This window comes from Podarcis muralis, chromosome 10 (assembly GCF_964188315.1).
Source record: "Podarcis muralis chromosome 10, rPodMur119.hap1.1, whole genome shotgun sequence".
NCBI lineage: Eukaryota > Metazoa > Chordata > Lepidosauria > Squamata > Lacertidae > Podarcis > Podarcis muralis.
In genome coordinates, this window is record NC_135664.1 from 19,411,382 (window position 1) to 19,483,470 (window position 72,089).

The 72,089-nt window shown below is 44.0% G+C and overlaps 1 protein-coding gene across 1 annotated transcript; it reads left to right on the forward strand.

The window, feature by feature from the left end:
* Window positions 1-15,587: 15,587 nt before the first annotated feature.
* GPR37 (G protein-coupled receptor 37) lies at window positions 15,588-35,822 on the forward strand. Its single transcript, XM_028746827.2, has 2 exons — window positions 15,588-17,765; window positions 33,414-35,822. The coding sequence occupies exons 1-2, from the start codon at window positions 16,737-16,739 to the stop codon at window positions 34,230-34,232; spliced, it is 1,848 nt and encodes a 615-aa protein (XP_028602660.2). The 5' UTR covers window positions 15,588-16,736; the 3' UTR covers window positions 34,233-35,822.
* Window positions 35,823-72,089: the final 36,267 nt, after the last annotated feature.

The following is a 72,089-nucleotide window of genomic DNA, read 5'->3' on the forward strand; positions in this document are numbered from 1 at the left end:
AATGCTAATGCCAGACTAAAATAGAGCACAAAAGATTAAACAAATATATTCATACATGTATGAGTCTTCTTCTTCTTCTTCTTCTTCTTCTTCTTCTTCTTCTTCTTCTTCTTCTTCTTCTTCTTCTTCTTCTTCCCCTCAATGACAGGTGGGGCTTTTTAGCCCCAACCACAGATCGTCCTGAGCTGAACAATTCTAATGTTCCCCATAATCTGAGAATGTGTTCCCAGGACCCGTGTATTTTGTAACCCAGTTGGACATTCCTTAGGATCTATCTTTCCCACACAACCAGATCCCTCTGCAGCTGCTAAGCTCTGCTACGCCACACAAAATGTACTAACAGAACTTCAAAATGCATTTAAAATGCAGAACCCAAAGTATGCCTTGTTAATATTCCTGATTAATAGATAAAACCTTATCTATGGGTGACTTTGCAACCACAGCACATAAAATTGTGGCCGCTCATAGCCTAGTTATGAACTCTTGCTGTGGCTATTACATGCTTTGCTGCAGCTCTGAAACGGAGCTAGACTGAAGAGGCACAGGTGTTTAGAGGAATCCACTTAGACAGAAGTGGTCAAGTCCATGCGAGTGGGATTTGCAGCCTCTTTTTTGCTGAGCACAGTTTCTAACTGTAAGTCCACAAGACCGTTTCACATGGACACATTTCAGCTCCAAATGCTCTTAGCAGGAGCACAGAGAATATCTTGCTAAAGATGCAGAAATCCCTGTATAAAAATAAGAATCCAACAGGAGATTTTTGTCAAGCACTCCAGATGTACGACAACAATGAATTCCGTCAACGGCTTGGATCTTATTTTAAAATCTGCTTTGTTGCTGTTCTTCTTCCCCCTTTTCTTTTAGGACACTGTTCTAAAACTGAAATCATCATTGAAACGTATTGCTTAGATTGAAATGTAAACATTATTTTGGTTGAATATTCTTATCTATTTACAGTGGTACCTCGGGTTACAGATGCTTCAAGTTACAGACTCTGCTAACCCAGAAATAGTACCTTGGGTTAAGAACTTTGTTTCAGGATGAAAACAGAAATCGCACGGCGGGAGCAGCAGCGGGAGGCCCCATTAGCTAAAGTGGTACCTCAGGTTAAGAACAGTTTCAGGTTAAGAACGGACCTCCAGAACAAATTAAAGTTCTTAACCCAAGGTACCACTGTATATTTATTTTTCAAGCACAAGAACCCATAATCTCCCTGTGATTCTGTCATAGGCAACTATGCAAGAATTCTGGCTTGCTCTGGGCAGAATTTCTGGCCATTTCTGGGGGGAAGGGAGGCTGATAGTATGAGATCCTAGCAAGTTAGTGGGTCTCAAGAAAAAAGGACCCTGATTGGCTGGAGTGGAGATGACATTTCTCTGATCTTCTGCAAGTTACCCTGCAAAAAAGATTGTCTGCACTGTGTCCCTTCCCCTTGCTGCTGCAGGAAGGCTGCTTTCTTGGTTTGGTTAGGAATATTATGGGCTGCTGCCCTGTGGAAAGTAGAGTAGGAAAGGATGAGTGTGTGTTTTTTGTTTTGACATAAGCACTACATCACTTTAAAACTAGGTCAGGGATAAAGGATATGCTTAAGTCTGCGTACACACACCATACATTTTACACACATAAAATGATTCTGAGAACTGCACTCTGTCGAGGATTCTGGGAAGTGTAGCACTGTTGGGGCAAACTACAGTTCTCAGGATTCTTGGTGAGAATGTGTGGGACGCGGGTGGCACTGTGGGTTAAACCACAGAGCCTAGGACTTGCCGATCAGAAGGTTGGTGGTTCGAATCCCCGCAATGGAGTGAGCTCCCATTGCTCAGTCCCTGCTCCTGCCAACCTAGCAGTTCGAAAGCACGTCAAAGTTCAAGTAGATAAATAAGTACTGCTCTGGTGGGAAGGTAAACGGCGTTTCTGTGCACTGCTCTGGTTTGCCAGAAGCGGCTTAGTCATGCTGGCCACGTGACCCAGAAGCTCCCTAAGCCAATAAAGCGAGATGAGCACCGCAACCCCAGAGTCGTCCGCGACTTAACCTAATGGTCAGGGGTCCCTTTACCTTAAGAGTCACTGCTGCATGCAGTGAGAGGACATTGCTGAAGGAATTGGGCAGTTGTGTTTGTCCAAGGCACTTCCTTGAAGCAAAATGTCTTATGGTGTGGCTGTAATAGAGAGGAGAAGACAGGGAAAGGAAGTTGCACCCCACATCTTCTCAGAATGAGAATTCAGAGTACAAAAAAATTGACGAATGATGAAGCACTGGGCTGAGGACTGCAAATTAAAAGCCAAGCAATACGAAACATTTCTGAAGAAGGTAAGTTCTGCCCAGGGATGGAGAAGAAATTCAATTCAGTTTGCATTTAAATGCAAGCTTTCTGGAACAACAATGTGAACCAAAACACAGTCTTTGAAATTTGCACTTTACTGAATTTTGCAACGCAGTTATCCAGCCATGTAAGGTGTACAAGAATGCATGTAAGGTATGCATATGAATGCTTATATTGGTGAAAATAACATACAAAATGCATTATATATGGGTAAATTGATTTACAAAAAGGTGCATACAATGGTACCTTTGGTTATGAACTTAATTTGTTCCGGAGGTCCATTCTTAACCTGAAACTGTTCTTAACCTGAGGTACCACTTTAGCTAATGGGGCTGCCGCTGCACCACCGCTGCGTAATTTCTGTTCTCATCCTGAGGTAAAGTTCTTGACCCGAGGTACTACTTCTGGATTAGCGGAGTCTGTAACCCGAAGTGTTTGTAACCCGAGGTGTTTGTAACCCAGAGTACAACTGTAATAGGTAAAATTCTGTACAAAAGTGTTTATACCAGGAGAAATTCACACTAAAATTATGAAGAATTTTCATGGAGAATGTTTTCAAGACACTGCAAATTTCTGACTGGAGGCTGAACAAACGGGAAAGCGAGAGAAACAGCAATTCACTCAATCTTAGTTCTGACAAGTGCTGACATAGAGCAACCAGCTTTGCAATGCAGCACAGTTGTTACTAACCCCACAACCAGCCCTATGGATAGATGGGAGAGAGCTGGAGGTCCCTGACCATGTATGCTGCAAGAACTCAGTGCATTGAGAAAGCAGATTTGTCCTCTGAAATAAATAAAAAAAATGATCTAAAATAAGAAAATGATCTAAAGACTGCTGGCATGGTTAGAGACTTGGAGGGGAGATAAGCCTGGGAAAGGAAGAATGGAAGAAAATTGTTACTACGGCAGCAAAGAGCCCTCATGGTTTTTTAATATAATAACACTATAAATATAAGACAGTGTGCCAGACACCGGGAGTTGGATGTCAGGATTTCAACAGCATTGTCGTGTTCGTGTAATTTCCCCTCTGCTCATTGAAATTCTGTACACCAGAGAATACTGATGGAGTTTGCGATTCATCTGTCCTTGAGAATGCATCATATACTAATAACAGTATTATCTCAGAACTCCTTGTAACAGTCCTAGGGTAGGCAAGTATTATTATCCTGAAATGGTAGATGGAGGGGATAAGAACGAGAGATAGAAACTTCGCCTGAACCAATGGCAGAGACACAGTTCCACTTGTGTAGTATAGAGGGTTACATTCAAACTTAGGATACCTGTTCTCAATACAGTCCTCATCCTTAAGCTACCTTGATTAGCTTGTTTGTTTTCATTTACAGAACAAAAAGGTGAAAACCTTTCTTCCGTGGTATAACTCCAATAGTATGTACAGTGGGACCTCGGGTTAAGAACTTAATTAGTTCTGAAGGTCTGTTCTTAACCTGAAACTGTTCTTAACCTGAGGTACCACTTTAGGTAATGGGGCCTCCCGCTGCCGCCGTGCGATTTCTCTTCTCATCCTGAAGCAAAGTTCTTAACCCGAAGTACTAAACGGCCTCGGCCCAGTATACCTGAAGAAGCGTCTCCACCCCCATCGTTCTGCCCAGATGCTGAGGTCCAGCGCCGAGGGCCTTCTGGCAGTTCCCTCATTGTGAGAAGCAAAGCTACAGGGAACCAGGCAGAGGGCCTTCTCGGTAGTGGCGCCCGCCCTGTGGAACGCCCTCCCATCAAATGTCAAAGTGATAAACAACTACCTGACATACAGAAGACATCTTAAGGCAGCCCTGTTCAGGGAAGTTTTTAATGTGTGACATTTTAGTGTATTTTTGGTCTCTGTGGAAGCCGCCCAGAGTGGCTGGGAAAACCCAGCCAGATGGGTGGGGTACAAATAATATATTATTATTATTATTATTATTATTATTATTATTATTATTATTATTTCTGGGTTAGCGGAGTCTGTAACCTGAAGTGTCTGTAACCTGAAGCATCTGTAACCTGTATAGGGATCCCAGGAATCCCATTCAAAAACTGACCAGATGTGGAGCAGGATGTCTTTGGCAAAGTTACTGCATCATGTGCTTTCAGCCATCAATTGTTCCTTTTCAATCAAGTGTTTACCTGCCCTGCTCCTGATGTCACAAATGGATGATGGGGGGCAGGTGGGTGCGGTTTGAGGGAAAGAGCCACATGGTCCATGTTAGGATGCCACTGGGCTTAATTTGGTCTGCAGGGAGGACGTTCCCCAGTGCTGCTTTAGCCCATGCTTCTCCCATCCAGAGATGCCGAGTTGCGCCCAGCATTAAGGTGGCCTGTCATGTGGATGTGATGTCTCACACATGAGATGAGAGGAGGCGGACCACTGGGAAGTCCAACCTTTGCCCTGCGCATTCCTTTGACAATTGGGAAGGAGTGCTGGTGATCACAAGGGGATGCACAGGGCCATGGCGCTTCACCCTGGCACACCCCCTTTTCACCCCAACATTCAGAAGGCTCGGCCCCCTGCCCACAAATATTGAGGGGGCCAAAGACACCTCAGCCCCATGGAGTTGGCACACCTGCTCCCAATTTAATAATCCTAATCCCTGATCTACTCCACTGGGAGGGGTTAAGATACAGTTGAACAGCACCAGTGGAGCCCACTGCAAGTACTGGTGGGGAGAAGCTACCACCAGCTCTATACACTGCCAGCTGTAGCCAGCAGACACCTCCGAAATGGAGGAAGGAAGGTGGCAGAGTTAGACCAGCCAAGGGTCCTCTGGTCTCAGGAATCCAGGTTACCAGCTTGATAACACAGTAAGCGTAGCTAATTAAAAAGGAGGATTTGTTGCAAAAACAAACTGATAGCTCCGGACGGCTCTAACAAAGCAATCGGCATCATTATGCAAGATGACCCTTCTGAAGACTCCTTCCGCCGTCTCCAGCAGATATTGAACTTATGACCCTGACGTCTATTGTTTTGCTTCCTATCTAGCAACCCTCCCATTCGCAAACTACTCGGACTTGTTGGATCAGCTCCAACTTCTTCCGGGTCTGAGAGGCTGTCTCTGAGTTTGTTGGCACCTGACTGTGCTTCTGGCAAGCTTTGGCTGTGTTCTAGCCTGCTCTCAGCTACTGCCTTATCAACCTCTCCGTCAAGGTCAGGAAGAGCCGGTCTGTAGCTGCTGGCTGTCCCCTGCCTGACTAAAATCAAAGCCTCTCTGTTCCTGGCTGCTTTCTGCAGTTGGCTGCCAACCTTCACTTGGAGCTGGCTTATTCCTGACATCTGGATCCTAAGCAGGCCAAACTACTGAAGACAGGCCCAATTTTGGCTTCTTTGCTGTGCCAGCCGGGGAGTTTTCCCCACACACAGACTCTGCTGGTGTTGTTGGCCAGTGTGGGTGGCATGGCTTCATATGTTGCAGTTGTTCTGTCACACATGCATACTCCGAAATAAGTTATACTGTGTTCAATGGGGCTTACTCCCAGGTACCTGTGCATGGTATTGTAGCCTATGTACCTCACATGAATGCCTCAGGGGCCCAAAGGAAAATCTGTGGGTGCTTTCACTGTATGCAATATATTTTATTTACCTAGACACTTTTCTTGAACGTTCTGTGTACCATGTAATCTGCATGGCGCACATTTGCCGAGTGGGAAAGAGGAGAATGCATTGGATATCCATATATGTAATTTACGTCAATATATATGGGTAGAATATCTAGTGCTCAGGGGATAAACTTGATGGATTTGCTCTGACAGATTAGGCAGTGCGTACAATGCCTTATCCCCAAGAAATCAGCTCTCCTGCAGTGGTGGCTCATGGGATACTGAGATCATCACCATTAGCAACCACGCACTGACAACATTTGTGAACACAGACATTTAATTTAGAAATGACTTTTATTTCTATTTTAAACGTTATCATAGGATATGCTACAAAGATGCAAACTGGGAATATTAATATGAATTTTGGTATCTTACTATATTCACTATTCCCCACCCCCACCCCAGCTACGGCCTTTCCGTTTTCCAAAAAAAGCTGTTCATTGCAACAGCCTTTCCGATAAGGGAGACCTTCCCCAACACACGCCCTGGGTATTTAGCCTCCGCCTGTCGGAAGTCATTAATCAATAGACCTTTAGCAAAGTCAGGACATTCATCTTTACCAATAAATTAAATGTATACATCTAACGTTTGTTTTCCTTCTGCTTGTTAAATCCGGCTGATGCCCCACAGGAGATAATGGTCTGCTTAATGTCATTTTCTGCCACAGAAGAGCATGTTGCTCATGCAATGTATTTCAGTCCTCTTTGCAAAAAACATGATTATTAAAGACAGCTGGAAGGGTTTCACAGACTCCTATGTAGCTGCTTCATTACCAGTAATGAGAGAGTTATCTTCCCTGCTTCGGCCTTTCCCCACCCTCGGGGTCGGGGCAGAGGGCTTCTTACTGTAACAGATCTCTGTGCAAGTTACTCATGGGGTAGATCTGCAGAAAGCAAGGCTAAGAAGCATTGCAGGAACCTGGAGCACCCTGTTTAAATCAGAGCAATCTGGCAATCTATGTTGTTATTGTTGTTGTTGTTTAGTCGTTTAGTCCTGTCCGACTCTTCGTGACCCCATGGACCAGAGCACGCCAGGCACTCCTGTCTTCCACTGCCTCCCGCGGTTTAGTCAAACTCATGCTGGTAGCTTTGAGAACACTATCCAACCATCTCGTCCTCTGTCGTCCCCTTCTCCTTGTGCCCTCCATCTTTCCCAACATCAGGGTTTTTTCCAGGGAGTCTTCTCTTCTCATGAGGTGGCCAAAGTATTGGAGCCTCAGCTTCACGATCTGTCCTTCCAGTGAGCACTCGGGGCTGATTTGCTTCAGAATGGATAGGTTTGACCAGTGTGGTGTAGTGGTTAAAGAGCGGTAGATTCATAGATTCATAATCTGGCGAACTGGGTTCGCGTCTCCGCTCCTCCACATGCAGCTGCTGGGTGACCTTGGGCTAGCCACACTTCTCTGAAGTCTCTCAGCCCCACTCACCTCACAGAGTGTTTGTTGTGGGGGAGGAAGGGAAAGGAGAATGTTAGCCACTTTGAGACTCCTTCGGGTAGTGAAAAAGCGGGATATCAAATCCAAACTACTACTATTCTTCTTCTTTTTCTTCTTGCAGTCCATGGGACTCTCAAGAGTCTCCTCCAGCACCGTAATTCAAAAGCATCAATTCTTCGGCGATCAGCCTTCTTTATGGTCCAGCTCTCACTTCCTTACATCACTACTGGGAAAACCATAGCTTTAACTATACGGACCTTTGTTGGTAAGGTGATGTCTCTGCTTTTTAAGATGCTGTCTAGGTTTGTCAAAACTCTCCACTATGACCTGTCCATCTTGGGTGCCCTGCTTGGCATAGTTCATAGCTTCTCTGAGTTATTCAAGCCCCTCCGCCACGGCAAGGCAGTGATCCATGAAGGGGAGTGAGTAGATAGGAGGACACCTGTATGTACCACAACCATAACCTGGCCAAGGGCCTGAAAGACAAACCAATCAGGGATATTAGGAAGAGGAGAAACAAGGAGACATAGTAACAGTTGAAAATAGACATCCAGCAGAAGGAAGGTCCAGACACTTAAATATCAATTAGAAAATGCTACGAAAATAGGGATGCGTTAAAAGAACCAATCCCTACTTTCCGCCTCCTTGGAATGAATGGTGAAGTCAGGAAGAGAATGAAGCTGCTTTCATGATCCATCTAGAGGACAATGGATCAATGAGTAAAGGCAGCAGGGATTGATAGAGTATATGTGGCAGATAAGGGTAAATGCCTTTTAAAAAATAAAAAAGTCCCAGAAACAACAAATGAGAAAAAGCACAGTGTGATTTTAATATAGGATTTGATGCAGCACTTCACAAAATGAATACAAATTGCACATGAGAGCCATCATGTAGGCAGATAAGGATATCATAAACAAGAGGTGTTGATAAATAAGAACGCTGTATGGGCATTTTTTGAAAGATTTTTATGGTGCATTGCTGTGTGGTTCCACAGCGGGTTTGGAAGAAAAGAAAAGGAGCAGGTGGGAGGGAAGTAATGTGAGTAATGTGGTGTTAAAAAGGTAACAGTATAACTGAGTCTTGAAATAAGTAAACGATGCTAAAATATCAATTGGTAACACGGGAGAATCAAAACAAAATATCCCATGTAGATTTAAAAAACAGAAGACCGCAGGCAGTGAATAATCTACACCTGAGAACTCTGTTACCAGAGGAGACTCATCATTCAATGATATGAGATAAATTGACATGTGTGCAAGCATTGCACAACGCCTGATCAAAAAGCTTTGTGGTTCCAAACCCTTGTGGAAAGGCATGGAAATGAATGTTCCTATGTTTGCCATGCTGCCTAGACAGAGGGGTTTTGCTGGATTCCAGGCATGCCACCCATGTCCATCTGCTGGACTATTGGGAAAAGGCTTCCTAGATTTGGGCTGTGTAGTTCCAGAGACATCGGGGAGCGGGGGGAATATGCATGCAGTATTCCTCTGAGCAACTATTCAGTAAATAAGTGAACCTGTTCCTGCCATCAAGCATTATACCCACTCTGCAGAAGCTACTAGGAAGGCTCACACAAGCGTCCACACACATACACAAATGACCAAAGAAGGCAGAATTGTGTCTGCTGGAATGACCCCTGGTGATGTGCATCTATCTAAAACACTATAGAGAACATTAATTGCTCATCCAGATTCCATTAGTTCTTCCACTCGGAACAAGTACAGTAGATCTCACAAGCAACACCACACCATAGCAATTCCTAGAGAAGTACATTGATGAAATAAATATTACGGTAATTATTTGTATTACTTTAATTAGCTGGTTAGTTTTGAAAATGAGGAAATACAGTAGTTCTAAAGAACGCTCTTCTCTTGTCCTCCTGTAAAATATAAAGCAATTGGGAGAAATGACCAAATTCATGCCCTTAATTTGCATGGATTAAATGGATTTGGGAGTTGGAAAATGGCAACCCAATCTGTACCTGAATCACAGAAGTGCATACTATGAATGTGGAACCCTGATAATTTGGCAATAGTTTTCAAAACAGTTTTTGAGAAAACCCTATCATTGACAGAATTGTTGGGTGGAGGGTCAGTAAGAACTGGAAATATAAACAATCTGGATTTGACTTTCACTCCAGTTGGAACCAGTAAAATCTTGATTGTCTCAAAGACCAATTGCCAGTTTTATATGAACAAAACTACTAGTGGATTTTTCTAAGGTAATCTGAATTTGAAGCATCAATAAGCAGAACCATCCGTTCAATAAATCTATGAAATCTATGCTCTTTTTCCGAATCAGTCTATGTAGTCTGAATTACAGCATACTTCATGCAGAAAGAGAAATGAATTTTAGGTTCAGGTATGATTTATTATTAACCTATTTGGGTATGTATTTGGGAGATTTTTTCCCCGCTCACACAGATCTCAAGCACTCAAGTTTGAAATATATTAAGAGTTTTCCTATGAAAAAATACATCTTGAGATCTACAGTTAGATCCTAAGAAGACATTGTTTGTGGAGATTTTACCCGCAGATCTGTGTTAAGGCTAAACTAGTCAGTTTAATCAAGATAAATGATATGATCAACCCACTGACACCAAAAAGAGCAAGCGCCAATCAACTTAGTTTGATTCTGCCCTATGGAAATCAGTGAAATTACATTGCAGGATGGCAGGTTTTAAATATCAGTTCTGGAAAGAGAACAGGGTGATTTCTGATATAATGTGGTTTATACAACACAGGAAAGGGTGACACAAATGTTAACAAGAAGGGATCCAGTAAACAATGCTAGCAAGGTCAGAAGGGATGATTTTGATAGATAAATTTTACTTCTCTTCCTTTATCTTCTTAAATGGAAACAAAACAGGACCGCCTCTCCCCATTTGAACTGACTCAGACCCTGAGATCATCATCTGAGGTCCTTCTTTGTGTGCTTCCTCCACAAGAGGTCCAGAGGGTGGCAACATGAGAAGGGGCCTTTTCTGTGGTGGCTCCCTGCTTGTGGAATGCTCTCCCCAGGGAGGATCGCCTCACGCCTTTGTTACAAATCTTTAGGAAAACATTCCTCTCCTTTGGCTAATTTAACAATCTATGGCTTTTTAAACCATTGCTTTTGTTTGTTATCATGGTGTGTATTTTTGTGTTTTTGTATTATAAATTGCCTTGTGAGCCTCAGATGAAAGGCAGTATAGAAATTTAATAAATAATAATAATTTCTTTCTTTCTTTCTTTCTTTCTTTCTTTCTTTCTTTCTTTCTTTCTTTCTTTCTTTCTTTCTTTCTTTCTTTCTATAACTGCCTGTAAAAACAATTTTAACACAGTACCCTGTCTGACTACCGGAAGTGTGGCTGAGAATCTGTCACAATGAGTGGAACTCCCAGAGAATAATGGAAGCATATTCTGAATTTGATCATCATATAAGGCGACTCCTGTGATCGGCAATAAGTAACATGTTATTCCTTCTAAAACACGCAGAGAAAGAAACCTAAGCAAGCAGCTAGAATAAACCTGCAAGTTGGCCTTCAAGACAAACAGCAGCCTGAGCTGGGGAAAGGGATACTTAACGCTGATTTCTGTTCTGACTCGTGCTGATTGCATGCAGTGCTGTTTCTTTTTCACTGCAGTTTGACTTCTGGGAAAAGCTGCATTAATCATCTCACTGTCCCCTGTGGCAGAATTTTTCATAATGAATTGCATAATGCATTATGTAATGATTACATTATTCTACACCATTCATTTCAATGCAAAGAAAGCAATGCAAAAGGGAGGGAGAAATGTTATCAATTGCATATCATTAGCAGAGTGAAAACAACAACAACAACAACAACAAATACAAGTTGTAGTCAAGGGATTGATTTCCATTCTGGACTTGGGATGAAAAAGTAAACATTGACAATCGGCACACCTGTTTCTGTTGGAATTATCTCCTAGCTGCGAATGGTGGGGATGAAGGAAGGGTACTATTCTGATCAACCACGAGATTTTCTACCTGTCTAAACAACCCTCTTGAAGATTTTGCTTCCTAAATTTGAAATTTGTTAACCAGCTCTTCTGTAAGGGATGGGATAGCAGCTCCTTTGAAACGAAGTTTAAAATTTATGCTTCTGTTTCTTCTCTCTCCCAGATAGAATGAAAACTGCCTCTGACCCCAGCAGATGGGCTTTCTCTGATTCAAAACTGTAGGGATTTTAGATTACTTAAAACAAGCATAAGAGCCAGAGACTAGTACCTGCTGCTTCTTTCAATGGTGCTTTGAGAAAGCAGCTTCCATTGCTTTCTTGGTTTTGTGTTTGTGCAATAATTCACTAGTGCAGGAAAACCCAGTTGTCATGTGATTCCCTCCTACGCTGATCGCATAGCTCACATTAGTTCTGCGTCAGGTGTTGCAAAAACAGGTGGGGTACTTGTGCATAGGAAAGTGTGAAATTATATTTACCAAAAGGGAATGGATGAATCCATACCTCCCTTCAAAACTGCACCCTATAAAACTGGGACGCGGGTGGCGCTGTGGGTAAAAGCCTCAGCGCCTAGGGCTTGCCAATCGAAAGGTCGGCGGTTCGAATCCCCGCGGCGGGGTGCGCTCTCGCTGCTCGGTCCCAGCGCCTGCCAACCTAGCAGTTCGAAAGCACCCCCGGGTGCAAGTAGATAAATAGGGACCGCTTACTAGCGGGAAGGTAAACAGCGTTTCCGTGTGCGGCTCTGGCTCGCCAGAGCAGCGATGTCACGCTGGCCACGTGACCCGGAAGTGTCTCCGGACAGCGCTGGCCCCCGGCCTCTAGAGTGAGATGGGCGCACAACCCTAGAGTCTGTCAAGACTGGCCCGTACGGGCAGGGGTACCTTTACCTTTTATAAAACTGTACCCTGCAACCGTTAACCGGAAGCCCACTGACTTAATATCAATGATTCCGCTATAGTCACAGAAAACTATTTGTGCAATACAATGGCTGGTGCTAGAGTTGCATATCCATTCGTATCAAAAGGATCACCCAGCCTCCGCGGGGCTTGGGTGAACAATACATTGAAAGCAGGGGTGCACATCTAGATGTACATTCACATTAGCAGTACAGGGGGGAGGCTGTATATGTCTGAAATCTGTCTTGCTGATCAGGGCAGCACCCTCTCGGAAAGAGTCACACATTTATCATATGTATTTGCAAAGCCCCTTTGGGAGCCTGGAGGAAAGGCAGCATCATAAGCTCATTATGATCATTACCTCTTTTCATGCCAGCTGAGCACAGAGAAATCAGAGGCAACACACATCACACTCTGGATATTTCTGTCTGCTTCCTTCTTGCTGGGTTGTGCCTTTTTTTTAATGCAAACAGAGGTGGGGGTTAAAGTGTGCATTGTACGCACAGAAAGGAGTCACACGGCACCCACAGACTAACCCATTTATAGTGCAAGCCTAAATACATTACTCAGATGGAATAACACTTGTAATTTAACGGTGAATTTTGGATGCAATGGAGATGTAAAAGGTTTGGATAATTATAAAAGATGCAGGAGGAAATGACTAACAAATGGGAGGAGGGGAGTCCAGGAGATTCTTTAGAATCTTGTTTTGTTGTACATCGGATATGCGATCAAAAAACTTTAATCTGAAAAACACATTGCTCAGAAGTAAGCCCCATCGAACACAATACCAGGTAAAAGTGCATAAGACTGGCGCCTTATTGAGGAATGAGTTCTCAAGGGCAAAATCCTTTCTCAGATACATAATAATAATAATAATAATAATAATAATAATAATAATAATAATTTATTATTTATACCCCGCCCATCTGGCTGGGTTTCCCCAGCCACTCTGGGCAGCTTCCAACAGAATATTAAAATACAGTAATCCATCAAACATTAAAAGCTTCCCTAAACAGGGCTGCCTTCAGATGTCTTCTAAAAGTCTGGTAGTTGACATCTGGTGGGAGGGCATTCCACAGGGCGGGTGCCACTACCAAGAAGGCCCTCTGCCTTGTTCCCTGTATCCCCTGTTCCATAGTCAATCCCATAGATTTTGCTGTCTCCAAGAAAGCACGGTACTGCAGAATATTAGAGCATTGGTGTAACTCTAGAAGTCTTGACAAAATGTTATGTTTTCGTCACTGATCCCCTTCTGACAGAGAAGTGATCAAAGCTGTTCTATATTTATCTTACGTATAGCTGCGTTCTCTGCTGTATCTCAGCCCTGAGCCCATTGTATAGACAAAACATGGTCGTGATGAGAGGAACTGGAAATGGCACTTCTGGGTCATGTGGCACCAGAGGTGATGCTCTGGTCTATGAGTCATCCTGTGTACAGCATTGGCACTGCCTTGTTAAGGAAACTGGAGTAACTGATACATTTTGGGGGTATTTAATGTCTAGTCGTGGGACTGGAGAGGGGCAATATAATACAGCCATGGTAAATAGGAAGGCTAGGCGATGATTTATGGAGGAAATGTGTTCTCAAAAAGGAAATATTTGTAATAGCTGGGTTTGAAATGTCCTTGAAGTGGAAATCTTACTGTATCTGCCCAATCTTTAGAGTTTTTACAACAGGGGTCCTCAAACTTTTTTAGCAGGGGGCTGATCCACTGTCCCTCAGACCTTGTGGGGGGCCGGACTATATTTTGAAGGGCAAAAAATGAATGAGGGACAATGAGCGAAAGGGCTCTGGAGAGGGGCTGCTTTAAATGGCGGCCGCTTGAGATGGGCACTCAGCCAACAATGGCTCATGTGTCTTGCGAACGGCAGGGGTGTTGGCAGCAGAAGGACAACGAGCGGCACACAAAAGCCCAGCCCCCTTCCTCCTCTAGGCAGGGTGCGGAGAAGCCAGGAGGAGGGAGGGAGGAGGCGCCACCTGCGCTGCCACCGTGTGAGAGGGAAAGAACATGCACACTGGCGATCCACGCGCTGGTGATCCACACAGCGATTCCCGGACCATCCGTGGGCTGGATTTAGAAGGCAATTGGGCCTGATCTGGCCTTAGTTTGCGACCCGTGGTTTACACAGCAGCAAGTCCCTATTTCCATTGAAGTGACTACAGGATCGCAACTACTGAAACATAAACGCTATGCAACTCAGGAAGCCTACTTATGAATAAATACAGGTGGAAGTTAGGATTGCAGTTGGAATAAAGTTACCAGACATCGCCGTTTTCCAGGGACAGTCCCCGGATTTACAAATCAGTCCCCATACAAAGGGGATGCAGGTGGCGCTGTGGGTTAAACCACAGAGCCTAGGACTTGCTGATCTGAAGGTTGGCGGTTTGAATCCCTGCAACGGGGTGAGCTCCCGTTGCTCGGTCTCTGCTCCTGCCAACCTAGCAGTTTGAAAGCACGTCAAAGTGCAAGTAGATAAATAGGTACTGCTCTGGAGGGAAGGTAAACGGCGTTTCTGTGCACTGCTCTGGTTCGCCAGAAGCGGCTTAGTCATGCTGGCCACATGCTGTACGCCAGCTCCCTTGGCCAATAAAGCGAGATGAGCGCCACAACCCCAGTCGGCCACAACTGGACCTAATGGTCAGGGGTCCCTTTACCTTTACCCGATACAAAATCCATTGAAGTTGAAAAGTGTCCCTGGATTCATTGGAAAAAATCTGGTAACCTTATGTTGGAAAGTAGTGCATTCTGTAAGAATTGGTGCAAAGATTGTGAGGAACTGATAGAACATAGGGAGAATTTTCTAATAATAGTAAAAGAACAGGAAGTAGTAAGGTAAAAAGAGCATTGCAGGGGTACACATACCCAGAAACATTTCATGAATCTAAGTTTTGCCTCATTGCGGGGCAGTATTTCAATATGAGTAGGAAAATGAGAGTACCCCAAAACATTTATTTTAGGGAAAAAAGCACTGGGTATGACCTATTTTGGATAGCAGTTCTTATGTTGGGGGTGGGGAGTAGAACTGAGTTATCTGTGACGCAATTGGTCAGTTAGTTAAGTATTTCTATTTATTTACTTGATTTGGGGGGCAGCTGCCCTCTGGCTAAGCCCATGGGCAGCCTCCTCAAATATTTTAGGGAGGGGTTACTATGTCTACATGTCATCTTCATCCCTGTTCCCAGGAGAGCATCCGCCCAAGAGAGAGGGAGGGAGAGAAATACGCGCCATGAAGAGAAACGCCCGCGAGGCGCCTCTGGCTCGCTCCTCTTAGGATCTGGGGCGAGAGGGATAAGCGCCGCTCGCCCCGGACCCCTGGGGGAGCGGCGCGTGCGCACTGCCGCCCGCCTCTCTTCCCGCCCCCCCTCTATTCTCGCTACAGAAGCTGCCACAAAGCGCGCAAGGCAGGGGAGCTCGCGTGAGCGCTCGGCGGAGGAGAGCGTAAGCCGCCAGGGGAAGCCGTGCGCTCGCGCCTGGTCGCCCGGAGGCGGGGAGAGAGAGAGAGAGGGAAGAGCCCAAGCTAAGAAAGCCGAGCCGAGCAGCGTCTCCCTCACAGGCTTCCCAGAGCCGCGCACGGACAGCAGCAGCGGCGGCGGGTCTCTTCCTCTCCATCCGCCCAGCCGCTTAGACTGGAGGCAGCAGCAACACGTTGCTGTGGGCGCCGCTGCCAGCCAACTTGGCGCCGCTACCCGAGGCAACTTTGCGGGCGCCGGTGGGGCGGGAAGCCGCTCTCCTTTCATTGTTCTTCTTCTGATTCTGAAATGCTTCGTTCGGTGGCCGCCGCAGCTCCGCCTCAGCTCCTTCGCCGGCGCAGCCTTTGGGCTTCTCCTCCTTCGCGGGCGCACGGAGCGCCTTGATCGCGCGCGCGCCGGCGACCCGCTCGTGTGTGCCATCCGCTGGGAGCGGCGACGATGGAGCGCTTGGCTCGCTGCTTCCCCCCGGGGATCGCGCCCCGACGGCGGGCCAGCGGCTGAGGGCGATCTCGGGAGGGCGCGAGCAAAACGCCCCCAGGCAACCGTCGCTGGGAAAGGCGGAGCGCCGGGTGGCTTTCCGTGCGCGGGTCCAGCAGGACCGTCTGCGCTTGCAGTCTCCTTTCGCGATCGGGGTTGATGCAACTTTTGAAGACCTGTCCCGAGAGGCTGCAAAACACACCCACCCACCCCTCTCTCTTGGGCAAGGAGATTTCTTTCTTTTATTTTTCTGGGTGAGGTTGAGCTCTTCTCTGTCTCCAAATCGTGGATACGTTTGCTGAGGACATGAGTCGAACTTGAAGCCTGTGCAAACGAAGGAACCGTATGGTTTATTATCCATCATTCTCCGGATCATTTTTTTTCCAGGTCAGCTCAGTGCTGTTTTTCTAGACCCTTGTTCTCTTATCGTGGCAATGGTGCCCATCTGAGCGTTGCTGGGACTGGAAAGGAGTCCTGGGTCCAGGTTATGGGTGAAATGGGTGTGACTGGCAGCTCCACCAGCTTGGGCAGTGGGTGTTACTAAAGGAGCACTGGAGGGCACCCAGCTCCTACCCTAAACCATGCAGCTTGTCAAGACGACACCCCTTGGCTTAGCTTGGCTTCTGGGCGCCCTGTCTGCCTTTGCCCATGGAGCATCGCCCCAGGTGCCAGTGAAACGAGATGGCCTTGATGTTGGCAGAAAGGGCAGGGAGTGTGGATCGTGGTGCCAGGCGGCCACTCCACTGCCCTGGCGAGTGGTGGCACCCAGGACTATGGGGGGCTTCCCTTTAGGGAGTGTTGCTCGGGCTTCCCTGCAGAAAGGGCATTTAGCCAGATCCAAGGCTACAGCTAGAGATTTGGGGGACTGGGGTCCCTTGGAGAATTATGATCGTGCCAGGGGCTGGACTGCAGCACAAACTGGCCAACAACGAACTCACCCGCGGAAAGCCACACAGCATTCCGATGGCCCTTTGGAAGGAGGTGGCGAGAGCCAGCTGAATAAAGACCTTTCTGTAGTCTTGGAGGTTGGGAGATACTCTGATCTCCCTGGGGCACAGGTACAGAAGAAGGGAAGCAGTAGAGACCCAGGAAGCAATAGCTCCAAAAGGCATGCAAGAATCAAGAGGGGAGCTGGGCAGCCCCAGGACGGAGGGAGTTCAGGAGAAGTCAAGGCTCTCACGGATAGTCTTGTAAGGAACTTCAGTGACTCATTGGACAGCCAGATGACTCCTTCTCCTGGGCCAGAAAATGATTTCCCCCAGGCGTTGCCTTTGAATGGATCCACAGCTGGCTCTTTCAGGAATGGTACATTCCGACCAGCCCGGGTCAAGAACCCTTTCTACCCGCTGACTGAGGAATCATATGGTGCCTACGCAGTCATGTGCCTGTCGATAGTGATCTTTGGCATTGGGATAATGGGCAACATGGCAGTGATGTGCATCGTGTGCCATAACTACTACATGAGAAGCATCTCCAACTCCTTGCTGGCCAACCTAGCCTTCTGGGATTTTCTCATCATTTTTTTCTGCTTGCCTTTGGTAATCTTTCAAGAGCTCACCAAAAAGTGGCTGCTGGACGATTTCTCCTGCAAAATTGTACCATACATCGAGGTAAGCACAATGAATGCAATAACCTATAATCTCATAATGGCTTTCGCGGACTGGAATCACTTGTCCTGTTGCTCTTTGATCTCCCATTTTTGCTGACAGTTAGTTAAGAATTATCCCTCTCCTGGGGTGAGACTTCTTCCAAGAACATTCTGTTCACTCCCATCAGTTGTTCTTCATAACCTAATGGTTGGATGTTGTCATGTTCATTTGGAGACGTGAAATATTTCCGCTTGCTTATTTATTTGACTCAGGTGGTGCTTAGCGGCTTCATAATTCTTCCGCCCACCTTTGACTAGTTCAGCGAGAGTATTTATATTTTGAGTTGCTGTAGTCCTGTTGACTTCAGTGAGATCAGCACCTTGATTGTAAGCTCATGATGTGAATGTAAGTCGATTGAAGTTGGCTCTGATCCTCATGCATGGGGGCTTCCTTCTCTGCTGCATGTAAGGATTGCTACCTGTGCTTGCTTAGCACATTTAGTAAGCCAAGCTGTGTTTGGAAGATGGGATAACAATTTTTGGACTGTGCACCCCCTGCAATTTGATTTCAAAAGCAGATTCAAAGTGGTTTGAATAAACCTTACTTGGAAATATATGTTATACGGCTTTAAGTTGAACTGACTCCCCACATAAATACATTTAGATTGGTATTTAATAGGCTTAAATCCAATCCAAATATTCTACTTTAATTGATGGACCGGGCTACCAAAACAAACCACACGGTTGAAGGATGCCAATCCTGCACTCACAATAAAAAGGAACATAGAATCAGGGTACATCTAATTCAAATGCATGCATGTATTCACATGTGTGCATCAACTATATATGAAAGTACTTGATGCTCAAGAAGCCACGTATAGTGTGGTGTGGGGAGAGAAGTTGCCTATAACTCTTGCTCTTGCCAGATTTACTGCAGAAGATGAAAAATATTTTCATTCTCGAGTTGGAAAGTAATGGATTGAAGGATGTGGCTTGATAGTCAGAAAACCATCAAACTGATGGATGCATTATTAATGTAACTGGTTAGTTCCGAATCCCACGCTTCTGTCTTCTTTTCTTTAAATGCCTCAGGTTCCACTTAAATCCTTGCTTCTTGGCAAGAGCACAGATACTCTGCCAGGCCTTCAGCCAGCTGGCCAGAATCCTGCCACCATTCAGGTTGTCTGTTTTATTTATTTACTGGGGTGTGCGCACACACACCACACACACAGTAAAGCTGGCTGATAGTGCTATAGAGTAATTCTGGCAGGCTATACTACTCTGCGTGTGAGAGAAAGACAATATCCATTTAACTAACAGCAGTGGGGTAAATAAAGATAAAAAAAACACACTTCTCATTATATTTTAAGAAGGAGGTCCTGTTTGTTAAGCATGAAACTATTCATTGAATTGTATTTAAATCTGACTGGCATGGGGATGGAAGAGTGGGTGTGAACTTTTTCTCTTTCTTCCCAGTCCTGTTGTACTGGGAGGGGCACCGGCATGAACACGCATTGCCCAACAACTTGTAACTGTCACAGCTTTGATTTGTGACGTGAAAATGCTCTCCTTTAGGGTATAGCCCTAAACTGCATCGCTCCTCATACAACACAGCTGTATTGAATAAACGTATCCCTTTTCACCGTGGAACCAGAGCTGTTTATAAAGTTAGATGTCCCAATAACAACTGCCAGTGTTCCTTTACTGTAGGTCTAGTCATTGTCAGGCAATCGTCAATGAAATCCATATCTGGATTTTAACTGTGTAGTTGCTACGTTTGGTTTTGTTGTGGTTTCTTCACCGTAAGCCAATTCTGGGAGGATCTGTGATCCTGAAAAGCAGTATAGAGATTGTTTAAATAAGTGGCATGAAATTGTAAACCTGCAACGATGTGGGCGAACTCTCCCCTGTTCCTTACAAGGTCAGTGTTTTGCTTTTTATATTTTAAAGGTGCGTTTAGGTTATTAAGATTGTAAGATATGGATGGGGGAACCTGTAGCCCTTCAGATGTTATTGAATTCCAGCTCCCATCAACCCAGCCAACAAGACCAATGGTGAAGGATGGTGGGAGCTGTAGCTGAGCAGTGTCTGGAGAGTTGCAAGTTTTCCATCTCTAAGAAAAGTCCCAATGGATCATGCTGAGGACTCATATCATATCATCCTGTTTCCAACCATGACCAACCAATTATTTCCAGGAAACCAATGGACATGAAGCCAACTGTGTATGTTGGATGACAAGTACCTTATTTACCTGTCCTGACCCTACTGCCAATAAATATTTATTGGATGATCGACATTACAGAAGAGAGTAAACTATCTTTTCCCATTCACTTCCTCTGTATCATTCTTAATTACAACATATCCCTCTTTTTCCTCTGTTTTTCTAAAGCTGGTTTGGGGGGGGAAAACCCCATGCTAAAGCAGAACTGGGCTTACTGCGCCCCATTTAGGTATTATAACCGGCTTCCTCAACCTCGGCCCTCCAGATGTTTTGAGACTACAATTCCCATCATCCCTGACCACTGGTCCTGATAGCTAGGGATCATGGGAGTTGTAGTCCCAAAACAGCTGGAGGGGCGAGGTTGAGGAAGCCTGTATTGGAGTTTCCCCATGAATCTGGTATACTTGGAGCAGTGTTTCTGAGCCACCCGATTTAAGAGACTGTCTGATGTTATAAGTGAATAGAGGCTGGACAAATTGCCAGCTTTGACTCTCTTAAGTAAGCGAGGTTCCCATCCTGCTTTGTGGGAGAGATCAGTGTTCATTCAGAGAAAACTCCCATGAATGACCTATGTTCTATAGCCTCCAGAGTGTACAAAGGCAGTAACATAGCACACTATTGCTCAACCCATGCTCCTGTTGCTGCATGCTCCTGTGCTGGTGAAGCAATTGGGTTATCGCTGGCAATTTAACTGTTGAGCCAAGCACTTCTCATCCTGCTGTGTTAAAAGAGTTGTTCTCTGAAGTCCAACCCATATTTCGTCTTTGAGGTATGATTCCCATTTCTCCCTTCTGGCTAGTTCCCATGTCATCAGTAATATATGGATATTTTTATCATGTAGGTGGGCTCAGTCACCTGAATGCTTCCCACCTAAGCATCACTGGTGGCCTTGAAGGAAAAAGATCCATTCATTACCAGTATGTCATGGGTGCTGGCTGAAGGGGAGAAGCTTTGTGGTGAGAACCACACTCAAATCTTTATATCAGTCAGCCCGAATCAGTTCTTATTAAGGAGTAGACTACTAAAATACAGCCATGCAATGTTTTTGAAGGTCTAAACAAAGATTTATGAAGAGTTTAACCAAGCTTGCCCCAACCTCTGCAGTATTCATGCCAAATAAATTATGGATTTCATGTTCGTTTCATGCCACAAAATCATGAAGATTTATTAAGGCCTTGGGCTTCTGGCATGTTTCCAGTATGAATCTCTAAGCTCCACCTGGGACAAGTTGTTAGGGATATTTGGGTGTGGTCTATTCTGGTGAATTAGTTTCGTCAAGTCTCTGGACCATAAACAAAAGCATTTTGCTGTGAGAGGAATTCTCTTTAAAGACTTAAAATCCAATTTTATGTTAATTTGCCTTTAGCTAATAAAAAAACCACACACAATGGAAAGCAGCTATTTAATTTCTAGTGTTTTCTCCTGAATTTATTCCCAAACTTTAATTTACTATGGAAACAGTATTATTCATATGCTGCATTTGCATTTTTCATTTGAAATCTCTTTTGTTAGTGGTGTAATGGGAAGTCTGCTTAAAAACAAAACAACTGAAAATTGTATACAGTTTAAATTGTGTATACCAAGTAAAATGACCATGCAGTTTGGAAAATGTATTGTTTGTGTTCTTCAGACAGTTTGCATATATTGTAAATTAGTAAGAGACTGCAAGAAATTGCTTCTCATAGCTGCAGCCTTGATACATTTTCTACGGAGGTGTGCCCTTGATTTCTTTGGGAGTATTCCTGTGGAATGAAACTTGCAGCCGTAAATAGAACCAAAAAATAACAACAACATGTAACATTTAAGCTGCAGTCAATTGCTGTAGAGTAGATCCAGGGAAGAATTCTAATAATAATAATAATAATAATAATAATAATAATAATAATAATAATAAATTTTATTTATATCCCGCTCTCCCCAGCCGAAGCCGGGCTCAGAGCGGCTAACTTCAAATGTATAACACATTAACATAAAATCAGACAATCAATTAAAATACAACCTCAAATCAGATCAGGATCAGAATAAAATCCAATCAGATGGCAACCCGCAGATTAGGGTTGGGGACCTTAAATGCTCACCAGGCCCAACTGTTTGTGCTGAACTTATATGGGCCTGTGAGAAAAATATAGATTGCTGTCAGGGCCGCCTCAGGTCCCAGCTCACAAGAGACCAACGCCAAGTCCACTTTATATGCAAAGATCTTTATTGAAGTACATTGTACATCCCACAGCCGAGGCGCGCAGCCCCACGTCTGTTACGCTTAGACCGCTGAAGTCCCCTCTGAATCAGTACCGCCTCTACACCAGTTTAAGAGGCTTGTACTGCTCCACCTCTTCCGTTCCTTCCTTTTCCGCAGGGTCTTCCTGCCCCCTGGGGTTTCGCCCTTCCTGGATTCCCCTGACGCTGAATCCCCAGACAACTCTTCCCCCCTCCTTCGTGCTTTGGGACCTGGCTCCTCCTCCGGGCTCTCTGTATTTCCGCGCGCCTCCACATTTGAACTTGGCGCGCGTTCGCTACCTCTGACCTTCCTCTTGACAGTTACACTACTCCCTGTACTACTCTCCGCCCCTTCCGGGAGGACGTCTTCCCCCAATCTCCTTCCCCTCTCTGCTTCCTGCTCTGCTTCTCCTGTCACACTGGAAACCCCACACCCTTCACTCCGTTCCGGTGGGGAAGCCGGCCCCGATTCCCAACTCCCACTCGGGGTTCCCCTGCTTCTCCCCTGCTCCTGACGAGTCCCCACTGTGACTCCCCTTGGCCTGACCACAGGCACTCCCTTTTGGGAATCCTCCGATTCACTTGAAAGACTCATGGAATCCCTCAAGTCATTGTCATCCTCTTCCTTATCGACCTGGGATTCTTCCCCCTCGCTCTCAGTCTCCTCCCTCATCTGTGCCTCTTCCCCTGAACCCCTGACAATTGCAAACAGGTACAAATGGTTGTGACATGTTCTCACTCTAAAGGTATTATGCTATTCTGATCGTGTTTGGTAAGGTAGTTATTTACAGGCCACTTCCACTGATAAAGGCCCCTTGGCTCACACTCACACAAACTTAAGTGATCTATAAATGACTCCTTTGGTGAGAGTTTTATTGGTGCTGAATACATAACAGTACTTGTTAAGAGACACATCTCCTAGTAGGTGGATCAGATTATGAGCCTGCAAGTTAACCAACCAATTGCACCATAAGCAGGTGTATTTTACTTAGGGGGGTCTTCACTAATCCAAATTAACAATACTGTGTTTTCCCCAGTGCAGCCATTTGTGTTTTAATTACCCATCAGTACAGCTGAGTAGGCACTAATTATGCAGAAAATTAGTAATGAAAACATGCAAAAAAAGTACAAAAATTTATATATCTTTCTGCGCTATATATTGTTAAAATGTTCTTTGCAATTGCAGGCAACTCCCTGGGTTTACATTGCAAGGGACCACATTTTTATGGGAAAGTGTGTATATTTGAAATGCCACTGAAAAAGCCTGCGGACACCCCATTCTGCCCTCACCCTGCCCCCTCTGTCTTCTGCCCCTTTTATGACATTTTGGGGTCACTTCCAGGTTTGGTGGGACGCACATATCAGAAGCGCCTAAAACGGTCGCTGCCTGTATTGTTTTCTGAATCCGCATTTTTAAATTTAAAGTATAGACTGCTTTTGCGAGTTAAGTGTTTTACCTCTGTGTAAAGTACACTCTCGGCTTGGCCACATGGAAATTTTAATTGATAGTAGAAGAAGTAATCAAAAATGTCCTATCTATATTAAACTCTTTCCCCACCTTCCCTTTGATTTTGTAATACAGTGGTAACTCGGGTTACAGATGCTTCAGGTTACAGACTCCGCTAACCCAGAAATAGTACCTTGGATTAAGAACTTTGCTTCAGGATGAGAACAGAAATTGTGCAGCGGCAGGCCCCATTAGCTAAAGTGGTATCTCGGGTTAAGAACAGTTTCAGGTTAAGAACAGACCTCCAGAACAAATTAAGTTTTTAACCCGAGGTACCACTGTACATAGGGACGCGCGGGTGGCACTGTGGGTTAAACCACAAAGCCTAGGACTTACTGATCGGAAGGTCGGCGGTTCGAATCCCCGCGACGGGGTGAGCTCCCGTTGCTCGGTCCCTGCTCCTGCCAAACTAGCAGTTCAAAAGCACGTCAAAGTGCAAGTAGATAAATAGGTACCGCTCCGGCGGGAAGGTAAACGGCGTTTCCGTGCGCTGCTCTGGTTTGCCAGAAGCGGCTTAGTCATGCTGGCCACATGACCCGGAAGCTGTACGCCGGCTCCCTCAGCCAATAAAGCGAGAGTCGGTCACGACTGGACCTAATGGTCAGGGGTCCCTTTACCTTTATCACTGTACATTCCTTATTATCTTTTCAGGGCTCCTCAATGTCCCTATGCCACATGAACAAATGCACATGGTGTACGATGCATTTTGAGGGATTATTCACATGCTTTTTGTGTCTGGAGGGTGTGGTCATTCCCTCTGTGATATGCAGAGATACTGAGAACTATGACCTGGGGGACTTGCAGTGGATGGCGGAAGACTCTGAGAAGGCTAAGGGTCAGGCTGCTTCTTTTCATGTGGAGACAGACCAGTATCTTATTGAGAGCCCTGCTGGTCAAATGACACAGGCCTGCCACCTTCCTCTAGCTCAGTGGTGAGTCCCCTTCCATCCCTGTCTCCCTAGCTGCACAGAAATTTACGCAAAGGTAAGGCACATAGGGATGTGGGTGGCGCTGTGGGTAAAAGCCTCAGCGCGTAGGGCTTGCCGATCGAAAGGTCGGCGGTTCGAATCCCTGCGGTGGGGTGCGCTCCTGTTGTTCGGTCCCAGTGCCTGCCAACCTAGCAGTTCGAAAGCACCTCTGGGTGCAAGTAGATAAATAGGGACCGCTTACTAGCGGGAAGGTAAACGGGGTTCCGTGTGCTGCGCTAGCTTGCCAGATGCAGCTTTGTCACGCTGGCCACGTGACCCGGAAGTGTCTCCGGACAGCGCTGGCCCCCGGCCTCTTGAGTGAGATGGGCGCACAACCCTAGAGTCTGTCAAGACTGGCCCGTACGGGCAGGGGTACCTTTAAGGCACCTTCGGTTCACTAACCAGCTCTTCCAGAGAGGTGGAGCCTACGACACTCCAGAGGGGGGCAAGATCAGCTTGTACATCCCATTGCTCCCATAAGATAAGGGCTAGAACTGCTTGGATAGGGCCAAATGGATTTGTCCAAGTGGGTTTTGAGGAGAGAATTCTGCAACAAACAGGCCTTCCCTCCACACACCTGGGCTGTCACAAAATGGCCATTTGTTTTACTGGTAAATAACGATAGTTATAAAGGCATGCTTATTCTTGGATCTGAAGCAGTAGTAGTAGTAGTAGTTGTAGTAGTAGTAGTAGTAGTAATAATAATAATAATAATAATAATAATAATAATAATAATAATAATAATAATAATTTATTTATACCCCTTCCCCATCTGGCTGAGCCTCCCCAGCCACTCTGGACGGCTTCCAACAGAACATTAAAATACAATAACTTATTAAACATTAAAAGCTTCCTTAAACAGGGCTGCCTTCAGATGCCTTCTAAAAGTCTGGTAGTTGTTTTTCTCTTTGACATTTGGTGGGAGGGCATTCCACAGGGCGGGTGCCACTACCGAGAAGGCCCTCTGCCTGGTTCCTTGTAACTTGGCTTCTCGCAGTGAGGGAACCACCAGAAGGCCCTCGGAGCTGAACCTCAGTGTCCAGGCAGAACGATGGGGGTGGAGACGCTCCTTCATGTATACTGGACCGAGGCCGTTTAGGTGTTTAAAGGTCAGCACGAACACTTTGAATTGTGCTGAGAAACGTACTGTGAGCCAGTGTAGGTCTTTCAAGACTGGTGTTACATGGTCTCGGCAGCCACTCCCAGTCAGCAGTCTAGCTGCCGCATTCTGGATTAGTTGTAGTTTCCAGATCACCTTCAAAGGTAGCCCCACATAGAGCGCATTGCAGTAGTCCAAGCGGGAGATAACTAGAGCATGCACCACTCTGGCGAGACAGACTGCGGGCTGTGTACCAGATGGAGCTGGTAGACAGCTGCCCTGGACACAGAATTGACCTGCACCTCCATGGACAGCTGTGAGTCCAGAATGACTTGCAGGCTGCGCACCTGGTCCTTCAGGGGCACAGTTACCCCATTCAGGACCAGGGAGTCCTCCACACCCGCCCACCTCCTGTCTCCCAAAAACAGTACTTCTGTCTTGTCAGGATTCAGCCTCAATCTGTTAGCCGCCATCCATCCTCCAACCGCCTCCAGACAATTCCTTGCAACCAGTTATACAAACAGAAGCAGTGTACTTCCTTAGTCCACCTTCTAACTTAAATTGCTTTGTGTCTTCTTCTTTTACTACTACTACTAATTTATTATTTATACCCTGCCCATCTGGCTGGGTTTCCCCAGCCACTCTGGGCGGCTTCCTACTCATGGCACCTTTGCAGTGTGGGGAGGACTGGAGCATAGTTACTCAGTGCTCCACAATACTAAAGTATTTGTTGAAGTGGTTCAAAGCGAATTTGGCAGAGAAAATTGGATTGGGCTTCCAGCACAGGTCGGCAAGTTGTGTGTGTCATAAGATCGATAGGTACACGGCTAATGTAGTTGGCTAATACTACGTCGCACATTTTCTTTTCTTAAAAAGCCTGAAGTTCCATTTAAATCCTTGCTTCCTGGCAAGCATTCCAAGTGTTCTGCCAGCCAAGCTTTTGACCAGCTGGTAAGATTTGTTTTTGATCATTCAGATATTAGAAAGGCTTGTGTCTCTCACTGTTCACTTCCCAGTTCCCTCCCTGCATCTTAAAAGATGTGAGTGCGGAAAAAGTAACAGTGGAGCTGGCTCTTTGTGATCCACAGATACTTGTATCGGGCTTAAACTCTGAATGTTGAGATTTCAAAACAGAAAGGGATTTGTCTTAGACTTGGCAGAAAACAGAGGTCAGCAATTTTTGGGGAGTAAAAAAGCTACATTTGTTATCTCTGTGCTACAGAATTAGTTCTGCCTGTGCTAGCCTTGGCATTAAGCTCCCTTCTGAGTTTACACAGTAGGGGTTGGCAGGATTGCTCTTTAAATTTGAGAAGGAACATCGGAAGCTGTACATAGGAGTCCAACTTTCTAGCTCAGTGTTATCTCCCTAGGGTTTCAGACGGTGGTCTTTTCCCAGCCTTACCTGGCGATTCTGGGAATTGAACCTGGCACATTCTGACACGCAGAGCAGATCCTGTACCACTGCCTTTCCTGTAGCACAGAAACAGCAAGGCAACAGTACCAATAGCATCATGATGCTAGTTTGAAGGAGCTTGTATGCCAACAGCTTGCAAGACCTCAGTACCACTTCTGACGCCAACTTGGCAAGTTGGTCAAAGCATCTACGTGCAGCCGGTCCACCAACAGAATCCCTGGTCTTAGGTGCCCTGTAGATGTCACTCCAGCTGTGTGTAAGCTACGTGCCAATTCTCTGGAAAAGATGGCCCGCCCCACATAGTTGTATCATACAGACACAGCTGCAAGTTGCAGCGCATCTCTGTTAATGGGAAAGCAGCTCCAACGCTCTTGAAGAAGAGGAGTTTGGATTTGATATCCTGTTTTATCACTACCCGAAGGCGTCTCAAAGCGGCTAACATTCTCCTTTCCCTCCCTCCCCCACAACAAACACTCTGTGAGGTGAGTGGGGCTGAGAGACTTCAAAGAAGTGTGACTGGCCCAAGGTCACCCAGCAGCTGCATGTGGAGGAGCGGAGACGCGAACCCGGTTCCCCAGTTTACGTGTCCACTGCTCTTAACCACTACACCACACTGGCTCTTGAGGCCACGTCTAACACAAATGCGATATCGAATGAACTGGGAAGGGGCAATTCATAGTGCAGACCGGGGGTCCTCAACCCTTCTATCCCTAGGGCCAAGTTGAGATGGCTGAAAAGACCCACAGCTCACAGAATACTGGCAAGGAGGTAGATTTTGGCATATTCAGTTGGCAGTTACTGACTTCACTTTCTACTGATATCTAATCCACCTTTGGAAATTTACTTTTAAATTTGCCACAGTGTTTTCCTTACAGGCAAGGTGTTCCATAGTGCAGCTTTCCTCAGGCTTAACTGCAGACATTTGCCCTGGAGCTAATGTGACTCAGACACTCCATTTTAGTCAGAAGCTGCTGATCCATAAACTATAAGCAGAGAGAGCTTTTTCTTTTATATTTCCCCTTCCTCACATGCTTCTTACCAATCACCTGTAATTTCGTCTCCTGTTCTCCTTTCACACTCAGCTTGCACCTTATCCCCACCCTCAAACTGCCAGATTCTTTCATTCCTCCTCCCTGTTCTTTTCACATTCACTTCTTCCTCCTCTAGCACCCTTCTTCCCTTATCTCATTCCTTCCAATTCCCAATGTATTTATCATTCTTGTTGTTGCTAGTAGTATAATAATAAAAATAACAAGGGCCATTTCACCTCACTTGCCAGTTTCCTTCAACACCTCCACTGACTCTTTTCCCTCAGAGGAGGAAGACCTTCCTTTCTGTCCTTCCTCCATGAATTTCTCTGCCTCCCAGACACCTTCACTTAGCATGCAGGGGGGTTCTGGTGTTGGCATTGGCTGGTCACCATGTAAATATATGGTAAAAAATTAAGAAATGGGCCCCCAAACACATGTTTGTCCTAGGTCTGAAAAGGTTGAAAATAACCAGGTTTAAATCAATTTATTTTGTTTGTTTAAATTACGAACCACTCTGTCTTTTCATAAACTGTCTCCTACTTTCACTTCGCCTATAGTCAGTTCCCAAATAAACCATTGGAACAAGTGCTAATCTATCTCATTCGTGTGTGTGTGTGTGTGTGTGTGTGTGCATTCACAGTTTTATTTTGTTGATATTTTATGGTTGATGTGAACTTTCTTGAAGAACCCAGGCTGCATTCACATGGCAGTTTATTCCGTTTTCGTGGTGTTTCCCTAACTGTAGGGACTCTGATGGAAGATAGGGCAAGTTTAGTGTTCATTTGTTGCTTCCACAAAAGAATGTTTGCAAATAATATGGGAATGAGTGCTAATCTTGTACTATATTCTGCCAAGGTAACAGCTCCATAGTTATCAACTGGATGCAACCCAGTCTTTCTTGTTTTTGTAAAAAAATATGGAACTTTGGGGATTCCTAGGCACACAATTCAGTAGCTGAAGTAGGCTTAATGTTTTGAGCCCATTTGTCAAATTAATGTTGTGAACATTAATTCACCTCATCTGAATACTGCCAACAAATATTCATAAATGCATGTGGTTTCATGTGGTGAGAGCTGGCATTTGTTTTTCCCAGGGGTCAGCAACCTTTTTCAGCCGTGGGCCGGTCCACCGTCCCTCAGACCATGTGGTGAGCCGGACTATATTTTTTGGGGGGGAAATGAATGAATTCCTATGCCCCACAAATAACCCTGAGATGCATTTTAAATAAAAGCACACATTCTACTTATGTAAAAACACCAGGCAGGCCCCACAGATAACCCAGAGATGCATTTAAAAGGACACATTCTACTCATGTAAAAACACGCTGATTCCCGGACCGTCTGCGGGCCGGATTGAGAAGGCGATTGGGCCGCATCCGGCCCCCGGACCTTAGGTTGCCTACCCCTGTCCTAGACCTTTTCTGCCCCATTCCTCTGTCCCTCTAACAAAGGGAGTCATGGGTGTTCTAAGGAAACATTTCTCTTGCTCTCATCCAGTGCTAGACATTTCAGAATCCTGACTATATTAGGGCAGCTTTGTCTTCAAGGGTGATCTTAGGAGTTACAGGCAAGAAAGAATTCCATACAGGACGTTGGGCTGGCAGAGAAGAGAGGGAGCGCCTTCTCTATTCCCAGCCTAGAAATATAGCAGGCTACTGCAGAAGAGAGCAGCGTCTCACTTGCCTCTTCTGCCAGCAGGCTAGTAATTTCTGTGGACTTATTTACAAGGCTTTGTTTGAGGCAGGTGGGTGGAGTCACTACACATAAGGCATTCAAAGGTGCCGGATTCTCTTGCTTTAGCAATACAGTGGTACCTCGGGTTAAGTACTTAATTCATTCCGGAGGTCCGTTCTTAACCTGAAACTGTTCTTAACCTGAAGCACCACTTTAGGTAATGGGGCCTCCTGCTGCCGCCGCACTGCCGGAGCACGATTTCTGTTCTCATCCTGAAGCAAAGTTCTTAACCCAAGGTATTATTTCTGGGTTAGCGGAGTCTGTAGCCTGAAGCGTATGTAACCTGAAGCGTATGTAACCCAAGGTAAACCACTGTAAAAAGGAATGCAATATAATGAAATGATGACAATTATTAATACAGGGTTTTTTTAAAAAAAACTGCAGTTGTTAAGACTTTCTGTACTGTCACACAAAACTTTAATAAGGGGCACAGCAATAGTTGGTACGTACTTCAGCACTTACATCAGCTCACTGGTATATCACTCGCAACGTGTCTTTTGAAGTGGGTTAAAAAAATTAATCTCATTCTGTCATAAGAACTACTCGGTGAGGTTTTAAGCAATTGTGCAATTTCTGTTTCAGAGCCCAGAGACTGAAACTGAGAGATGATTGAAACTTGGCCTTGATGTCAGTTGAGCTAATAGTTAAATGTATGGGAATATGCTATTAAGAATTTACTGGTTTTGAAGCCAAGGTTACAAGACTTAATTTTTTCTGTTTTAGTAGCTCCGTGATGTTGTAAAAAAAACACAACCACAACCAACTTATTTGTTAGCTATCTTAGCACTGGCCCATTCTTTTGACCTAAGTTTTACTACCTCAGAATGAGGACATATGCTTTCCCCTTCTCAATTAAACTACACATTTGGTTTGTGTTTGCTAAGCTTTTTCCTCTGACTGTATCCCTGACAGTTTAACTCACCAAATTAATAGATTTGCCTACCAGAAAAAAATAATATTTACCGTTCTTCAGCTGTGGTATAATTAAGCGTGTCTCTCATTGCATGGCTCCATGATTCTTGAGAAGAAATATCAGAATTGCTCAGTTGAGCTAGAGTTTACCAGGTTTTATCCTAAGTGCCTCATATTTCGCAGGGATATTGACTTTTAGCAATCAGATATGCCCATTAAATGCTGAAGGCCAATGTGTGGGATACATTTCTATAATTGCATATAATTACACACTCTGTCCTTGCGGAACTTTTTATGAGATGTACATAAACAAGAATATTTCAAAATTATGATGGGAATCTGCCTTCCTTTTGAAATGTGCCTGCTATAGAATCTTAATTATCTCAGCAAACATTAAATAAGCAAAAAATTACAGTCAGCTGCCCAGAATTTTAAGGGTGTTCTTTTTTAAAAACTGATGTACTATGTGGATGCTGGGCTAATTTATAATAAAGGCAAGCCCCTGGGGGAGGGGGAGAAGAAAAATCTTTAGCAGATCCTGTTTGTATTCCTTCAAAGCTCCAGTGCATCTTGATAGAGATTTATTTTTTTAGAAAACAACCTTTGGAAGAGCCACCTTTCAGTATTAAAACCGATGGGAAATTTGCATAGAGTTAACCGGAAACAATAAGAGCACATGCAAAAGGTCTAGGCCTGGGTGATGGATCGATATATTGCGTGAAACCGAATTGCGAGAGCGGTTTTAGAATTTCCGGTCACGCAGTGTATCGAGAACCCCCAAAACGTCACAGTGCCCACCTGGCAGCCTGCAATGGTAGCTTGCGTCTCCCAAGCCTAAAAGTTCAGGCTAGCATAGGGTTACCAGACGTCCCCGGTTCCCGGGGACAGTACCCAAATTTGCAAATCTGTCCCCGGGAAACGTGGCAGCGGCAGCCTCAGCAGCCCGGAGCCAGCATGGTAGCACAGTTGGCTCTGTCTGGCTTCAGGAGCTGCTCGCTGCTGTGGTGCCCGCCATTTTTCCTCACCGGAAGTCCCCATATGATGTGTCTTGTGCGCATATGATGTGTCTTGCACGATCTCCTGTTCCCTTCCCCCTTTGTTTTGACTGATTGGGGGAGGCTCGGGAGTGGTGGCCAGCCAGCTGTTGCCCAGTTTTTTAAAAACTCTGTGCATTTATGTTTCACAGGCTGTGAAAGAAGGGCTTTGCACCTTTATACAATATGCATGTATGCTTGGGCCCAGGGTCTTTTGCCTCACCATCCCCACTACTGACTCCCTGCTGCTACTCAGCTTCAAAAAAATAAAAATAAAGTGTCCCTGGATTCAGTGAAAAAAATCTGGTAACCATAGGCTAGCAGTGATGTTCGGGCACCGTGTTTCTATTTACCTGCCAGGGACAAATACAAAGAGCGCCAACCCGAGAAATCTCCAGAGCGGAGGGCAGGAAGTGGCGCACTCATGGATAGAACTGTGGCTCTCGGTGCTGCCACCTGCATGCTGAGAGATTGTCGCGACGAGCCATGGCTGGCGGTTTCAGGGAGGCCAGAGGCTCCACAGTGCCCCACCATGCAGTGCCCTAGCTGATGCACTCTGCCGTGATCTCTTAGATGATTCTGGCATTAGTCTGTCGTAGTTTGTATGTTAATTATGCCTGCTGAAGGATAGGGTAGATATTTCTACAATAGAGAAATAACTGGCTTGCGGGTCAGGCTAGCAGCCATCTTGAAATCCAGTACTGAATATTGTATGCCTTTAAGTGAGGGATAGCCAAAGTGGAGCCCTCCTGATGTTAGTGGACTTTGTTGTTGTTTAGTCGTTTAGTCGTGTCCAACTCTTCATGACCCCATGGACCAGAGCATGCCAGGCGCTCCTGTCTTCCACTGCCTCCCACAGTTTGGTCAAACTCATGCTGGTAGCTTCGAGAACACTATCCAACTATCTCATCCTCTGTCTTCCCCTTCTCCTTGTGCCCTCCATCTTTCCCAACATCAGGGTCTTTCCCAGAGAGTCTTCTCTTCTCATGAGGTGGCCAAAGTATTGGAGTCTCAGCTTCAGGATCTGTCCTTCCAGTGAGCACTCAGGGCTGATTTCCTTCAGAATGGATAGGATTGATCTTCTTGCAGTCAGTCCATGGGACTCTCAAGAGTCTCCTCCAGCACCATAATTCAAAAGCATCAACTCCCATTACACCATACTCTCTTGGCCATGCTATGATGATGATGATGATCTTATTATGCATACCCTGCCCATCTGGCTGGGTTTCCCCAGCCACTCTGGGCGGCTCCCAACAGAATTAAAAGCACAATAAAACATCAGACATGAAAAACTTCCCTAAACAGGGCTGCCTTCAGATGTCTTCTAAAAGTCAGATAGTTGTTTATTTCCTTGACATCTGATGGGAGGGCGTTCCACAGGGCGGGCGCCACTACCGAGAAGGCCCTGCGAGTTGAGACTGATGGGAGTTGAAGTCTGGAGCGTATCATATTGGCTGTCTCTGCTCTCTATTAAGGTGCATATTTCAAGTCCTCATTCATATTTAAACTCACTTTTGTATTTCTCCCTACCCAGGTGGCGTCCCTTGGAGTAACTACCTTCACGTTATGTGCCCTCTGCATAGACCGTTTCCGTGCTGCCACGAACGTGCAGATGTATTACGAGATGATTGAAAACTGTACGTCGACAACCGCCAAGCTGGCTGTTATATGGGTCGGGGCTCTGTTGCTGGCTCTCCCTGAGGTGGTTCTGCGCCAATTGACTAAGGAGAACTCGGAAGCCAGTGGGAGCCCTCCTGTGGAAAGGTGCGTGGTGAAGATCTCTCCCCACTTGCCTGACACCATCTACGTTTTAGCCCTCACGTACGACGGCGCGAGGCTCTGGTGGTATTTTGGCTGTTACTTCTGCTTGCCTACGCTCTTCACCATTACTTGCTCTTTGGTGACGGCAAGGAAAATCCGGAAGGTGGAGAAGGCCTGTACGAGGGGAAACAAGCGGCAAATTCAGCTGGAAAGCCAGATGAACTGCACAGTCGTGGCTCTGACCATTTTATATGGTTTCTGCATCATTCCTGAAAACATCTGCAATATTGTCACCGCCTACATGTCCACGGGGGTGTCTCAGCAGACTATGGACCTCCTGCACCTTATTAGCCAGTTTCTGTTGTTCTTCAAATCCTGTGTGACTCCGGTTCTCCTTTTCTGTCTTTGTAAACCATTCAGCCGAGCCTTTATGGAGTGTTGTTGTTGCTGCTGTGACGAGTGCATCCAGAAGTCCTCCACCGTGACAAGTGACGATAATGACAATGAATATACTACAGAGCTTGAACTCTCCCCTTTCAGTACTATACGTCGTGAGATGTCCACATTTGCCTCTGTTGGGACTCACTGTTAGCTCACCCTTTTGATCAACACGCAGGTCCAGCTTGCAAAAATCTGTCGGGGTTGTTCTGTCAACTTCAGTGGGATCCTGGGTTTTGCAAATTTGATTTAGTTTATGTTGAGAAACGAGAAGCAAATGGAAGTCCTGTAAGGCCGACTGTAAACTGGTTTGCATATTAACATATTTGCTTTGAGAAATAAGTTTTAGTCACTAAAAACAAAGAGGTACTGCCAATGTGGAGGTATAAATAATTTCATATATGGTGCTAGCGCTCTGTGTCTGAAGGGAAGGCGGAAGCCACTCCTATGTATCATTTAATTTAATTTTCTGCTAGATATTATTTTGGCTGCTAAAACAAAAAAACTACATTGAGAATGATCCAGGTTATGGTAGGCGTTTCTGTTGTCCCAGGGAATGGCCCATGAAGCCATCACCTTGGTGAAGCTATGGAGGTCTGATTCTAGTCAGTTCCTGGATGGGTGGCCGTGTGGGAGCCATACTTACGTTGCCTTCAGTTCCATGTTGGTAAAAAGATGGGAAATAAATGAAGGAGAGGAAGAAATAATGCTTGAATCCTAATCACAGTTAACCTAAGAACCTTCACTGAACACAGTGAAGTTGCTTGTGAGTAAATGTGCATATGATTCTGCAGTTGTGCCATCGGTTCCCCTTGTAGCAATTAGTGGTCGAAAAATACGAATAATCCCATTGATTTCAATGGGAAAAAGTTGAAGCATATTCTTAAATCTCCTTCGGGACTTGAAATTGTTTAACGTAGGCTGAACCAGGCACATTGTTTTCCCTATCCCCCCCCCCAAAAAAAAAATAAGTTTTATGGAAATATATGGTTTGAAGTATTTAAGAATAGTTTGAAGCCCCTTTTATGGGACATTAATTGGTTATTTTAAAAATAGTATAAAATACTTGAGTTTCATACTTTGCTGAGCAGCTTTTTAACGGCTCTACCAAATTATTTCCACAATGAGGAAAGCCGTCATTTGTTTCTTTGCATTAACTGCAAAACTGAATGAGTCATAATTGCATAGCACTCTTGGCGATAACTTGTCTTGATAGCAGAAGGCTGATTCTCTCTTCCTATATGAGTAGCAATTGTTTATTTTTATTTTTAAACAGCACTAGTGCAGACTATATTTACAAATGTATGCCTGGCTTCTTGGTGCCTGCCCTTCTTCGGATACCTCTAGTTGCACATTATTGCACTGAATTGGAAGTCAAGAGATATCTGCACAGTGGCTTCCCAATCTTGTATATCTAAAGGAAATAACCTGCGTTATTAAAATGAATCCCATAATTTTTCAATGTACAATGTACCGTCAGAAGATTTGATATTTCTACAATGGGTATTTCCTTTCTAACACATAGATGTAGACTAAGTTATTATGTTCTGTTCAATCCATGGAACAGGGTGTATTGCCTGTAATTCCATTATTTTCTTTTTACAGTGTTTTTTTTGTTTTTTACACTAAGGGTATGTCCTCAGTCTGTGTGTATAATTCCTGCTGTAAGTGATGGTGCTGTTGTAGGGGGTGAGATGTAAGAATTTGCTACAGAATTAGTGACAATAAATTTGAAGGCTTGCAATGTGTGGTGCATAATTTCTGCCCTTCACTCCCGGTTTTCATTAAAAACATAAATTGAGTCAAATTTCAGAAAATTTGATAGACTGTTTTGCTGGCTGTCTCATGTCTTATGCAAAATCTCTACTAAGCTGGCACCATCTATTTACTACTACAATGAAGAGAAGTGGAAAAAGTCAGGGGTTTTTTCATTCAGTAACTGGATACAACTTGAGTGGAATACAAGCATTCCACCTGTGGAGGAATAGTGTGGCAGACAGAAAGATCCCCTCTCCACTCTTCTGTGTGCTATTCTGAAAGTTCTTCCAGCCCCTCTAATCCAATTTGGGGGGCATGCGGGGAGGCGAGATCCATTATGCAAGACTTCTGATGGGGCTTGTTAGCTGAATTCCACCTTTTATATTTGGGCCATCTTGAAGTGTATATATATATATATATATATATAGAGAGAGAGAGAGAGAGAGAGAGAGAGAGAGAGAGAGAGAGAGAGAGAACTTAATTGAATTTGTGAATAATACACCTATCGTTTCCGTGAGATGCATTTAATGTTCAACTGGCAAGGAATGGGGTGGTGGTGTCATTGTCCTTGGTCCTTAAGATTAAAAATGCAAGGTTTTTTTGAACTATTTATGTTCCTGATGCACTTCATTCATAGATTTGTTATTCAATCACTTCCAGGTGTGCTAAAAAAAAACTAAAAGGACATGACTTAACAGCAGCAAGGAAGCCAGAATAATGTGACTCAAAATTAGGCAAAACTAGGACAAAGTTTTACAAAAGATTTCCAGTTTTTTTTTATTTTCTGCAGCCTCTTAAAGGACAACCAGGCACACAGCAATTAAACTGGTGTAACTTTTACACCTTAAATCCATGCCGGAAAAGGCTTTTTTGTGTTGCTTCGCCGTTAAGAGCAAAAAAATAAAGGCCACTTATTGTTGAATTCAGTTGGTAGTGGAACAAGACAAAAATGGGTGAGGTTGCACAGTCAGCAAGGTACTTGAAGCATAGTATCATGTTTCATGAAGCTTGGGGCTCGGGGAGGTGGTGAATACGGTCAGTCCGACTTTCTTCTGGGCAAGCCAAGTCAGGCCATAGCTAAATGGTAGAGCACCTGCTTTGCATGCAGAAGGTACTGGGTTCAATCCCTGGCATCTCCAGGTAGGACTGGAATGCTCCCTGTCTGAAACTTGAGAGCCACTGCTTGTCATTGTAGACAACATTCACTCCATATAAAGCAGCATCCTATGTTCCCATGTCAGGTTTATTTAGCAGAGGGATTTCAGGACCACGGACAGCTCTTGGTGGGTCCTGCCTGCTGGAGCTCTGGGTCCTATTGCAACTAACGGAGGAACGTTGCCTCTGCAGACATCTGAAGCTATCTGAAATCTTTTGTAGGCTTTTGGATGCCTGTTCTGTAACTGGCCCCACCTTTCTGAGGGAGGTGCTGGCTTTGTTTACTAAAGGGTACAGTGGTACCTCAGGTTAAGAACTTAATTCGTTCTGGAGGTCCGTTCTTAACCTGAAACTGTTCTTAACCTGAGGTACCACTTTAGCTAATGGGGGCCTCCCGCTGTCACCGCACCGTTAGAGCACGATTTCTGTTCTCTCTCTCTCTCTATATATATATACACACATTTTTATTAATTTTTAACATACTAATTATCATTCATACAACAAAACTTCTCATCTTATACAATAATTTTTGGACTTCCGTCAACACCTCTGATGATTTTCCATTCTTATCACTTATTATGCATTTCTTAATTTCATATTACCTTTAATTATCTTTAACTAAAAATTCTCATCTTTTTTGCAATATTTCAAATAATTCACCTTAGAAAACTTCTTGCAAACCTACTAGCGTAATCTGTTTATCACAATTACTTTTCAAATAGTCCATAAATTTACTCCAGTCTTCTGAGAATCTCTGGTCCCTCAGGTTTCAAATTCTTCCTGTAAGTTTATCTAATTTTGCATACTCCATCCTTTTCATCCTCCATTCTTCTTTCGTCGGTAATTCTTCTTGCTTCCAATTTTGTGCCAATAATATTCTTGCTGCCATCATTGCAAGCATGATTTCTATTCTCATCCTGAATCAAAGCTTTTAACCCGAGGTACTATTTCTGGGTTAGCAGAGTCTGTAACCTGAAGCGTCTGTAACCTGAAGCGTCTGTAACCTGAGGTACCACTGTATTTGCCTGTATCCATTGGCTTCTGTGAGGTTATTGGGTTGGAGATGCTCTTTGGGACCCATATTATGAGTCCAAGGTTAGAACCATATCCTCTGGCACATAGGGGATGGGAGAAAGTACAGAAGGTTCCCCCCTCAGTGGAGCAGCCTGTACCTCAGCCTCCGAATCTCTATGGGTATTAGAGGCCCCTAGCATTGGGGGCTATGATATGTAGAAGCCATCGTACAGTAGTACATATAGCTATAAACACTTCACCTAGTACATATAGCTATAAACACTTCACCTAGTACATATAGCTATAAACACTTCACCCAGGAGAGATATCTTTAGGGCAGGTCTGTACTTATCTGGAAACTGACTTGCTTTGAACCAGTAGGTATACATGTGCCCTCTTAGATGAAACATATATGTCACACACCATTTCTTATTTCCTGTTGTCCTTTATGAAGTTCAATGATGCTTTTACTTTAAGTCCTATATGTCCTGGGATTGTTTAGGTCCCCCAGTGCTATTTGAATCATATTTTGGAAAGAATTCTTTAAGAAGGAGAAGGAGAACCTGTCACCTTTTCCTAATCATAATCCTGCTATTGTCCGCTGATGTTGTTAGAATTATTATTATTATTTTAATATGGGTGGGATATATTATCCCCACTACAATCTGTGAGAATTGGTTGTTTCTAAGGTGTGTTAGCACTTAATACGTGTGATTACCTGGTTTAGTCCATAAAATTATTTTACCCCAAATTAAAATTGGTTACTTTTTAAGCTTGATAATGAGACAACAGCTTCAACAAGTGAGAAGGTAAATTACCAAACTGCTGTGAACTGTTAATACTAATGTTTCCTCAGCTAAAAATATTTGTGTTGGGAGTCTATGCACAGCTTGTTTTTCTTGCCTCCTTGAGCACCTTTGATTTGTTCTGGGTGAAAAGATTTTCTATTACCCCCCCACACCTTAACACATGATGCTTTTTAAAAAAATTAAACGAGAAACCTTCCCACTTTTGCACACTCCATTAATTAGAAAGTGCACAAAACTAAGAACTTAGGCTCATTACCCAATTTAGTTACAAGTACATCAGTAGCCAAATTGTTTTCCACCTTAGTAAACAGGGAAAGTTTAAAATACTTGAATATTGCTGAACCAAGCTGTCCCTTAATTCAACGAGGGCTGTCCATCCAGGAGAGGAAATTAATGGCAGATACTGCAGATGGATATCACAAGTTGCTTGGAATGTACCTTCAGCCTTACTTACTCAGAGTAGTCAAAGTGGGGCTCTCTAGATGTTGGATCATAATTCCCATCATCCCTGTAGCTGAGGGGACTTGCGATCTGACAACATCTGGAATGATATTGGCTACCATTGTCCTAGATAGTTGAGGACTCAAGACTGCTTTGTGCAGCCTCAGATTGGCAAAAAGCAACAACAACCCAGGACAGCTTTAAACTTTTGAATGTGGGAAGAGAGCTGATTTAGGATTTTGGCATACAGTGGTACCTCAGGTTAAGAACTTAATTTGTTCTGGAGATCCATTCTTAACCTGAAACTGTTCTTAACCTGAGGTACCACTTTAGCTAATGGAGCCTCCCGCTGCTGCCGTGCCGGAATGGAATACTTTCAAAAACCGAGGTTCCACGGTAAAATGGCCTAGGTATTTCTTAATTTCACAGTGGAACCTCGGTTTTTGAAAGTATTCTGTTCCAGAAGATCGTTTGACAATGGGTGGTCGGCAAAATCCATTGAAAAAATGGGAAAATATGCAGCAGAAGGCATTCGACTTACTATGTGTGTTCGAAAATGGAAGCAATTCTGGGGTTTTGACGTTCAGGTTCTGAATCGTTCAGCTTCCGAGACGCTTGAAAACTGAGGTTCCACTGTATCAGCAAAGAATACAAAACAAACAAAAAACCCATGAGGGGGGAGAGCAAGGCAGTCAGGAGAAGATTGGGGTGGAAATGCAATAAACAAATAACACTTTGGTTGGTCCTTGGAAGAAGAAGAAAAAAGTCTTTGAAAGAAACATATAAATAATTACAAATAATTGCTTCCTTGGTGATTACTGGCAACAAAGTAGTTAACAATGCTAGCATTTAATTCTGGTACCACGGACATTTATAGATGAATGAGTGTAATTCATGACTCTTTCAGTCCTATTGTTCCACTTTTCCAGGCTCAAGGCAACATTATGAACAGCGCAGAGCCTTGAGAATCGAATTTTTGCAGGGAGAGGGGGGAGCTCTCCCCCCCCCCCCGGGGAAACTTTCTATGTAAAATATGCGGGTTTTTATCAATATCATCAGTTCATTTTAATCCTGTGGCCACTTAATTTGTTTAGGAAATCTGCTCTCCGTTAATACTATCCCAGAGCGGTTACACTGCTGTTTTTTCACTGGGCAAAGTGACCCCCAAGTTGTGTCGTGTTTCTGGATCCTATCCATACTGTACTACAAAGCATGAAGTCAGCAGACTCAGTCAGACAGAAACCACATTTAATCCCTTTGATCACAGCTATTAAAGGTGACTCTTTCGCTTTGTAAATTGGCCAAAGAAAAAAGATGGGTGACAGTGTTATTTGTTTATTTATTTTATTTATTTCATTAAAAAATTACACTACTTGATTGTGGGGTTTTTTAAAAAAACCAACAACCTCAAAACAGTTTACAAAGAGAACAATAAAATTATCAGTGAAGAACCATAAACAACTCTGTAAATCAATCAAAACATAAAAACAGCAATAGAAAAACAGATTAAAACATATATTCGCGTTCTACACGTCTGAAAACCACATGAAAATGTATCCAGCCTATGGAGGCCTATGGAATTGTCCTCATCTGAAGTGTATGCTGAGCTTAGGAAATGAACCTTGGAAAACTGGACGTGATTCTGTTCATGTTCACGTAGCTTGTGGAATGCTCTTCCTAGGTAGGTTCCCCTGGTGATTTGGTTACATATCTTTAGGCACCAGACAAAAACATCTTCTCCCAGCCCGTTGGCTAATCAGCCAATCTATGGCCTTTTACACTGGGGTAAGGGGAAAAGTCATTGTTTTCTTTTGTTCCCATGTTATGTGTTTTTGTGTTTTTCTATTGTAAACCACCCTGTGATCGTCGGATAAAGGGTGGTATAGAAATTTAATAAATAAAATAAGATAAATAATTTTTAAAGACACTAACCTGGGCACTCCTCTCAGCAGCACCTTGCGATTTCTGAGGCACCTTTTACACTACTCGACCATAGGAACATCTTGCCATCCCAAGAATTTTAGTAATCAATAGATGCCATCTCATAAGTGTTTGATTCCTTATCATCTTAAAACAGTGGTAGTAAACCTTTGGCCTTCCAGATATTGGATTTCCATTATATATGACCAGCATGACCATTGAACAGGGACGATAGAGCTGTAGTCTGGTAACATCTGCAGAACCCCAGCTTAAAAGGTAAAGGTAAAGGTCCAGTCGTGGCCAACTCTGGGGTTGCTGCGCTCATCTCACTTTATTGGCCAAGGGAGTCAGCGTACAGCTTCCGGGTCATGTGGCCAGCATGACTAAGCCGCTTCTGGCTAACCAGAGCAGCGCACAGAAACGCCGTTTACCTTCCCGCCAGAGTGGTACCTATTTATCTACTTGCACTTTGACGTGCTTTCGAACTGCTAGGTTGGCAGGAGCAGGGACCGAGTAATGGGAGCTCACCCCGTCATGGGGATTCAAAACGCCAACCTTCTGATCGGCAAGTCCTAGGCTCTGTGGTTTAACCCACAGCACCACTTGCGTAACTTAAAAGGACTATCTAGTAATAGCTATTTCTAACCTGGAATCCTGTAGCCAATCATTTTATTTCTCCATCCTGTTTTTTCTTGAAAAAAGGATGGTGTACTGCATCTGCACAGTATTTTACAATTTTGAGTAGCTATCATACATCACTACTTTTCATTGTTCATATATTAAGCCTCTTGTTAGCTCAGGGTGGTTATTTTTGCTTCTAATAATTGCCTCCTAAGTGCCTTCAGATCGCATCTGTAATTATGCCATCAAAGTTTATTTTGCAGATAATCTAGACAATAAGACTTTAAGTTGGTATGTAATAGCCAGTAGTGTATTAGCTGCAAACCTTTATCTAGAGTCCCTCCAGACATCATTTTCAATTGTGCATGTATGATGATTTGTGCTCATGATTGTATCAGGGTGGTTATATGTGATCTGTTTTCTTTTGCATCTGCAAAGTTTTCAGGATGGACCTACTGTTTTGAATCCAGTTATCTTATGTCCTCTAGCTTCCTGCTGAAATCCTGCAGCTTTTCATACCACAAATGTTGGAGAGCAGGGTTGGTGGTGATTTCGTGGTGCAAGGATGTCTTGCGATGACGAGGAAGCAGCACAAAACAACTAATAAAGTGGAATGATATAAACAGTCCAGGATAAATCCACCATTATTATGTCAATGACATCTGGCAGAATACACTTAAAGTAAAGGGATTCCTGATCATTAGGTCCAGTTGTGACCGACTCTGGGGTTGCAGCACTCATCTCGCTTTATTGGCCGAGGGAGCCAGCGTACAGCTTCCAGGTCATGTGGCCAGCATGACTAAGCTGCTTCTGGCGAACCAGAGCAACACACGGAAATGCCATTTACCTTCCCGCTGGAGTGGTACCTATTTATCTACTTACACTCTGATGTGCTTTCGAACTGCTAGGTTGGCAGGACCTGGGACAGAGCAACGGGAGCTCACCCCGTTGCGGGGATTCGAACCGTCGACCTTCTGATCGGCAAGTCCTAGGCTCTGTGGTTTAACCCACAGTGCCACCTGGGTCCCTTATACACTTACCAAAGAAAACCACAGCCCACAAAAAAACCCATCAGCCACACAAGTCAATGTTATCTGCTCTTTTGTTGTCTTGGAAAGGAATCCTGCTTGAGATCTACTAATGAGAACAAATGTGGTTGATAGTAGGGCTTCGCATGGGCCTCCCCAATCAAATTCCAGGCCCAGCCTGGATCCGGGCCTCAACCCACTCCAACTGAATCGTGGGTCAAACTGAATTGGCCTGATTTGATTCAGGATTCAGCCAGAGTGATTGCACAACTGCAGTTGATGGGTGCGTATCAATGCTACTGTTGTTGTTTAGTCGTTTAGTCGTGTCCGACTCTTCGTGACCCCATGGACCAGAGCACGCCAGGCACTCCTGTCTTCCACCGCCTCCCGCAGTTTGGTCAGGCTCATGTTTGTAGCTTCGAGAACACTATCCAACCATCTCATCCTCTGTCGTCCCCTTCTCCTTGTGCCCTCCATCTTTCCCAACATCAGGGTCTTTTCCAGGGAGTCTTCTCTTCACGATCTCAACTTCACGATCTGTCCTTCCAGTGAGCACTCAGGTCTGATTTCCTTAAGAATGGATGCGTTTGATCTTCTTGCAGTCCATGGGACTCTCAAGAGTCTCCTCCAGCACCATAATTCAAAAGCATCAATTCTTCGGCGATCAGCCTTCTTTATGGTCCAGCTCTCACTTCCATACATCACTACTGGGAAAACCATGGCTTTAACTATACGGACCTTTGTTGGTAAGGTGATGTCTCTACTTTTTAAGATGTTGTCTAGATTTGCCATCGCCTTTCTCCCAAGGAGCAGGCGTCTTTTAATTTCGTGACTGCTGTCACCATCTGCAGTGATCATGGAGCCCAAGAAAATAAAATCTCTCACTGCCTCCATTTCTTCCCCTTCTATTTGCCAGGAGGTGATGGGACCAGTGGCCATGATCTTCGTTTTTTTGATGTTGAGCTTCAGACCATATTTTGCGCTCTCCTCTTTCACCCTCATTAAAAGGTTCTTTAATTCCTCCTCACTTTCTGCCATCAAGGTTGTGTCATCTGCATATCTGAGGTTGTTGATATTTCTTCCGGCGATCTTAATTCCGGCTTGGGATTCATCCAGCCCAGCCTTTCGCATGATGAATTCTGCATATAAGTTAAATAAGCAGGGGGACAATATACAGCCTTGTCGTACTCCTTTCCCAATTTTGAACCAATCAGTTGTTCCATATCCAGTTCTAACTGTAGCTTCTTGTCCCACATAGAGATTTCTCAGGAGACAGATGAGGTGATCAGGCACTCCCATTTCTTTAAGAACTTGCCATAGTTTGCTGTGGTCAACACAGTCAAAGGCTTTTGCATAGTCAATGAAGCAGAAGTAGATGTCTTTCTGGAACTCTCTAGCTTTCTCCATAATCCAGCGCATGTTTGCAATTTGGTCTCTGGTTCCTCTGCCTCTTCTAAATCCAGCTTGCACTTCTGGGAGTTCTCGGTCCACATACTGCTTAAGCCTGCCTTGTAGAATTTTAAGCATAACCTTGCTAGCGTGTGAAATAAGTGCAATTGTGTGGTAGTTGGAGCATTCTTTGGCACTTCCCTTCTTTGGGATTGGGATGTAGACTGATCTTCTCCAATCTTCTGGCCACTGCTGAGTTTTCCAAATTTGCTGGCATATTGAGTGTAGCACCTTAACAGCATCATCTTTTAAAATTTTAAATAATTCAGCTGGAATATCATCACTTCCACTGGCCTTGTTATTAGCGATGCTTTCTAAGGCCCATTTGACTTCACTTTCCAGGATGTCTGGCTCAAGGTCAGCAACCACACTACCTGGGGTATACGAGACATCCATTTCTTTCTGGTATAGTTCCTCTGTGTATTCTTGCCACCTCTTCTTGATGTCTTCTGCTTCTGTTAGGTCCTTTCCACTTTTGTCTTTTATTATGGAAATCTTTGTACAAAATGTTCCTTTCATATCTCCAATTTTCTTGAACAGATCTCTGGTTCTTCCCATTCTATTGTTTTCCTCTATTTCTTTGCATTGCTCGTTTAAGAAGGCCTTCTTGTCTCTCCTTGCTATTCTTTGGAAATCTGCATTCAATTTCCTGTATCTTTCACTATCTCCCTCACATTTTGCTTGCCTTCTCTCCCCCGCTATTTGTAAGGCCTCGTTGGACAGCCACTTTGCTTTCTTGCATTTCCTTTTCATTGGGATGGTTTTAGTTGCTACCTCTTGTATAATGTTACGAGCCTCCATCCATAGTTCTTAGGCACTCTGTCCACCAAATCTAAATCCTTAAACCTGTTCCTCACTTCCACTGTGTATTCATAAGGGATTTGACTTAGATTGTATCTTACCGGCCCAGTGGTTTTTCCTACTTTCTTCAGTTTAAGCTTGAATTTTGCTATAAGAAGCTGATGATCTGAGCCACAGTCAGCTCCAGGTCTTGTTTTTGCTGACTGTATAGAGCTTCTCCATCTTTGGCTGCAGAGAATATAATCAATCTGATTTCGATGCTGCCCATCTGGTGATGTCCATGTGTAGAGTCGTCTCTTGTGTTGTTGGAAAAGCGTGTTTGTGATGACCAGCTTGTTCTCTTGACAGAACTCTATTAGCCTTTGCCCTGCTTCATTTTGAACTCCAAGGCCAAACTTGCCAGTTGTTCCTTTTATCTCTTGATTCCCTACTTTAGCATTCCAATCCCCTATTATGAGCAGAACATCCTTCTTTGGTGTCATTTCTATAAGGTCTTGTAAGTCTTCATAGAATTGGTCAATTTCAGTTTCTTCAGCACCAGTAGTTGGTGCATAAACTTGGATTACTGTGATGTTAAAAGGTCTGCCTTGGATTCGTATCGAGACCATTCTATCATTTTTGAGATTGCATCCCAGTACAGCTTTCACCACTCTTTTGTTGACTATGAGGGCCACTCCATTTCTTTTACGGGTTTCTTGTCCACAGTAGTAGATATGATAGTCATCCGAACTGAATTCGCCCATTCCCGTCCATTTTAGTTCACTGATGCCCAAGATGTCAATATTTATTCTTGCCATCTCATTTTTGACCACATCCAACTTACCCAGGTTCATGGTTCTTACATTCCAGGTTACTATGCAATATTTTTCTTTACAGCATTGGACTTTCCTTTCGCTTCCATGCATATCCGCAACTGAGCGTCCTTTCGGCTTTGGCCCAGCCGCTTCATCAGCTCTGGATCTACTTGTACTTGTCCTCCGCTCTTCCCCAGTAGCATGTTGGACACCTTCCGACCTGAGGGGCTCATCTTCCAGCGTCATAACTTTTATATGCCTGTTGTCTTTGTCCATGGAGTTTTCTTGGCAGGGATACTGGAGTGGCTTGCCAGTTCCTGCTCCAGGTGGATCACGTTTGGTCAAAACTCTCCACTATGACCTGTCCATCTTGGGTGGCCCTGCACGGCATAGCTCATAGCTTCTCTGAGTTATTCAAGCCCCTTCGCCACGGCAAGGCAGTGATCCATGAAGGAGATCAATGCTACTACATTACTGCTATGATTATTATTGCTTGTAGAAACCATAACAAAATGTGCTGGTCTCCTTTTATAACCTCTCACTAACTCATTTCTCGTTTCATTTCCCTGCCCCTTTCTCTGACATTCTCTTCCTCACTTCTGGCTGCATCTCCCAATGCGTTCCTCTATCTTCCTTTGCTCCTCTGCATTCTGTTCCTCATTCTTCTTCCGCTTGGCCTCTGTTCTCATCTTCTCTGCCTAAATAGTCCTGCTGGTGGAAGGTAGTTCAGCATTGTTGCTTAGTCATTTAGTCATGTCTGACTCTTTGTGACCCCATGGGCCAGAGCACGCCAGGCACTCCTGTCTTCCACTGCCTCCCGCAGTTTGGTCAAACTCATGCTGGTAGATTTGAGAACACTGTCCAACCATCTCGTCCTCTGTCGTCCTGTTCTCCTTGTGCCCTCAATCTTTCCCAGCATCAGGGTCTTTTCCAGGGAGTTTTCTCTTCTCCTGAGGTGGCCATAGTATTGGAGCCTCAGCTTCACGATCTGTCCTTCCAGCAAGCACTCAATCTTTCCCAGCATCAGGGTCTTTCCCAGGGAGTCTTCTCTTCTCATGAGGTAGCCAAAGTATTCAGCATAGTGCCCCTCATTTATTTAATATGGCACCGGCTGCTACAGCCATCAAACTGTCTATCAGATTAATTTTAAATGATATTTCTGAGGCTATCGCACAGCTCACCATTGCCTTGCCACAAATCCATATCTTCCTTGAGCTAAACTACTGGTCTCCTTACTTCGCATTCAATTGCCACAGCTGGTTTCTCTGCTTGCCTCTTTGACCCCCTCAAACTATGAACGTGAACTCAGTGAGATATACGAGACACTGTTGTAGAAGTTATTGATGATTAAATTTTTGATCCTGCAATGAGCAGCGATGGAAGTCTGGTTCTCTTCCAGCTGATTCAACCTGCTGGGTCAGTAGATTATTTTGATTTTGAGTTGTCCTCACCCCATTTCTAAAAAGCCACCCATCTCGTTTTCCCATAGAAAAAATTCTGCTTGCAATGCTATATCGAGATGCTTGTTAGTGTAGAATAATTTAAGGCACACAAATACTGTACATCCTGACATGAAACTAGCCAACCCTGTCATTCCTCCTGCTGCCCTGTGCCGCAGACAATTTCACTGTTTTGTTGCTGCAGCACAATGTCACAGCACCTTTTGGTTTTGTCTTCATTTCCCTCCGGCAGTTCACACATTCAGGCTAGCTGACCAGCAGAACAAAACAACCAAAAGCATGCTTTTTGTTGTTTCATATTCCAGTCCTGTGGAAGATGCTCAGGATGCAAAGAAGGAGAAGGCAGCTCAAATAATATTAAAGTGCCGCTTCTCAAAGGCAACCAAACAATTAAACCCCTGTGTTGCAATCAATTATCAGTAATATCCAAGGCAACATGATGACCAAGTACAACAATGCAATGTCAATATAAACTGTATATAATCTATACAGAACATTGAACAGTATGAAATATATGAAATGCACTCTCTGCAAAACCAAATAAACAGAAATCTTATAAATCTCTGAAAGTCATAAAATATGCACTCTTGATGGATTCTCTTGAAAACATAGAACCAAATGAAAGTCTTATAAGTCTCTGAAAGTCTTTGTAGACTATGTAAGTCTTTGAAAGAAGCAGTGGGTCAGATTCTTATCTGGTGAAAACAAGCCGTAAAGCTTTGTTTTATGATGTCCAACGCAGCCGAAGTAGTCCGCAAACAGACGTAGTGAACAGTGATTCCGGATATACCCACTGTTTTGTGGAATTCTTCGTCAGCACAGCAGAAGGATACAGAAATGCTTCATAAACTGCAAATGAATTATTGAAACGATGACCTGCATATGCATGGTAACTTACAATAACTCGAATTATTATAAACTCCACAATAGGGGTGGAGACACTCCTTCAGGCATCATCAATTGCCAGGAGACATTTCCTATCCATAACTCCCATGCATAACTTTGATTTGTTTAGTAAGAGGTGTTCGACATAGGAACGGTCTCCCTTGGAACATAGTGGACTCTCTTTCCTTGGAGGTTTTTAAGCAGAGGTTGGGTGGCCATCTGTCATGGATGCTGTCGGTGAGATTCCTGCATTGCAGGGGGCTGGACCAGACGATCCTTGGGATTCCCTTCCAGCTCTACAATTCTATGATTTATTTCACTCATGATTTTCTTCCCAACATCTGGGAGCAATTGAACAAGAAAGAACCAGCAAAATAATATGTATAAAAGCAATTTCAAATAAGACCGGAATAACAATCTCTGCTTAAGAGACTTGTTGGGAAAGGAAGGTGCAAGATAATAGATGAAGCATCTATCTTATACGGTAGGGAATTCTAAAGGGCAGATGCTCAACGCTCAAGGCCTCTTTCCTGCATTGTATGGAATGGAGGTCCTGGTGAGATGGTATCTGCAGGAGGCGCTATCCCACAGAGCTCAGCAATCAGTTGGCTATATAAGGGGCAACAGGGTCTTTTAGCTATTTTGCTCTCAAGCCGTACAGAGCTTTCTATGCTGCTACCAAGACCTTGGTAGCTAATTTTATCATGGTATTTTTGTGTGCATTTTCACTCTAAATCACACTGAGAGCCAATTTTTGCTTTCAAAAAACAACAAGACAAGGATCACAGATACAGGAAGGAAGGAAGGAAGGAAGGAAGGAAGGAAGGAAGGAAGGAAGGAAGGAAGGAAGGAAAAGGCAATTCCTTGGCCTTATGAGGTGGAAAATAAAAAGATCCCCACACTTGTCTAGTTCAGATGCCTCTCTCTCCTCACATTAATTCACTCTTTCTTTCTTTCTTTCTTTCTTTCTTTCTTTCTTTCTTTCTTTCTTTCTTTCTTTCTTTCTCCCCCTCCAACCCAAACAAACTCTCATTCTCAATTAGGCTTGTATAAATACATTCGGGAATAGAGGTGAGTGACACTAGGGCAGAACCATTATAGTAACAAATCAATATGTGGACCTAACTGACAGCTCTGAACCAGGCCATAACAGCAGCTGTTGGCCCTGTGTCACCGCGTATGAAATGGTTATGTAGTCTTAAACTGAGGTGTAAATTATTTCTATTATTCACTATGCATCCACTTGAGTTTTCTGCCTTATTTCAAGCACTCAGGTGGGATACGGTATGAATAATGATCAATTACACTTATAGTATTCATTCATTCTCTCTCCTTCAGGCTGCAGAAGGCTACAAAGGAATAACTCATCAGCTCCTAACACAAAATTCAGCTGAAGCAGTCTTGGAGCATAAGGGAGAGAAGGTTCCTAATAGAGGATTGGGCAGCCTAAATCTCATGAAACACAAATACATCCCAGCTCAACCAGATAATGTATCTGTCTGGGGTTTTATGTAAATTATGGGAAATCGGGTCCTCCCTTAAAGAGGGCACGTGTTGCGGTGAGACCTGGCAACCAAACCCTGTGTTGTGGGTTGGTAAGATTGGATAGCCACAACACCCGATTGGTAGGTCCCTTGATGCAGGGTTTAATCAGGCCAATGGGACACAGGCTAAACAGATCAAGAGACCTATATATACCTATGCACGTGACCCAGAGCTTCCTCTTTCAGTGCATGAATCGAAACACCCGCCCACCTCTCCCAATTTTTAGGGCTTGTGTGCTTGACCTTGCTATGCCGTCATGTGTCGTCTGTTGTTGGGACAGGGGCATGGCAGGAATTTTCCCCACATGGCTGATTGGCTGGTGCGACTTGGGTTTTGCCTGCCGCGTAGCAAACCATCACAACTTGCAAGGTTGTGGATAGGCTCTGGTTCAGGTGATAGGGATGGGAGAACGCTCTTGCCATCCCTATGTGAAGGGTATTCCATTAAAGGAATCCAGGGATTCAATGGTTTGGTCAACCCTGTGAGGGGGTTGTGCCCGTGCCTGAGTCCAGAGGGACATCTGGACATAGCATGTTCCTGGCTTTCCGCCCATCCTGGTGTTCACCCTAGGCTGACCTATGCTGGTGCCCTGGGTCAGCGCTACCTGCAACGGTGCAGGGAGCTAGTCGAACCAGAGCCTATGCAACCACTCCCTTGCTGTAATCAATAAAGTTGTGGCCTAAATTCTGCCAAAAACCAAACCAAAATTTGAGTCTTGTCTGAATTTATTTAAGGGGGAGATTTAAAGGTCTGAACACGCAAAAGGAACTGAAGTCTGGAATAATCCAGTGACACATGCCTAACTATCTATCCGAACGGTTCTCTTTGAATTTGTGAATTTGTAATATCTCACTGTGCCTCTGTGATGTGCCATGCTAGGCCTCTCCTTGCTTACTGTTATGTCTGGATATGTGGAGTTCCTTAAACATGAATGCTAGTCGTATCCAAAGGCTACAAAGCTCTGTTTTGATTTCACACTTACAGAATTATTCATGTACTTCTCATTTGGCCAAAAGGTACAGAATCCAGAGTTCCACATTGTGCCTTTCCTGCTCTCCTATGTCTGTAGCGTGTTTGGAAATCCTGTTATCTTCACAGTCTTACTGGAATGGAGAGAGCTGGAGTAATTGAACACTGACTAACATCCTGAAGATGAGTAAATGTCCTACATTTGCCACTTGGTGTTCACAATCCGTATTCCTCTTAGGTTTCAATCCCACCTTACTTTTGAATATATACCTTTCCCCTGACCATTTCCTTTAAAATTGTTTTAAATAGCAATTCTCCACTGCATTGCTGTAAGGATAAAGTTACTGCATCTGCCTCTCACCAGGGATGTGTGAATATTTCGATTTCAGTTGCTCTTGGTTTCTCTTTCTCCAGGATTAAGTTCAGTCTGCTGCATTTCCAAATGTGTTCGTGGTTGTTGTTTTTTTTAAAAAAAGAAAAGTCTGCATGAATATTCATAAATTTTTGTGTACATTTTGTGGTACATAATTTTGTATATTCAATGCTTTTTTTTGCAAACCGTTTCCCCTAATGCAATGCATTTTCTATTTCTTTTTCAATACAATGCACATTTTGTGTGCATTGCAACACACATTTTTTGTGTGTGTTTCCCCTAATGCATGGTTTTTTGGGTATACATATTGTGGTTGGAGAACTGTATTACAAAACTGTGAATTTTGCAAGGTATCTGCCTTTTGTCACACACAGGAGCCAACTGCTAGGGGCCGTAGGGGCTTCAGCCTTTGCAATAAAACAGCAATAATAGGAAAGAAATCTGTGTTTACTTATCCAGACCGATAATATTAGCAACAGTGATGAAATATCCATTTACATGCATCTGTTGCTCACTGTTAAGCGAAAGTATGGTCTTGCCATTTCTATTAAGGCATTCTTTCATTATAAAGCTTCTGAAATTTCTGTTTCAGGAAGGGCTGTGTGTCCGCAGTTCTCACTATCTTGTAAGCATTTTAGGACACGTATGTCTTTATCTATATTGCATAGAGGTTGTGAAGCCCATGTTTTGGCTGATCAGGTATTACAACATAGAACCTTCAGGAACTCTTCAACTTCCTTCAGCTTCCATGCAGAACGGAAAGGTGCTGGGCTTCAGGTAGACCATGGAGGAAGGCAGGGTTTGTGGGAGGGGCCAAGGACTGGGACGAGATCTTAGAGAGCCCCCCAGGGGCAACGTGACTTCACTCAAACTGGTGGGGCAGAAGGCAGAGAGAATGACAGTAGGTGGAGAGAGAGCCAACTGATTCTAGTTTTGTGCCCATCCTCTTCCATATTGAGTTGTGCCATGGCAACACCAAGACTAAGGAGAAGGAAGTTGACAGCCAATCCTACCGTCACCTGGTCTGGATGTGACAAGGCAGGCAGGTGGGTACAAGCTGAGGTCAGGCTGAGGGTGATGGGACAGTGCCCTATTTCTCCTAATAGACTGTCAAGAAGCTGTCAAGGAGCCAGGTCATCCATAGGAATGCACACGGAAGGCAGGGAAGGCAATTAGCTTTTTATTTGCAGAAAAGCAACAGTACAGCAATGTCCATGGGTCGTCTTAACTCAGCAAAGGTGTTGCTGAAATGAAGCTCTAGGTATCCCTCTCCCCTCTAGCCTCTCACTCTGGATCCCTCCTAAGCCGATGAAGGCTGCATCTGTTAAGAATTTCCATTCCACCTTAAGGAGCAGACATGGAACTGTTGCGTGTCACATGTCTGTTTACATTCCAGCACAGTCTGCTGGGAACTTCCATTGTGTATATAACTTTTCTTTTTCTCTGTCTCTCTGAGAAGACAAAGAGAGAGACGACATGCTTCTTTGTCCTGATTTATAATTAATAAATCCATAGTTGTAGCCTCATGCCTATTCTGTGTGCACAGTTTGATCTGCTGAAATAGTGTGCCCTGGCTTTGAAGCCCGGGTCGCTGATTTACGTTGGAGCAGAGGCTGATGGGTCTTCGCAGCAGGACGGCTGGAAGGAGACAACCCAGCTGGGGCTAGCCAGCTGGCCTTGCAACCCTCTGCATGCCGACAGCATCGGGGTGTGTGTGTGTGAGCTCCTCCTCTGGACTTGTCTGGAGTGTTGCTCAGAAGGAGAGGAGAGTCAGTAGGATTGGGATTGTCAGCACACACGCTGTGACTCTCAGCTTCTAATCCTACCCTGGAAGGCCCTCCTTCTGCTGACTCCCCTTGATTGCTCAAGTCTCCTGCTTTGATCAGCTCCCAGCTTGTCCCTTCTGCTGACTGCTCCTCAATGCCCAACCACCAGGCTCCGAGCTCTAAGGTGTCATCTTCAGAGCCCTCCCCACTCTTTTTCATCCAGCCAGTCCCTAACATAAACCAGCCTCAGCTGTGGACTGAGCTTGAGGTAAAGGACAAAGGCATCAAGGAACTGAAGTGGGGAAAACCTGACAGCACTGAAGATAAGGAATGGATATATGCCAATAAGGGGCTCCAGATGTTGTTGGATTACAACTCCCATCAGCCCTGACCATTGGCCATGCAGGATGGAGCTGCTGTGAGTTTTAGCCCAACAATATATGGAGGGCTACATGTTGGTTATCCCTGATGTATACTAACAAGAGTCCTTCTTCAAGAAGGCATAGATAAGAGCTTAGATCCACATTTATTTTAATTGCCATTATCTAGACACAATGGATCCCACCCTCCCAAAAAAGCATTCTACTCCGATTGCAAACCTATTTCTACAGATAACACACTTTTTAAAATTGCCTTCAGCTTCCCAGGTGCCAGATGAGATCATCTTTAAAAATCTGTGCTCTTTGAGCAGTTATGTTCTTTCTACAGATTGCCTGACATTTGTCAGCATTAGCGAAAAACACACAACTCTGCCTCCGAAAGCTGGTAACCAAGAGCAAAAATATGATATTAAAAATGGACAGCTACGCAGTAGAAATGAAATTGTAAAATGACTCAGTAGCTACTAGGCAGCCAGTGCAATTCTTTCAACAATGATGTGATAGGTGCATAGTCTAAGACTCTACCCAGTATCCAGATTTCCCACCTAAACTTTGCTTTGTTTTACAAGCAATGTGCACTTCAGGAGCCAAAGTTAACGTTTCAACAAACCAGATTTCAATTTCCAGGATAATGTGTGTGTGTGTAATGTTTGGCTTCTCGAGCTTGTATAGTACCAGATAGTTGACAATATGCATGATACAAGTAAGCACACCAAGATTCAGTCAATGCTCAAACACTCTTTGGAGAGAGTCAATCATTGAATTTGTGGATTTTAAGGAATAAGAATAGTAACTTTTTTATTTTTTTTAGCTACTTCCGACCAGCAATTTTTCAGGAGGACTGCACAGCAGCACGATACGTGTGTGAGATGAGCCCCCATCTTCCACAATTTGAGTGAGTAGAAAAAGGTAGATTAGCACGAGCCATTGATATGCAAGAGAACATCTTGTATCTGTTTTAGGCTCAGATTGTCTAATTATTTAGGCATATCTCTTAAGACCAGGTTCCAGTTCGGAGACTTGATTGCACTGTCAGATTCTGAGCTTCATTTATACTTGAATGAATCTCAACGTGGTGCTTCCTCTTTCATTAAAGAAGGATATGGAGGAATTGTCCTCCTAGTTATGGTGCTAAAAACTGGGAAATAAATTATATCAACCAATCAAGTGAAACTGAGCAGACATCTGCCCTAAAGGGAATGGTGCACCTGAATGTGCTTGCAAATTTGATTAGCTGTGAGATCATATTTTGTTTATAACTTTCTGAAAAGTTCATAGGAGATCTTGGAAGTTCAAAAAGGGGATGAAGTCATAACACCTAGCTTTCCTCCCCAGATGTTCCAATAAAGTTCTTTCCCCTCCTGTTCCCTTCATTTGTAAAAAGGAGACAGACCAAACAGATGGCCTCTAGTGTATAAAAGGATCAAAGTTTGTTAACCAGCATTTCTCTAGATGTCCATTGCAGAATTAATTGGAAGCCAAAAAATAAATACATGATGGGGATTTTGACATTGCTTCCAGCACAGCACTGAAACACTATACAATTGTAGCCAGATAATTTCCAAGATCTCCTTCATGAATCTCTGCCTTGTTGTGGCGAAGGGGCTTAAATAACCCAGAGAAGCTATGAGCTATGCCATGCAGGGCCACCCAAGATGGACAGATCATAGTGGAGAGTTTTAACTAAACGTGAGAAAAGCAATGACAAACCTAGACAGCATCTTAAAAAGCAGAGACATCAACTTGCCGACAAAGGTCCGTATAGTTAAAGCTATGTTTTTCCCAGTAGTTAGGTATGGAAGTGAGAGCTGGACCATAAAGAAGGCTGATCACCAAAGAATTGATGTTTTTGAATTATGGTGCTAGAGGAGACTCTTGAGAGTCCCATGGACTGACTGCAAGAAGAACAAACCTATCCATTCTGAAGGAAATCAGCCCTGAGTGCTCACTGGAAGGACAGATCCTGAAGCTGAGGCTCCAATACTTTGGCCACCTCATGAGAAAAGAAGACTCCCTGGAAAAGACCCTGATGTTGGGAAAGAGTGAGCCCACAAGGAGGAGGGGATGGCAGAGGACGAGATGGTTAGACAGTGTTCTCGAAGCTACCAGCATGAGTTTGACCAAACTGTGGGAGGCAGTGGAAGACAGGAGTGCCTGGTGTGCTCTGGTCCATGGGGTCACGAAGAGTCGGACACGACTAAACAACAGCAACAATTTCCAATGTAATCAATCCATCTCCCTTGCTTAGAAGAGGCCGCTTAGGAGCTTATCTGAGTAAAAAGACTGCAGGCCAAGGAAAAGATAACTTGGGAATCATTGATTAGGATTTTTTTTTTTGCTTTGCTTTGCTTTGCTTTGTTTTAAGCAGCCACAAGGAAGAGAAACACCCCCCTTTCCCCATTTTATCATTTCCCCAATATCCCCACCCCATTCCAGCGGCTACATTATTTTGCAGGGGGAAATGCACAAGTCTTTGTAATTTTCACCTATATGAGGGATGAGGAATCTCAGGACTGGGGTACAAGGAGGCAGTTCAGCTGGTGCAATTTTTGCTGATTCCCCCTTCATGCTGGAGGTCCCTGTGCAACATCTCACATTGTTCCTGCGCATGGGTGTAGCCAGGATTTTTGTTAATGGGGGGGGGCAGCCAAAATTGTTGAGATTTAATTTTTTATAGGAAATCACAGGTAAAATCACAGGCAAGCTTTAGTAGGGGAAAGGGAAGGAATCTACTGAGGGGGCAGAAGCACAATTAATTGAGTACTTCCTGTGCTTTTCAATAATTTTTGTGGAACTGGAGGGGGGGCAGATGTTGCGGGCCCTTAGTCCCCCCCCCCCCTTGGTTGCGCCCATGTTCCTGAGGCAGGGCCGGATTTAAGCTACTGAAGGTAATGAGGCCCTTTATATGTCCAGCTGTCCTTTGTCAACAATAAATTGTCGCAGTTTTTGTGTTGAATATATGCTACATGGTAATTTATGCACCTAATAGGTATCTAAAGCCATTTGCACAATTACTTTATCAAAGTAATTGTTGAACTGCAATACAATTAAGAAGCATATTAATAGTGAAATGATTATTAAGCTCTAACTTAAAATGATTTTTTTTTATTCATAGCAAACTTAATAATGCAAACACATTAGCATTTGGCAATAACAAACGTTCCTTTAGAAACACAATTTACAAAACTCATAGAAACTTGCTGTAACATGAAATAAATATAAATAATAAATATATGATGCCAACTACTAATAATTATAAATAGCAGAATGTAGGCACCCTATATACAGAAATGAGCAAATCAGTGATATTTGGAGCAGGCTAGCGGGCGGGGCCCATTACTTACATCATAGGAGCCTACACAACACAAAACACTGTTGCTGTATGTAGATTTTATTTTATTTGTTTTTTTATCTTATATTTTGGAAATGTACATCCAGTTTTTTTCTTTAATTTTTTTTGTGGCCCCCAAGAGAGTGGGGCCCTAAGCTATAGCTTGTTTAGCTTATACATAAATCCGGCACTGTCCTGAGGTTCCCCAGAACCTTTTGAAGTGAAGTTACAGGAGACACAGCGTTCTGCAGTGGGAAGGTGGCAGTGAATGAGCTCAGTTCCGTGAGCACAGTTCTGCTCAACCAGGAACCAGGATTCCAATCCACGTTTATCAAACATCCTGAATCACCTCCTAGCTCTGATTGCCCATGCTGATGGGCCCTAAGTGGAGAAGAAGTGGAGAATACGGCAGCCCTGATTTTGTTAATAAGCCTCTCAGGCATGCTGAATTGTTTAAGAGCATCTCAATCTGTACCTTAAAGTGTCTGTTGTAAAGGTGCATAAAAATGTAGAGAAGTGTTAATGTGGGCAGGTATAAAACTACAGCCTGGGAATTATCAACACAGATAAAAATACTATATGGGGTTAAAAAAGAGAGAGCTCTTAATGATCCTAATGAGAAAAGTAAAAGCGTTTAATGCAAATATCTTTTAGATTTCTTTGACCCCCGAGCATTAATCCAAATGGTATACATCAACTTAGAAGCTAAAAAGATGATGGTCTTGAATATCAAATTTGAAATAAAATGCTAATGATTTTACTAATACATGAGTCTGCTTGACTTTAATTATTATTTAGTCTCTCTTTTTGAACATGAGGTTAGAGGCTTTCCTTTCAAGCTGTTTTTGAAACATGTAAATTTGGTGTCTAAAGAGCTCAGTTTGTTTGGTTACATTAAATATATTTCCCCATCGTCATGTTTATTATGGTTGTCTTGTTATATATTTGTCATTTGTTTGAACTTTCAATGTAATGTTTGATCACTAAAAAAAAAAGTTTTACTTAGTGGTTTTTGTGTGTGTGTGTGTGTGTGTTGCACATTAAGGCTGCAAGCCAATATCCACTTACCTAAGCATAAGCATGACTAAATTCAATGGAAAGTCACTTAGTCCTGAGTAAAAAGGTAAAGGTAAAGGTACCCCTGCCCGTTCGGGCCAGTCTTGCCAGACTCTAGGGTTGTGCGCTCATCTCACTCTATAGGCCGGGAGCCAGCGCTGTCCGCAGACACTTCCGGGTCACGTGGCCAGCGTGACAAGCTGCATCTGGCGAGCCAGCGCAGCACACGGAACGCCGTTTACCTTCCCGCTGGTAAGCGGTCCCTATTTATCTACTTGCACCTGGGGGTGCTTTCGAACTGCTAGGTTGGCAGGCGCTGGGACCGAACGACAGGAGCGCACCCCGCCACGGGGATTTGAACCGCCAACCATGCAATCGGCAAGTCCTAGGCGCTGAGGTTTTACCCACAGCGCCACCCGCGTCTAGTCCTGAGTAGCAATGGACAAATCTGTCCATTTTGGTTTCTAGGTTTTTCATTTTCCCTATCTTAAATTCAGTTTTCCAGTTCTTCACATTTCTGCAGCAGGAGGAAAAATCCCCACAAAAATTTGTTGGCATTTTGGTGTGGTGTTTTTCTAATAAGCCTATTCAGCTACCCATTCATAATGTGCAAATTAAGCAGTAAAATAAATTTTAAAAATATTTTAAAGGGGAAATGCAAACAAAATCCTATTTCTCCTCTAGCTCCTCTCTAGAGCAGACATGTGTAGGATTATCTTGCTGAATTAAAATAGATAAATGCAAGGTGAAAATAAATATTACTTGCAGGACTGAGAGATTCAGCTACTCTCGTCTTCATTTTGGTAGTAGCAGGTTCAGTATCATATTTTTACACAGCTACAATTGTACAAATAATACTGACTGCAACACTGACTGTCATAATACTGACTTCAGAGAGGGGTTATTACTGATAATAAATCATATTTCATTCATATTACAGGCATTATTTTCATAAATCTTTTCACTGGGATCACATCAAAACTGGAGACTTTTAGTCCTGAAGCAAATGTTTTATGCAGACTGTAAAATCTTAGAAATGTGTAGGGACTGATGGATTGTTCCTCATCTCTACAATGTCTACAATTTTTTTTTAAAAGCAGAAATATAAAGAACAGTTGTATCGTTTTGACTTTCCTCATATTTCTTTGCCTCCATTTTACATTCAGTGGTACGTGTGGGTTCTAACTATTGGGCTGTGATCATGGGCAGCTGGCTGGTGTCGAATGTCCAGAAGTATCTGGGATGGTCTCCAAGATTCCAGTCAGACAGATGGCAAAAGAAATGAATAGGAGTTAAGGAGGAATAGATTGAGAGGGGTACTCCTAATTTAATATAAGCCACTGCTTTCATGCAGCGTTCTTTCAGTTCTTCACGACGCAGTTTCAGAAAGATTGAACGTTTTCCCTTATTCATCTTACGGCTTCATGGAAGATTTGCAGCAGAGTGAATCTGTTGGATTGATCTCATTTGCATCTTCACCCAAATTCTGATGCAAACTCATATTTTCGTGCATTTCTTACAAGCATTTTATGGAACAGATTGGATAAACTGCTGACTAAAACACGGTGAAATACGACGTCGTTGGGTTGATGGAACACTAAAGTGTGCCAGGAAATAATTTGAAGGGACAGAGACTGAAACTACCATGCTGAAATTCACAGGCCCAAGAACTAAGACGGGACAAGACTAGACAAGATGCCATTCACGCAATTAGCGGTTGTCACAAATGTGAGCTTTGGTAAAAGCAGCTCCCTTTAGTAAGATGACAAGGTGCAAGTTCCTTGAACACATTAGCAAACAAACACTTTCCAGGATTGTGCTAATGGGCTGCTTCTCGATCTAGCATGCTATCACAGTTTTTCTCTGAGAAAATGTTCACCTCAATCATGTTTGCTTTTCACCTGGGCCGAGCAAATGATCTGGGAGTGTCCAATATTGCAGTATCGCTGAACCTAAGTAGGTGTGGACCTGTTCAGGAAATTGGTTAGGAGAGCAACTCAAACCTCTGTTTAATTCTAAGAATAATGAATAACATATATTAAGAAGTTCAATATGAATCAATGGCAAAGCCAGAAGGCTCTGGGGACAGGGTTGAGAAAGCTGAAGGATTTTGAAAGTGATATTGCAAATGAATCCGTTGACTCAAAACAATAAAGTTGGACTGAATGCAAGCTTTTTCACAGATTTGCTTCTCAGTCCAGCTCAGGCTGTGAAGAGGAATATCGATGAAGCATCTGAACTGTTTTGCCTCAGTCACTTTTCTATACAACATATTACTGGTTGTGTACCTGGCATGACACACAACTAATTTTACTTGGTACGGATATTTCCCACAATATTATTATATCTCAAGCAGTCTCTAAGGTGTTCAGGTTGGCAAACATGGTGTGAGCTCAGGGGTAGACAATGTGGTGCAGTCTAGATGTCGCTAGACAACAACACCCATCATCTCTGACTATTGGCCATGCTCAATTGCCTCAACAGATGTTGGAAGCCCACATCTGGAGGGTACTACATTGGCTTTAAGAATGGTATCCTTAAAGGAAGTCTGTGCATTGTGTTGAGACTTGGGGCCTTGTCCAAGGTCGCTAAGTGAGGTTCCTGATGGAGCAAGGATTTCAACTCAGCTCTCCCTGGTTCACATCCAACATAAAGTGGTACCTCAGGTTAAGAACTTAATTTGTTCTGGAGGCCCATTCTTAACCTGAAACTGTTCTTAACCTGAAGCACCACTTTAGCTAATGGGGCCTCCCGCTGCCGCCATGCCGCCGCTGCACGATTTCTGTTCTCATCCTGAAACAAAGTTCTTAACCCGAGGTACTATTTCTGGGTTAGTGGAGTCTGCAACCTGAAGCGTCTGTAACCTAAGGTACCACTGTACTATCCACAACAACACCTTTGCTTGTAACCATGTAGTGGATATTTAAACATGGTAAAAGGTAAAGGACTCCTGGATGGTTAAGTCCAGTCAAAGGCGACTATGGGGTTGCGGCGCTCATCTTGCTTTCAGGCCGAGGAAGTTGGTGTCTGTCCACAGACAGCTTTCCGGGTCATGTGGCCAGCATGATTAAACCACTTCTGGCACAATGGAACACCATGATGGAAACCAGAGCTCATGGAAATGCCGTTTACCTTCCCGCTGTAGCAGTACCTATTTATCTACTTGCACTGCTATGCTTTCAAACTGCTAGGTTGGCAGGAGCTGGGACAGAGCAACAGGAGCTCACTCCATCGCAGGGATTTGAACCGCCAACCTTCTGACATAAGCATGGTGTGCCACCATGCAGTTATGTTTACATAAGGTAAAAATAGGGAGCTGAGTGGCGCTGTGGTCTAGACCACTGAGTCTCTTGGGCTTGCCAATCCAGCAAGGCAATTCTAGATGTCCACCTGTTCCATTTCAATCACAGTCACTAAGGCAGTGAGTTCCACCTTCTTTTGTCAGCAGTATGAAACCCAAGAATTTGCAAGGGCTCAGCTTACCTTTGAATGTACTTTGAAGCTTGTTACAACTTTCACAAGGAGAAGAGTGATTCGTACTATTAACGAAAGCAATTTAGCTAGCCCTAACTTTCACGACCAGCTTACTCCTCTGATCCGTACGAGGTCAGGGCCCCTGGAAGCTGTGAACCCGGGTAGATAACAGCAGGCTTTTCTTTTCCGCTTGGTACATTATGCTCCTTTCCCTCCATCTGCACATTTTGCATGGAAAAAGTGACACTTTGTATGAATGGCTGAGTTCACTTGACTTCCTCTGTTAAAGGCAGCAAGAGGGTGGGGAAAAGCGAGGAAAGATAACATTTTCACACAAAGAGGGGGAAAGACAAGCAGGAGTTAGCTCAAGAATGTCATCGCAGATTTTGTCCTTCAGGAGGTCGCAAGCTGGTGGCAGGATAGAACCCCCTGATTTCAGAGGGAGTTTAGCAGGCCAAGGCATTTATTTCCTCGCCACTTCTGTTCTGCCCTTTTAACACATACACATATTCCAGGGTGGCTTACATTGAAGAATAAAATATCAATCGGTGCAATAAAGCACAACATTACAGCCACAGAACCCAACAGAATGAATTAAAAGCTAATTGAATTAGATGCAAGCCAATGCATAAAAAGTAGCTGTGGCAACATATACCAACACCACGACCCTGGTATGCCCATTTGTCATTGGGCTGCTTTGAGAACAGCTCTTTCCTAAAGGGACTTTGTTTGTTTGGTCCTTCTGCAAACCTTGTAATTCCCCCAAAGCTGTTGAAAGCTTGGTTTTTTTTATTCTGGGACTGGGGAGCCCTTGCAGCACAACGGCCACATTCCCTCAGAGGCAAGATTCTGCTGGCTGCATACAGGTAATGGGCATGACATTTCCGAGCACAACTCAAAGTGTTGGTGCTAACCTTTAAAGCCCTAAACAGCCTCGGCCCAGTATACCTGAAGGAGCATCTCCACCCCTATCATTCAGCCCGGACACTGAGGTCCAACACTGAGGGCTTTCTGGTGGTTCCCTCATTGCAAGAAGCAACGCTACAGGGAACCAGGCAGAGGGCCTTCTCGGTAGTGGCACCCACCCTGTGGAACGTCCTCCCATCAGATGTCAAAGAGATAAACAACTATCTGACGTTTAGAAGGCATCTGGAAGCAGACCTGTTCTGGGAAGTTTGTAATGTTTTCTTGAAGCTGGTAAAAGGCAGTTCTACCCACTACTTGTACTACTTTGGCCACCTCATGAGAAGAGTAGACTCCCTGGAAAAGACCCTGATGTTGGGAAAGACTGAGGGCACAAGGAAAAGGGGATGACAGAGGACGAGATGGTTGGACAGTGTTCTCAAAGCTACTAACATGAGTTTGACCAAACTGCGGCAGGCAGTGGAAGACAGGAGTGCCTGGCGTGCTCTGCTCCATGGGGTCACAAAGAGTCGGACATGACTAAATGACTAAACAACAAAACAACCCACTGAGGTCACCCGGGCCTCTAGGAATGAAGATGGAACCATGAGCAACCCCCATACTGTGTACCTGCCCCTTCAGGGGGAGTAAGACCCCATCCAAAGCAGGCAATTGACTAATTATCCAGAATTAAGAACCACCCACCCACAGCACTTCCATTTTGCAAAAATTCAGAGTAAGCTGATTGGCTCTCATCCAGCCCACCACTGAAGATAGGCACCAGCCCAGGGCTTGTACAGCCTCGTCCCATTCAGATGTTATACAGAGAGATATCTGGGTAACATCCTACACGGATGACATCTCACCCCAAATCTCCTATTGATGGTTTCCAATATATTTGAGGACAAAGTCCAGCCAGGGAAAAGCACTTGCCTTTGAGAAGTAGAGCAGAACCAGTGAAAGGATGTTTCATGGGAAAGGGTGTGGTCTGGAGAGAGACCAAGGGCTAGACAGCAAGCACTGGAAGGCTATGGTTCTTCACTCCTGCTTTAGTTCACCAGTGATGTTGCTTTCCCTGCATACAAATCTACACTGGAGACTGAATTTGCCTATTTGAATATAGGAGATAAAAGAGCCACTGTTCATTGTTTCCCTGTTTTGCTTAATTTATAAAGAGAAGTACCCTTCTTCCATGCAATTACCCTCTCTTGATTCTCATTTAAACATCAATTACCTGAAAAGTGCAGGTTGAATGCCTGGACCGCTTCTATCTTGCAAGGTACTTAGAAATACAAAGCGTTGGGGTTTTTTTTTGCCTATGTTTTCGATTAAAGCAAATTAGGTTACAGTGCAGAATAGGTGGCGCAGAGTCCATAGCACACAATCATCACAAAAGTTGCAGATTTGTTCTTATGGAGCAGCCTGCCTCCTTGGCAAATCGCCACATCCCAGGAACAGAGTCCTCTCTCTGGAAAACTTAATAAAACAGATTACAAAGTCAGCTTGCTCACACGTGGCGAGTTTTGGAGGAGACCCTGTCAATGTATCCATCACTTCAAGCTACACTTTCACATTGAGAATTATCGCAGCATTCAAATTCAGGTGTTGTACGATTTTAAAAATGTATGAGGATAAGGAAGACAAAAAAAAAAAAAAAAGGTAAATACAATCTCTCTGTGTGTTTCATTAAATATGAGACAGCCGTATCAGCAATCTTTCTTGCCCTTGGAAGTAGAAAGTCACCTTAGAACAGACAGAAATGGTTGCAATTAAAGCGTGGAATTCTTCACTCACTGTTCTTACTAGAAGTAGAGTGAATGGGCTAGATGCCCATTTGAAATGAGTATACAGTGGTACCTCTGGTTACATACTTAATTCGTTCCGGAGGTCCGTTCTTAACCTGAAACTGTTCTTAACATGAAGCACCACTTTAGCTAATGGGGCCTCCTGCTGCCGCCACGCTGCCGGAGCATGATTTCTGTTCTCATCCTGAAGCAAAGTTCTTAACCCGAGGTACTATTTCTGGGTTAGCGGAGTCTGTAACCTGAAGCATATGTAACCTGAAGTGTATGTAACCCAAGGTACCACTGTAAACAGAACAGATTGTAATATAACACAGTCTCAACTCAGGCGCAATCTCCTATGTTCAGCATCACCTTAAAGCCCTTAGTTTTCTAATAAAATGAAAAGAAAAGCATGAACAAGAAAGACAGGATCGTTTATACTGAGAAACGTGGATGCTGGTTGTCATTCTTGGCACCAAAAGTTGCCAGGGGGCCTAAGTCCTGCTGTAGGAAGTTCCACAAAGCAATATCGTTCCTCAGCATTTTCCAGAAGAGTAGCAACCTTTGGACCCCTATCCCAGAAATCCATTTTAATAATAATAATAATAATAATAATAATAATAATAATAATAATAATAATTTATTTATACCCTGCCCATCTGGCTGGGTTCCCCCAGCCACTCTGGGCGGCTTCCAACAGAATATTAAAATACAATAACCTATTAAACACTAAAAGCTTCCCTAAACAGGGCTGCCTTCGGATGTCTTCTAAAGGTCTGGTAGTTGTTTTTCTCTTTGACATCTGGTGGGAGGGCGTTCCACAGGGCGGGCACCACTCCCGAGGAGGCCCTCTGCCTGGTTCACTGTAGCTTTGCTTCTCGCAGTGAGGGAACCGCCAGAAGGCCCTCAGTGCTGGACCTCAGCATCCGGGCAGAACGATGGGGGTGGAGACGCTCCTTCAGGTATACTGGACCGAGGCCATACTTTGATTCTAAGAGATCAGGTGCCACTTCCATACCCTCCAACATTTCTCTGATGAAAACAGGGACTTCTTATTCCATAGCAGCAGCAGCAGCAGCAGCAGCAACAACAACAACAACAATTTTATTACTTATACCCTGCCCATCTAACTGGGTTGCTCCAGCCACTCTGGGCAGCTTCCAACATACATAAAAACATAACAAAGCATTAAACATGGGGGGGGGACCCCAACAACTTCCATATACAGGGCTGCCTTCAGAAGTCTTCAAAAGGTTGTATAGTTACTTCATACCCTCCAACATTTCTCCATTGAAAAAAGGGATGTCCTAAGAAAAAGCAGGACATCCTGGAAAAATTGGAAACTGAGACTGCTTCTGTAAATCCAGGACCATCCCTGGAAAATAGGGACACTCGGAGGTTCTGCATGTCCTACGTTCAGCTTCACCTACAATGGTGGTGCGTCACATGGTCCCTGTAATGGAGTCAAATATGTATCATTTGCAGACTGCAAACAGCAGCAATATCAAATACTGTTTTCCATTCTGGGGATGAATAAGTGAACATTGGAAATTTCTGCTCCTGTTTCCATTTTCTGCATAATTCTTGGACACCCCTAAATGTAAAGGTAAAGGGACACCTGACCATTAGGTCCAGTAATGGACGACTCTGGGGTTGCAGCGCTCACCTCGCTTTATTGGCCGAGGGAGCCAGCATACGGGTTCCGGGTCATGTGGCCAGCATGACTAAGCCGCTTCTGTTGAAACCAGAGCACCACATGGAAACGCCATTTACCTTCCCTCTGGAGCGGTACCTATTTATCTACTTGCACTTGGGTGTGCTTTCAAACTGCTAGGTTGGCAGGAGCTGGGACTGAGCAACAGGAGCTCACCCCATTGCGGGGATTTGAACCAACGACCTTCTGATCAGCAAGCCCTAGGCTCTGTGGTTTAACCCACAGCACCACCCGCATCCCACCTTGGACACTAACAAGTAATTGTAACTGATGTCAAAGCAGACCGATATTTACTTATGAATTATCTTGAGATGATTTCTTGTTTCTTACAAAGAGAATATCAGAGAAAAGATCCTATACATGCACTGGATTTCCTCTGATTTGCTGTATTATGCTCTCCTTTCCCCTCCTCACAACATGCATAAAAGTGTTAGGAAATTTCCCACATGTTCATAGTCTCAACACAGACTCCCCTTATGCTCAACTCTGCCCCTTATGTATGTTCTTCTACCTAGGTACAGCAAATGTGCACAAGGGAGGATTGAAATGATGGCAACAGGCTCCACCCCAACTTATGTGCATTCATTTAAATGTTGGAAGAGGTCCTAACTGCTAATAGGCACATTGGGATCTCCACCGGAGTTTGGGAACCCTTCAAATGCATTTAAGGTGAGGGCAGAGCACATTTCTTGAAACATTCATTGTCATTCCTCAGAATATCTATAAGGGGCTCTTGTGTCAGTTTCAGATTCTGGAGACAGAGAAAACTCTGCCAGTATGGTTTTGGGAGTTGTTGTTTTTTTGCTGTCTCCATTGATTTCAGCCACATTTTTTGCCACTTAAAAATCAAAAAAAACTTTTGTGCTTCAGGAGAGAAGCAACAAGTACAACACCACATGCAGCATAACTAGTAGAAAGTTCTAAAGCTGAAGAGATGGAGGAAGGAAAGGTCTGAATGAAAGCCGCTCTGTTACCCTGGCAACACTTCCATCTGCCAGAGTAGACTCTCTGCTCCCAATCATCCCCTTTCTATGAACACAATCTTTTGTTTAATGTCATTTTTTGGAGTTATTCACATTGCTTTCAAAGTTACCATCTCCCACCTGCTAGGTGGGAGGAACTGAAAATGCTCCTTGATGAGGGCACTGGACGTATTCTGTCCAATAACAAAGAATGAGGGGGAAGGAAGGGCGAGATAGCTTTCTGAAGCCCTGAACTCTGCAAGAGTATTAGATTCAAACTATTATTCAGCCATGGGGACTAAAATAATTAAGTGCAAGGAAGACAGAGGCTGTCTGAAGGAGAAAAATGGAAAATGCATGAGAAACTAGACGAAAGCAACAGCAACAAAGTCTCATTCTTAAGAGATGTGTTCAGATGGAGGCAAGGCCAGCCCTAGCATTAGATGCAGTGATATGGTTGCCTCAGGCAGCAGATACTGGGGAACAGAGAGTAGCATAGAGGTATTGGAGACTATATGTGCCATGTGACTTGTAAGAAAGGAATTCTAAGGAAAATGGGAACAGGAAGGTCTTATCTGAGAGATGTTGTTTGCAGATGATGCAGCCTTGAGAGCACACTCTGAGGAAGCTCTACAAAGACTCACCAACCATTTAACACAAGCCTGCAAGGAGTTTGGCCTTACCATCAGCCTGACATATACCAGCATCCTGGGTCAGGACATTGCCAGCACTCCACGCATCAGCAATGGTGACCGCATGATTGAGGTGGTAGATGATATTGTCTAACCAGCAACCTTTCCCTCAATGCTGGACAAACATATTGACAAGGCAGCTACCGCAATGGCTCACCTCTCCAGAAGGGTATGGGAGAAGAATAAGTTTGGATTTGATATCCCACTTTATCACTACCCTAAGGAGTCTCAAAGCGGCTAACAACCTCCTTTCCCTTCCTCCCCCACAACAAACACTCTGTGAGGTGAGTGGGGCTAAGAGACTTCACAGAAGTGTGACTAGCCCAAGGTCACCAGCAGCTGCATGTGGAGGAGCAGGGAAGTGAACCCGGTTGACCAGATTACGAGTCCACTGCTCTTAATCACTACACCACACTGGAGAATGTGATGCTAACGTTAAATACCAAGGTGAAGGTCTACCAGAAGTAGAGATTATTGTTAGCTTCCAACCTATAGTCAACCTACAGGAAGGCTAGACCTTTGCAGTATGTTCTATACCAGAATCTATTGACCGGGACAACTGACTATAGGATTCATTGAGAAAACTAAAAACTATTTTGACTGCAACAAACATATTACTAGCCCCCCCCCCACTGTGTAGATGTACCACTAAATACTTTGAATTAATTGTCTGACGTCCATGAAAACAGATCAGGACGAATGCTTAATAAACTGGTTTTCTGGAAGCAGCCCCAGTAATCTGAGTGCAATTGTATTGGGCTGCAGAGGGATGTTTACAGTCAGAATACCACTTACATTCTCAGAAGACTCTGGTATACCAATGGAAAGGCATACCCTCCAACAATTCTCTGATGAAAATAGGGACGTTCTATTCCATCATCATCATCATCATCATCATCATCATCATCATCATCATTTTATTATTTATATCCCACCCATCTTCCTGGTTTGCCCCAGCCACTCTGGATGGTTTCCAACATATATAAAAACATAATAAAACATTAAACATTAAAAAACTACCCTATAAAGGGCTGCCTTCAGATGTCATCTAAAGGTTGTATAGTTACTTGTCTCTTTGACTTGGGGGTTGGGTTGCATAACTCCATACCCTCCAACATTTCTCCAGTTAAAAAAGGGACGCCCTAAGGAAAAGCGGAACATTCCAGGATCAAACCAGAAACCGAGATGGCGTCTGTAAATCTGGGACTGTCCCTTGAAAATAGGGTCACTTGGAGGGTCTGATGGAAAGCTCCAATTACCTAGATGGTCCATTGGTTGTGGCTATGGTAAAAAGAGAGTGTTCTGAAGGGGGAGGTATGTCAAGCTCACCCACGGGCCTGCAGGATCTAAAGTCCTCTTGTTCCCTCAGTATGTCCACAAAATTGGCCCCAAACCTGATGTAACTGTTTCCCTCTCATTTAAGTCATTGGGTGGAAAAAAATTCTCTGCATTATCTTCCAAGCCACTTTCCTGCCCTGATTCCAGAGTCAGCAGGGCTGTAGGTGTAAACAGTTGTTCCACCGAATCAGGATAGGATTGTTCTGCCTGTGTAGGATTTCCACTTAAGAATTAACCCAAGTGGGATTGGTGGAGTGGGAGGGGAGACTCGCAAGAACGATTGTAAAGCAAAATGTTGTTGAGGGGAGATGAGAAAGTCAAAGAGAATAGGAACACAAGCAGGAAAATAGAAGTGATGCTGAAGGAAAAGAGAAGCAATATAAAATGTAGTATGGCGTTCCTGATACAATACACATTGTAATTATAATAATATGAGACACCCTGGTGCCAGATTCTTCTGCAATCATGCATCTACCTGGCTTGCTTTCCGACTCTAAGGAAATTTGACAGTCAGATCACGTAGGGAGGCTTTGAGCAGCCCCTAGATGTGAACTAACAAATCTTACCACGTTGAGAATGAATTTCTAGTTACGCCCCTGCTGTGGTAGATAGGTTTGCGGAGGGCTGTGTGTAAAATTTGGCTGTGTGCAGCAGTCCTCAAAATTTCTAATTTCTTGCCTATGGTGGGCTGAGATTTACATTTCTCCTTAGCTGTGGTGGAGAAATTAGGTCTAGATAAATGAAGGCCAGTATAAACTTGGTCCATCCAGTTTTTCATCCATGCTTTAACTAATTACAAGTCGTTTTAAGAAAGACTACCAAGAACCATTCACAATTGGAATCCCCCAGTAGAACCACTCCCCTTGCTAAGATCAGTCTTCTCCTTATTAAAAATGGTAGAAATGATGTCACCTCGGTAATTTACAACCTTTCTAGTGATCTGACCGGAAGCAGCACAGTTGTGAGTGAATCTGAAGACTGGTTCCAAATTATGTATTACAGTATTTCTCCATAGAAGGAAACCTGTAGAGGTCAGCTTTGAAAACCAGTGTGGATTTTTGCACACCATCAATCCTTTTCACATCTATTCTGTACAGGGGGGGAAATATTGTGGGCTGATGTGGACACAACATGGCTTTGTCTCATTCCTGGGAAGAAGAAGAAGAAGAAGAAGAAGAAGAAGAAGAAGAAGAAGAAGAAGAAGAAGAAGAAGAAGAAGATAATAATAATAATAATAATAATAATAATAATAATAATTATACTCCGCCGACTCTGGGTGGCTCCCAACAGAATTAAAAGCACAATAAGACATAAGTCTTTTGCGTGTTGAGTCCCACAATGCCACCCCCCAAAAAATTCACACATCAATTTTTGTTTAAGGTTTTTGGCATAATTTTGGCCACAACTTTATTCAAAATACAAAAAATGTGAGTGGTTGCTTAGGCATTGGTTATGATTATCTGTCCTTGCCCTCAGGGACAGAGCTGGCCTTCCGGACACCAACGGAAGCCAGCGTGGGAAACAAGTATTGGGTGAGAAAATGAAGCTGGGCATCAGTCCCTCACTTCTCACCCTCATGTTCCTGTGGGGCTTGCACGGCCCAAGTCCGACGCCACGGACAAGGACGAAAAGAATGGCAAGCCCCTGGATTCCTTTAACGGAATTCCCTTTCCGCATCATTTGGAGGGGTAGGCACTTACCCCTCCAAGCACCAATTTAACCAATGCCTAACCGCCAACCTTACAAGTTGTGACGATTTGCTACGCAGTAGGCAAAAACCAAATGGCACCAGCCAATTAGCCAGATGGCAAAATTCCTACCAGGCCCCCGCTCCAAAGCAGACGACCCCATGACAGGCATAGCAAGGTCAAGCGATCAAGAAAAAAAAATCACACCACCCTATTAAAAGGAGAGAGAGCGGGTGATCTGGTGCAAAACGGCCAAGAGGACGTCCAACGTCTGGCCCCTGTATTTAAAGACTCTGACCCCTCCTCCAAATTGGCAACAATCAAAATTCCCCAGCAACCCAATTTTAACCACTTAAAGGCTTGGGTTCCTCACCAAATCTGCCCAGTAACGGCAGGGTGGCTTGCTCCCCCAACCGCAACGCATGCTATCTGAATATGACCTTAGTGAGAATAAAATAGAAACCAGTGTTGTGCCTCCACAAGCAAGCGGGGTGGGGTGGGAAATCCCATACACTTTTTTATAGCCTTTTCACCATTCTCTCTTCCCTCTGCTCCTTTCTTTCTGTCTTCTTTCTTCCTCGCTCCTTCTTTCTACCAGGGCCTCCAGGGAAAAACATCTGAGGAAAAACAAACTTGAGAACTGACTAAGGATACAACACAGCCCATCTTTTAATCATGGCCGAATGAACCGTGGGATCATGAATCTTCTCTCCAAAAGCCTTGCTTTTCAAGAAAAAAAATGCCTCCAGTCTCCCCTCACAAATGGTAACCACTTGACTATACTTCTTGCAGAGTATTTTATTATTCTGTTTCAAATTGCCTTGCAAGCATTAAACAAGGGTTATCACAGTATTGGCAGAAACCTTATCTGCAGTAAGTTGCAGATGGGGATAAGGAATGCATGATCCCATAACCCACGTCCAATACCTTAAACTATTCTTCAGAGACAGGCAGTGTTATGTGATGTCTGCACTAAACCTATGTCTGAATCCTTCCTAAGTTTGCAAAGACTTCAATGAGACATTGGTAAAGTATTCTTTTGTTTAAACACACATAACTTGCTCAAACTGTTTATGTTACTGCCAGAGACCAAAGAGCCCTTTTGAGAATCTGATCCATATAACTTGATAATATAGATTATATACATTTACCCCAGTTCACACTAGTAAAATTTTAAGCAATTTCACAATTTATTAAGTACAATTTAAAGTGGAAGAACAGATTCACAGGTCCAAATGAGCAGGATAACAACATGGCAAACATTTAGTCATGTGTTACTTTACTATGCACTAAAGTATACTATACACAATATATTTTTGGATGCTTCAGATTATGGAATGGAAGGTTGATAGAACAATACAATACAATACAATACAATACAATACAATACAATACAATACAATACAATACAATACAATACAATACAATACAATACAATACAACACAACACAACACAATACAATACAATACAATACTTATCCCCCATTCAGTGGTGTAGCATTGGGGGGAGCCAGGGGAGGTTACCTCAGGCACAAAATTGTTAGGGGCACAAAATTTCAACACCCATTGCTGCCTCAATACAGCCATGTGCTTCTGTTGTTGATGGGCTCCACTGAAAGCAGCTTCTCCATGCGAACCAGGAAGTGACCTCTCCAGACAACAGAATGACTCATGTTTTCTTATCTCTGTGGCTGAGATTTACTGGGTGACACGGATGCCTACTCCACCCATTTCCCTCCAACCCGCCCACCACTCTCCATGCAGCCCTGGGCACTGGCAACCTATGCCACACCACTGCCCCCCGAAAGGGAAGAGAATATTTCATGAGGTGTAACTTGGATAATGAGCTAGACCTTCTGAAATCCTCTCTCCTATACAACGATTAAAACTGCAGGAGCCTG

Coding starts and splice junctions, on each gene's coding strand:
- GPR37 (XM_028746827.2), top strand. CDS start 16,737: ATGCAGCTTGTCAAGACGACACCCCTTGGCTTAGCTTGGCTTCTGGGC. Junction 17,766..33,413: donor AAATTGTACCATACATCGAG/GTAAGCACAATG, acceptor CTCCCTACCCAG/GTGGCGTCCCTTGGAGTAAC.